Below are 72,089 nucleotides of genomic sequence, written 5' to 3'. Positions count from 1 at the left end.
GCATCAGGTGAGCATCCTGTTGAATTTGTATAATCCATACCAGGTCTTTCCCTGTAAAGAGAGTACTGTCACCTCCTCGAACTGGAACAGACTGCTGACGCTGCCCAGATCTGACTGATATTATTAATATATCTATATTATACTCAATTTCCTAGAGTAAAGAGAAGATGCACAAGCTGTACATAAATACTTTTTTTCCCATAAATATAACATTAAGCAGGGATCATCTGTAAAAGCATTTTAAATTACATACTGTAGCAGAACAAATCCACTAGTAATTTTCAAGGAAGTAAGCCTGTGCATTGAAACGTTCACAAAATCCCACTACCTTTGTTTTCAATCTCTGGTGTAGTAATATTTGCTACCAATGCAATAAAAGTCAATTGTTTTGCTACCAATGGAACAAAAGTTAATTTACACTATATTTTACTTAAATTATTTGTATGGTAAATGCATAAAGAGAAGCAACTGTTCTTTTTTCACAATATTTGATTACAAAACATTTTTATTTTGTTTTGTAGCATAACATAGTGTTCCACTAAAAGTGGATGCAATACTTCAAATGTAATGGAAATGAACATAGTGTTTATACCAATACAGCATTTCACTTTTTTAAATGAGTTGTGTTAAAAAACAGCAAAACAAGCTGCTCTGTTGTAAGGTGAATGCACTGTACGTGGACCTATATAAAGTGCATACTTTTAAGAAAAGAATGAAACTGTAAAGAATAATATACAGTTTGCTGAATGTGGCAAGTACTTTTTATTGCCTATATGGGAATGTTTGTCTCCTGTCATAATAAATTGGGTGGAGGGTGACACTGTGGCTATGGATCTGCGCCTGTGGCTGGAAGGTTGCCGGTTCAAATCCCATGGCCGGCAGAGAAATCGTACTCCGTTGGGCCCCTGAGAAAGGCCCTTAACCCCAACTGCTCCAGAGGCGCTGTACAATGGCTGACCCTGTGCTCTGACCCCAAGCTTCTCTTCATGTCTGTATGTCTGTGTCTCATGGAGAGCAAGCTGGGGTATGCGAAAAAGACTAATTCCTAATGCAAGAAATTGTATATGGTTTATAAAGTGATCTAATAACGTTATACATTACAGAAATTCTATTCTTTGTGTATTTTAGAATGTGTTTTTAACCAGGTGCTGCTGTTCATATTTTTTCATCAAAGCGGTCCTTTGGTACAGTACCTGTGACCTAGATTTTTATCTTTAACAATAAACGCATGTGGTGGTTATTTCTAAAAAGCATGTCTTTTTCCAACTTATCTTGCACACAAGTTACCTGTATACTCATTTTGTCTTTTAAAGAATGTAAAATATTTTTGTTAGGAGTGTCTCCTAGGAAAGCCTGATTGAAAGTATTTGTCTTTGTCTTGTTTAAAACTATTTTAAGAGTGCTTTCACAGTCTATGTTGTAAGTCTTCAGTAAGACTTGATTTAAGTGAACAAAAAATATTTAAAAATGGACAACATTTTCCTGCCTATATGAAGTACCATATTGCTCATACTGTGTAAAACTGGCCTGCAGCAGGATGAAAAAAAAACAAGCTATGCAAATGTGACATTGTGCATGTAAAGTACTTTTGTCTACACTTTTTTATAAGACTTCCTTAATTCTAGTGTATCCCACAGACGCTATTTTTTCCCTCCCTTAATCTGTTCTGCGTCCATCAGTTCAGTTTTATGAAGTTGTGCCCCATCTTGCAAAGAGCACTCCCAGTGTTGGTGAAGTTGTTCCATTTTCTGACATCATGGGATCGGTAATAGACATTTGTACAAATCTCCATGGTTGTCACTATATTACTGACAAAATCACAATTTGGGGTGTTGCTGTGCTTGCCTGCTCTGTGTCCCCCTGGTGTTCTGTCCTATGTCTCGATGTCTGCTCTGCTTATTTGAACACCAGCAGGATGGACTCTGTTTATTTAGAATAAATGTTTTTGAGTTGCAGCCAGTGGAAAGTCCATATCATGGCTGCTGGGATCAGACTGTGATGTCTGGGTCTGGGTTATGGGAGAGCATCCCGCGGACAAGCCCTATGATCAGATCTGTGATGAGATCATAACGGAGAGAGCTCGCCAGCAAGCACAGAAAGAAGGAGAGGAAATCAGGTACTGGAAAGTTTCTATAGTTTTGGTATTTTTAATAAGTTGTGTCCAAAATGGATTGTCATAAAACTACATAATACAGTCAAGATCAAACTACCAAGTTGACGCTATTATATATAACTAAATTACTATATTAAAAATATTCCTGAAAATTTTATATACATATAATATAACTTTTATTTAATTTGCAATGGCATAACAAAAAATATTGTTCCACATTACAATGTTGCTAAGAGCTAGCAATAAAAATTAAATTAATGCAATAATGTCTGCTACAATAACTCCCCAACAGAATATCTTGTCCAAATGACACAGTTCTGCTGAACTGCATGGTTCTATTTGCAAGCGTTATTTATGATTAAGTTAAACTGTTAATTTCTAAACTTTTGTGCATCCTAGAATGTTTTTGGACACTCACAACCTGTTAGAGGAGAACACAAGTTAGAGGTACATTTTTTTTAAAATCTAACCTACAACCAAAGTTGTAGATTAATATAACCTACAACCAAAGTATGACCTTCCACATATTATTACATAGCAGAAACACAATATGCCTGACTAAGATCAGAGGGTGTGTGTGAAGTATTTTTCCAGTTTGTTTCTTCAGGTAAACACAAGGAAAATCTTCCTGCTTTTGTAATATAACTTGTTTGTTAGCTCAACTACTGTTGTTCTGCTGCCTGGTTGCTAGCATGTTTTGCGGCATGGTATCCTAATCCACACCGCACTGTCCAGGATTTTAAAGCAATCACAAAGTAAACAATGAACAATGATATGTATTAAAAGGTTTCACAGTACAGTACTTCCTGTTTCAAGCAATATTAGAAAAGTGTTTAATGTTTAATGAAAAGATTAGAAAGCAGAACAGTGCCTTAAATAAATTAGTGTTCCCTCTTTTTGAATTGAGGATTTTGAATTTTCATTGCACTGCACTCTCTGCTAAATGTAAAACAGCTGATATATGCATTTTGATTTCGAAGTGATGTCTAGAGTGTAAGATAGACTGTTTCAAAATAGAGCTCCAGCATGCTGATTCTGATGTTTTTTCCAAAAATATTTTGGGGTAAGTTGTACAGTACATTTGAATGTGAATTCTGATTGAGCTCAGCAACCAGAATTTCTGGGAAAGGTACTGACTGAGCTAGGGTTGTACTAGATATCAGATTACATTAGTAGTGGAAAATAAAAAATCTGAGCAAATTTTTAGAATTTCCATGAGAATCATTTAAGCAACAAACAAAAAAACACACCTTTTTCTGTAATAGAATTTTAACTAATAATACGTTTTTTTTCCTTTTTTTTTGTTTGTAGCATTGCTTTTACCTAAAAATTAAAAACATGAAATATGGGACTTCAAAACATGTATCCCTCCAGTCTCTCATGTGAATACTATAAGTATGTATTTCACCTTTAAACCTGTGTTCCTATGATTGTCTTTCATTATGGACTTGAGTTATTTTGAGTATTGCTCTGAAGGACAAGAGGTGCCATGTTTTGGTTAGCATTTTCTGGACTCTCATTTTAGTTGTAACTTACCCAGGGAGTGCCTTTAATTCATATTTACTTTTCTAGTTTTCCAAGATCATGGTATCTCTTCCCTTGTAAGGACTTCGTAATGTAAAAAGAACAGTAAAATTAAGGCCACTTTACCACAGACTAAAAGCATGTAGCCCCATGAGCCATTGGAACAATTACTGCCACACAATTTTAGAGCACAGTCCCTTGCAGCAAATAAAAATTAATGATTTTTTTCTGTGTCCTAATGTTCAGAATGAATAATTATAAACTTTATTTTATATAGCGCATAGCGCTTGGGGGACAAACAGGAGACCACAATCAGACAGATGACGATTGCAAGATGGGGAGTTGGAAGATATTAAGACAAGTTCTGAAGTGCCCTGTCATTTACTGTCTAAAATATGAGCATGAAGATTTTGAATAAAGCAAAACCTGATAGGAAGCCAATGCAAGGATTCCAGGATAGGAGTAATATGAACACTTGCAGTAGACGTACTGAAGTTTGTTCTTTGTGGATTTAGATACCCCAGTGAGAAGGACAGTAATCAATTCTGGAAAAGAAAAATGTGTTGACCAGCTTTTCTGCTTCTGTCAGAGACAATATAGGATGTAGTCTGGCAATATTTCTGAGATGGTAGAATTATGTTTTTTGCACATTTTGCACAAGTGGGTCAAAGTCTAGCCTGGATAAAATATCACCCCTGAATTCTTCAATTTAGTTTGAAATTGAAGTACAGGGCCATCCACAGATAGGGTTGCTGCATTGGCTTTAGATAGATGATGGTAGGTGCCAGGAAGAATGATTTCAAGTCTTGTCACAGTTTAAATGATGGAATTTTTAGAAAAGGAAATTAGCACTTTTTGGATAAAAACAACTGAATTTGTATGTAGCACTGTAGCTTGATGTCTGTTTACTAGAATTTTCCTGGATACACATGGAGTATAATGACCTATATAAAATTAGCTTTTCAACACTTTAGGATCTTTTTTAAATTACATGTATGGATATGAAAACAGTTACACTACTGCACAGGATGGAATAATGGAATAAGCATGTGGCTATGTTTGATATGCCCAAAGATTAGCCTAATTTAAATGTTCCTTTATTCTTATCCTTTTTTGTGGAAAGTCACCCAAGTGTGCGACATTTGAATCATAACTAAGTTTGTTCCCTTTTACTGTTAATGTTGTGTAGAAATTACCATAACACAAAACACTAACCTTTCAAAGTTAAATATTTTAAGCTGACTCTGACTCACAGTTTGGCCAGGCAGGAAGCACTTTAAAGTACATAACCCTTTTTTATTTTTATATTTTAGAACCGTGTAATCTGAAAAGTGGAACACCCTCTCAGTGCTTTATTTAGTCCCGTGCAGTTAAGAAACATCTGATTTGTTCTGATGTAAACATGCATAAGGCAGATAACTGAAATTCTTATCCAAATCTCTTCACTTCCAGGGATCATAATCCATACCTCTGTTACGATTAGCTTTCAGCTGCTAAAAAGCAGCATTTAAATTACTTACATCCTTAATAAGTTTAAGCGACAAAACTACAAGAATTTCTTAGGGCTTAAAGGGCAGCAATTTATTATCTTCTGCACAGCTAGAGCGTGACCCATTAGAAATACCATGGATGACCAAAAACATTTAAACACAAGGGCCAGGATGAACTCCTGTCTTTACGGTGCGAGGTTCAGTGAAACAATTGATCACCGAAAACAAAAAAAACTTTGTTTCCTAGGAGCTAAAACGACGCTGACAGTGTTCTGTCCAAACTTAGTACAAACACTGCACAAGTGTTGTAGTTACCACCACCTCTCTAGTCTGCTCAACACACATTTCAGGACAAGGAGACCCTATTTAAATAAAAATCCAAAGTGAACATTCCCACATTCCATTGAATTAATTATTACACACTTTATAAAAAGTCATTTAAATGGCGGATATGGTGGCCCCTAGTGGCAGGCCCTTGTTCCCTTGTTTTAATACAACCTCATTCAGTTTTCTGGTTTTCGCTCTGTGGAAACTGAACAAAACGTTCAGTTTTTTTTTCTCTTTTGCGGGAAGCACTTTATACCTCTGTCATGCCTTGACGTCCCACTGTGAACTAGAGTGTGGTTCCTTTCTTTGTCTCCTAGAATGTGCGCATTTCTGGTCTCATCTGTTGGTTCTTTTTTCGGTACCATCACGTCTGTCTGGAAAGGGCCAAGAAGGAGGAGGAGCTGGTGAAAAGGTTCTCCAACACGTACCTGATGGACACGCAGATGGGCATCTTCGACGTGTGGAAGAAGGAAGCCGCAGAGAAAGAAGAGCAAGCAAGACGGGCAGCTGCTGAGGAGAAGAGGAGAGCCGAACAGGAGTTAAAGGTACCCGTTCAACCCTGGCTTCACACGGGGCCAGGGAGGGCCCTCAGAACCCACAGGCGCAGCGGTTACCGGGCCCGTTTCACAAAAGGGGCTACATCGACTTGGAAGAGTGAAAGCCAAAGACGAGGGCTGCAAAATGAACTGCCATATACTCACACCCACAAAAAAAGTCTGAAAGGTTGACATACATGTGGATTTCACATGGTGTAGATCTTAAATGCCTGCTAATGTTTGCAAATGATATGGAAAGATAGAAGCATGGAGGGGAAACTACATGCACAGAACATTTGCAAAAAAAAATCATATGAAGTAGCCCTATCCACTGATAAAAAGGTTTCATGACCTGAGATCCTTGCGGTAAGAGTGGTTAATATGAACATGGAGGTGCTCACGGCACAAAGCAAAAGGTTCTGTTACGAAAGAGTCAAGGAAGAAGGAAAGGGTGATATTATAGGTTGATATTCTTGTTACAAATGTTGCATGGCTTGACTTTGAGTTTTCAGCAAAACTTGTGAGATTTCTAAATATGAATCTGAGCTATTGTATCCTTAGTCCATCAATCCATTTTCTAATCACTTTACCCAATACAGGGTTATGTGGGAGCTGGAGTCTATCCAGGCAAGCAACTGGTGCAAGGCAGGATACACCCTGGATAGGTTGCCAGTCCATCACAGGGTACACACAGACATAGACCCACACTCACATCTGGGGCCAGTTTTACCAGAAGCCAATTAATCTATCAATATCTATTTGGACTATGGAAGGAAACCAGAGCACCCGGAGGAAACTCACATAAACCTGTGGAGAACATGCAAACTCCACACAGATAGCAACCTAAGTTCTGGAGATTAACCCAGGGCTCCAGTGCTAACCACTGTGCCACCTGTATTCTGTATTAATGATCATTTTTTGTAAGAAAATATGAATAAAGAGCCCCATCAAGATATTTGTTTTCGCTCCAAAATGCTTGTCATAAAATTGAAACAGAAGTCTTTTCTGTACAAATGTGCCTTTCTCAGTGTGTTTCTTCACATTTGAAAACGTTACTTATCAGCCCCCAGGAGCCTGCGGTGCCATGCAGCCTCGCCACAGCCTTTCCTTATTCCTTTCCAAGCCTTGCACAGCAGTGAAAGAAAATAAAGCAAAATAAATCTGGCAGTATAGATTCGGTTACAAATAACGAAGCTAACAGTAAATTCATCTCAGTGGGCAAAACGGTTTCCTGTGACAAATTGTTGCTTCATATTTTAATGCAAGTGAGGTCAAATTAAATGCTTAGGAGAAAAGACATGCTCTTAAGGTTAAACATTAATTTTAAAACTAAAATATACATGTATATTATGGTTGGGAATGTGTATAAAATTTATTATAACCAATAATTATATGACAATTGCAATATTACAGTATTTAATGCCTTTATCCATGGCAGCTTAAGTTGGAAATAATTTAGCTACCTTGAAAACATGTAGAATGCAAAATCAAAACAATTTGGATAGAGTGCTGGTTTGGTAGCTTAAAAACCTGTGTGTCAAAATCCTTGTGAATTTACTGGAAAGCATATTTAAAATTAAATGAAAAGGTCCTTCATTCTTGTATTCCTCTGTGAATATCCTGTTTTGATTCTTTGATTTTAAACGGGTTTGTACGAGGTGTCCTCATGACTTTGCTATCACTGCCCTCGCCAGCGGAGGGAGGCAGAGGAGCGTCGAAGAGCAGAGGAGGATCTGAGGCGTCTGGAGGAGGAGAGGACCCAGCAGATCTACATGGACCTGAAGGAGGTCCAGCAGTCGGTGCAGAAGCAGGACAGGGACGATCCCGAGTGGCAGGAGACATGTATGTATTCAACAGAGACAAAGCAATGAGCTGTTAATGCTGATCACGCAGGCGTAAAGACTTATATATACCATAAGACAATTATATACCATGATATATACAGTAGTATGAAAAAGTGTTTGCCCCCTTCCTGATTTCTTATTTTTTTGCATGTTTGTCACACTGAAATGTTTCAGATCATCAAACAAATTGAAATATTAGACAAAGGTGACACAAGTAAACACAAAATGCAGTTTTTAAATGAAGGTTTTTATTATTAAGGGAAACAAAATCCAAACCTACATGGTGAAACCTATGTGAAAAAGTGTTTGCCCCCCCTGTTAAAACATAAATCAGCTGTGGTTTATCACATCTTTGGAAAGCTGAGTATACACCACTGTATATATACTAACTTATACCTGTTGGTACTTTCTTTATTTTGAGAGTTTTGAAACATATAAATATAATATACATTTGAAAAATAGCTCATTCATATTACTATTTTCATGCAACAAGACTTGCCGCACTGGGGCCCTGGGTTCAGTTCTGGAAGTGGGGTGCTATCAGTGTGGATTTTGTATGTTCTCCCCGTGTTCACAGTGTTTTTCACTTGGAAGTCGGGTTTCCCACAGTCCCAACACTTGCTGGTAAGTTAATAGGCTTCTGGGAAAATTGGCCTTGGTATGAGTGTGCGTCTGCCCTGTGATGGACTGGCATCCTGTCCATGGTGTATTGAACAATGTGCCTGTTGCTTGCTGGGATAGGCTCTGGCTCCACCGCGAGCCTGAATTGGAAGAAGCAGTTAGAAGATGGATGAACGGATGTCTTGTTGGAATTCATCAAATGAAAGACTCTTTCCTTTGTATGACTGATCAGTACAGAAGTCCAAAGCCGCTGATGAGCGAAGGAGGTCTATAGCCAAGCAAGCCAGAGCCGACTACAAGAGGCTGTCTCTCAAGGCTGTGGAACGGGGCCGGGTCGCAGCCATGTCCAAAGCCTTTGCTGGTGAAGACCCAACATCAAAACCTTCTCCTCCCCCAAAACCCAAAGAAAGGAGCACGGCCACTAACAATAACGTGCTACACCGGTAAGATGACTAGTTGTATTTGAATATATAACAGACACGGTCTCAAGGGTCAGAGCTTGTTTCTGAGTTACCAGCCAAGCTCAAGGTTACCTGGACCTTGGGAGCATAAGGCATTATGTAGAAATACAGTGTCCATGAGACATAGTGGCATATGGCCCTTAAGGTATTTTTTATTGTTAAACTAAAATTAGAATAAAAAGAGACTTTACGTTTCGGCTGTGGAGCCTACTTCAGGTGTGACACCTGAAGAAGGCTCCACAGCCGAAACGTAAAGTCTCTTTTTATTTTCCTTTCAGCGTGGAATAAGCCTTAACCTGTTCCTTTGCAGCCTACGCACACAGATGCAGCTACCTACTTAAAATGAAAATAGTCAAGATTAATCAATTTGTTAATGAAATAAAAAGAAGAAGTAAGAAGTTTAAAAACGAAAGGAAACTAGACACTTCCAGCAGTCACCCAAGACGGGGATTATACCCATTGACTGGAACATAGATAATACAGTGCCAATCCATAAAGATTTTTCTGGATTCAACACTGCACCAAGTAGTTCTACACCAACAGGCCTTACGATAGTGTTATAGTTATGGAAAAGGAGGATTATGGAACTAGAGGATTGTCAATATGGTCGTGGGATCACAGGGGATAGTAAGAATGGTTTAGAAAATCTAGGTCTTTCTTAACAATAACCTACCACAAAGAACATGCAATATACTGTTTTTACATTTTCAGAATGCTTTTGGTAAATGTTATCTTGAAAGATGAATATTAAATACATATAATTTAAATTAAATATTATTACCCTGTCCCCAAATGTACAGGGAGGAATGTGATTGGACTGTTAAAATTGTAACTTGATGGTTTCTTGTTTGTTTCTTGGAGACAAGCTCACTTTTGTGACTTTAATATGCTATCTCTATAAAGTTCTTTAACCTAAAATGAATTAAGAAAGTAAATAATTTAGTATAATTGTGATTAGAACAAAACAAAAATGACTTGTCTTCAAAATAAAAAAAATAGTGATGACTTAAACTTAGTGTTTTTGTGTACAGAAATGACATATTATTAGACCATGTTTTTTTTTGTTAAATTCTCACCATGTTCATGTAGTTTGAAGTATTTTGAATTTATCTTAGTTTTGAGGTATGTTCAAATTTTCTGGCTCGACAATGGGGAATCTTTTGCTAAAAGAGTGAAGTATTCAGGCAGGAAAACTGCAAACTGGTGTTAGTTGTACACTATATTACAGTGGTCTTCCCTGTCCTCTAAGCGAGAGGCTCCCGGTTCTGGTCCTGGAGGCCCACACACCTGCGGAGGAGAGTAATCACCAAATTTAAGCCTTAATTGAACTAACGAGATGCTTGATTGGAATGTTTTTTCCTACTAAAAACTTTGGGATTTTGGGCAATATGTTAAAGGCAATATCCACCATTGTTTAGTCAAAACCCATCAGGCTAATCCTATTATTAATGGTTCAGCTGTGTACCTGAGAGCTCGGCTGGAATAAAAACTAGGGTCTCCAGGACTAGGATTGGGAGCTGCTACTCTAAGCAAACCCTTTGAAATTCAGGCTGTCTACAATCCCTGGGCAGGGAGGAAGCATAATGTCCAAGAAAACAAGGGGAGATGGTAAAGAGGAAGGAGTGAAACAAACACCCCAATTGATTGCAGGAGTAGTTTTAGAAATCCATTCTTTGGGATCCCAAGAATGGGTTTATCAGTTAACAAAAGGGAGTGAATTACTCATCTATGATGATGGGTGTGGTAAAGGGAAGTGAACTGGCCTTGCAGCTTCAGTTTTCTGTGCTGTAGTTTCCTGCCTGAATTATTGCTTTGCATGATTATCGACCTTGTCAGAACTGGTTAGATACAGCAAACATATCATTTCTTACCCTAAAATAAACCGGAGCAGCACCGAGATAAGACAGTGCCTCTCACAGGCTGAGCGCACTCCTTTTGCCCTGTTTGCTCCTGTCATTCCCTCAGTGAGCTCATCTGCAACTGGTTTAAATATTAGCCCGCTGAGTAGGTATCTTCCTGCGATTTTCAGGAAACTGGCTGTGAGAAGAACTCTGTCCACTTCCAATAAAGATGTCATCATCAAGTGGTTCAAGGAAGAGCAGATTCCTCTTCGAGCTGGCTATGACAAGGATCAGGACTGCATCGCACCTTGGTTCCATGGTATATAATAAACCTGTATCTATACACAGTCAGTTGAGAGCACATTCTTATACAGTGATGACCTGGAAAGTACCCATTTATACAGAAGAGCATTTTGTTGGAGTTTCCACTAAAGCACTGAGCTCTTGGTTTAATGTCCCAGAGGTGTGCACAGGGGACAGTGTGTTGCAGTTGTCCTCTAGAATGGACAGACGCATTACCAAACTAAACAGAAATTCATGATTTGTAATTTTTTAAAGAAACTATCCTGTTGAGTTTCATCTCAATGTACAATGTAATCTTTGGAATTAAGTTAAAAAAACAAGACAATTATTTGCCTCTCAGCAATTACTTTTAAAATCACTTTACTGCTGTTTATAGCAAAATTACCTAGTGAAATCATTTTCCACTATGTTAAATGCTTTTAAGAAATGTTTTTTTTAATCTTACTTATTCTTTTTTATGTAGTAGATTTCATTCTAAGTCAACTCAAAGCCTTTTACAAATCTAAAAACAGGCAAAACAATACACAATGAAAATTAAAGTAGAACTACATACACAAACATGAATACACTAAATATAATTTAATATTCAAAATGTAATATTTTTTAAATGTACAGTACATCAAATATGCCTACATCTTATACAGTGACATTAAGGTGACATAGTGTCTTATTTACCTGGGGGAAAGACCTGAATTTCTTGCTGCATCTAGTTGTGCAGTTAATTGTTTAGGTAATTCTGCTGGCTGGTGTGTAACTTATTTGAACTGGGTGGAAAATATTGTTGTATTGTGGTTTGTTATTAAAACATTTTTTAAATTATGATCTCATCGCAAAAATGCAGTATATCTGGATTTCAATTAATGCCCTAAACACCTCGGGCGGTTTAAAACTGCAGTCAAGACATCTTAAGATTAACTTATTTTCAAAACCAAGACACTTTGTTGAAATGGGAGCCCAGGTTATCAGAATTGGATCACTTTATTTGCCAAGTACTTGTACAAGGAATTTGATTTGCTGTCTTGGTGCAAAAACACAGAAACAATCAATAAAACAAACTTCACAAAAAGAACATGCACAGGTCCAAAGTTAAATACACACTACATGTTGTGTTTGTGTGTGAAAGGAAAGAGAAGGTGCTGGGAAACATTGAGATTTTTAGCTTATATTTTTCAGTGGACAGAGGAAAAGCAATCTCTGGTGCTCTTTATGATGCTTGATCATTTGCATCCCATTTAAGGGTGTTAGAGATGGTTATTCCCAGAATGTTGAAACACTCCACAATGTCATTTTCCAGGTAATGGGTTTTGGAGAGTTATTCTGAAAACTCCACTCTTTTGAGTCTGTTGACACACCATCCCAGCAGACATTCACTTCCCTTTTGTTCATGGTTTAGTCTTTAGTTTAAAGGTGTCACCGTTGGTATAAAGGGAGTCAAGTAATGAGGAGAGCACCAGTGTACCTCAAGGTTCACAGATGGGCAGTCTGATAAATAAGAGCCCATCTACACATTACCTTTTATTTGTGAAGGAGGTGATCCACTGGCAGGTAGGGAGGGAAACATTCAACAGTCAGGTGAGACCGTTTATTGTGGAGGAGTGCTGGGATGAGGGTGTTGAATGCAGAGCTCAGATCAATGAAAAGGAGTAGCATGTTCCTGAAGTTTCCAGATGTTGCAGGATAGTGGTAGCGAATATTAACAGCATCACGCATTGACTTAGTGGCTGTAGGCACATTGTGGGTCAAGATATGAAGCTAATTGTTTTGTGGTATTAGAGTATCAAGAGCTCAAAAGTTTTCATTATGGCAGATGTAAGTGAAACTGATCTGTAGTCATTAAAACAGGTTAATCTGTCCGTCTGAACTGCGATGATGGAGGATTTGAAGCAGGCAGGGACTCTGCACTGATCCAAGGACTAGTTAACTTGTCTAACAGTGGGGAGAGCCAAGCAGCACAGTGCTTTAAAGTGGATCAGCAGCGTTCCTACAGTTTTGGTTTCAAGGAGCTTAAGTTATTTCAAGTCTTCTACCTTATTAGTACCCATTAGTGATGGGAAAAGACAGGATGTGAACCTGCAATAAAACGTTTTACCTTCTGTCTGTTCTAGCACTAAAGGGAAACTTTTCATAGATGTACACCTTTACATATAAATGTTTTATATAAAAATGAAAGCTTAATTGTAGCTATATCAGGTAAAATGTATTGCAGAAAACTGCAACACTGGGCTTTTTGATTCAAAGCCTTGATTGCAGCAGTTAAACACTAACGAGACTGTCTTCCCTGAAGGAGTCATAACTCGACAGGGTGCAGAGGAGCTGCTGAGCACAGAGGGGCCTGGGCACTTTCTCATCAGGGTGAGCGAGAAGATCACGGGATATGTTCTCTCCTACCGCTGCCACGAAGGATACAAGCATTTCCTCATTGATGCCTCTGACAGTTCCTACAGCTTCCTGGGAGTGGACCAGTTAAAGCATGCATCCCTTGCTGAGCTTGTGGAGTACCACAAGGTAAATTCTATTAAGTGCACTTGATGTTCTTTCTTGTGTGTATGCTGTTAGCTTTATGAAGTTGAAGAATAGTCAATAGTCAGCCAGATACTCAAGAATTATTTGATACTGACATGTAGAGATTTGAGATATCAGGTGATATCACTGGGGTTTGTAATTCCCACATTACAGGAGCACTTAAGACTGAGTGCAGAATTCTTTAGGCTCAAAGACAGATGTGCACAAAAATGCACTTTAGTATCAGTATTTCATATGTATAACCAAGCCTCAATGTTGAATGGTGTAGTCAATTTTTTTCAAATTCCTTTTCTGAAACTGGGAATATGTTTGATCAGAGAAAATGTAGGTCTTTTTGTTTAAACTTTATCACGTATGAATCCTAGAAAAGGCAGTTCATGGCATGCTCATGTTGTGATTCCATCTTGCCACTAGGTGGAGCCCATCACTTTGTCAGGAGGAGAGCAGCTCCTGCAGCCAAGTGGCCAGAAGTGTGAAAATCCAGATTACTCTGAACTCTTCAGCTGAAGGGAGAGGAGGGGGAGGGAACTACAAAGATGCCTTAATTCACCAATGAAGTGCCTTTAATCATGAGGCATATGCAGAAAACGTTTTTAACATGCAAGTGTTGTTTTTGTGAGAGCTCTTGAATAAGGCCATCCTGTTGTATCAGCTACTAAGTCGTTAAATTCTTAACAGCAGTATGGTGCCAAATGTTTGCTCCTACCCTCTCAAAGGCATTAATATGTGATATTCTGGAAACAAATAGTGCATAGAGAGACTGGGAGTAGTATGCCATTTTTCTTTGCTTTTGTCTTCTCTTTTACACCTTTGCATCTCTTGAGTAGATCATTCTTTCTTTAACCTTAGAGACTGAGTAGCTTTCTTGATTGTTTCTTGTCTTTGGTTTGAAAATACTTTGCTGTAAGTATAGTTCTCCTGAAATGTAGCAAAGAAAAAGATGTTCACTCTCCCCTTTAGTTTACTTAAGTGATTCATTCCTTATTTTTATCTAAAAAAACTACTAACTAGTGACCACTTACTGCTTTACAAACAAGTAAGAACTAATTCCCCCCCCCAATAAAAGGCATTCTTTGTAGGCTCAATGTCCTACAATTCACATACTTTAGGGTGAGGATGAGCCAATTACAAACCTTATCATAACCTTAAGAGCTGTAAAGAGTTTGGAATAAAGAAGGGTAATTTCCCAACTCCAGTCCTGCAAGTTTTTACTCCCAACCATTTATTGGAACAAATATATCATAAAACCCACAGGAATTAAGACCTCTAGCACAGGTGTTGGGAGACCCTGGCCTGTGCTTGGCTGGAGTGAAAACTATAAAACAGGTGTGTTCCAGGACCACAATCTGTATAGTATATATCCCGGACTTCTGCTACCTTTAGGAATTTAGATCTTAATTTCATTGAAAAGGCTGTTGTGTTTCCATGCTCAATTTTAACAGGAAAGTACCCTATCCTGATTTTGTAGGTATAATATATATCATCCCTCAATATAAGGCTTCCCTAGTGAAAAGACACATTGGGTTAACCTTAAAATAAAAGATTCCTCATCAGAATTTGCAGTATATTTCAAAAGAAGAATATACTTCTATATTGAGGGATGCCAACATGCACTCACCGCCCAGTCCCTCACAACACCCTCTATAGTTTCAAGCCTTAGAAAAGTACTGCTATTGAATACAAAAGCAAGCAAGCACATATTTATTTGTGCTTACCCAATAAATAAAATGTCTCGCATCTCTGGGATAAAGGGGAAAAGAAAAATTGTACCTTTCTTGGTTTTTAATTCAGTTCAATTCAAAATACATTCTTCTTCCCCCGGTGGGGAATTTAAAAGTTTGAGGACTGAGGACGTTGCACAGAGCTGTATTTTTGGAGGATGTTTGATCTGTAAAAAGTTATACAATCCTTAGTCCTCTCAGACATACTGTGTGGAATAATGTCAAATACCAGTTTTAACTTGACTGAACCAAAACCAAACCAAAAAATAAGGAACAGCTTCAGAAATTTATACATGATAATGTTTTGCATTTTGGACTGAATGTAAGTCCTGCTGCACTACATACATGGAAAAGGGCCATTCTGAACAAAACAGTAAGAGTTCGATGTTCTGCAAAGACTTACTTAGCAGTAAGTAGCACACACAGCAGGGCTTCTTAAAGAACCCAGTGTAAAGATTTATGTGCTTTCAAGGATGTAAAGGTTAAAAAAAAAAGATGATGCCATTGAGCCCTGCTGGAAGCTAGACCAAGTATCTCTCCAAACCACTTCTTGAAAGAAGCCAAGGTATAGGCTTCCACTGCATGGCTAGACAGTCTGTTTTACTCACACAGCTCTTTTTTGTTTTCACTCTGGTTGGGCTCTTAGTTGCTTAATTCTACCTTAAATTGAAATAAGAATGCATTTGATGAGTTCTGAAAGCTTTTTCTCCATGGGCAAACCTAAAAATCTCAAGGCTGAGGTGAAAAGTCCAATTAGCAAATTATTAAACCTGGATACAATCAAATAATTAAATAAAAAACACTGGAGGCAAAGACCTGGATTGGGAATTCCTGGTTTACAGAGTAAAGCTAGTGTTATATCTAATGTGTTAATCATTAGGTATAAGGCAGTCATTTCAGTAACATTACTGCACTCATGTTTGTCAATATATAATTTGTACATAAATATTTAAATGTGTAATAAACAGAAGAACAGACTTGGCTTTATATTCTGAAGGAACTTTTATGACATCATACTGTTTCTCTCAAGAACTTTTACCATATTATTGGATCTTCAAATCATCAGAAAATCCAATATGCTACTGAAAAAAAAAGATTGATGTTGGATTAATTTTAAAACAGTTATGTACTCACCTGTATACATTTCTTGAACAGAGAAGTATTTTAATAAAATGTCACTTTTGACTTGTAAAATCAACCTGACTGAATACAGTAGGTACAGTAAAAAAGCATCTGATACAGCAATAGATGTTTAAGTTTATAAAGCCCCTTAATTGCACCTGTTAACAATAGTTGTTCCAATTAAACTTGAAAACTTGAAACTTGAATTTAAAACTATAGTTCAGGGAATATTATCCTCTTACACATAGAAATAAGAACAGAGCTTGTATTTCAAGTATTTGTATTTGTTTACTTCTACTTGTTGCTGCACAATGTGTACGACAGACCACATTAAAAACCCAATTTATACTTACGAGCTAAACTTTAAAAAAATACATACACCTTTTAAAGTAAAATGCCAGATATCATTTTAATTTAAATCTAACAAATTACTACCAGGAATACATTTGTTAGATTAGGTTTAGAACAATCTACAAAATATGAAATTATGAATTTCTGGATTAGTTTCATTGCTTTTTAGAGAACTGTTAAAATGAACATAAAAACAGGTCATTCTTAATTTCAATTTTCAAAATAATAAATATTAAAAATTGCAGGAACATTTACAAAGCACAACATGTTTTCTTTATGATTAAAGAAACTTCATAAATGGAAAAATACAAATGTATTAAGTGTAGTAACACTAGAATCCTTTTAGGCTTCAGACCATAATTAAAATATCCCTTTGTCAATCGGAATTGTTAAATTAAGGTGCATTTTTGCAATTAATGTGTTGTAACTGAACAAGACAAGCCTATACTTAAACATCCCTACAACCGTATAGTGTTAACGTGTGAATTGTACCATTCCTAAGTCTCTGGACCTAAAAGTCACAGCTAAAAAACAAAACGCACACCCTTTTATTAGCTTATTTAGCATCTCCCCCTCAAAACTAATGGACTTGGGATTCTGAAGTGTTGACATCAGGACACCACAGTCACTTTAATCTATACAATTATATCAGTTTGGAATCGTCAGCTGTCCTCTTGAAGAACAGTAAGACCTGCAGCTTCACTCACACTGCACTGAGGTAGTTAATGTGAAAGTGAAAGGCTACTGTAAAATCCTAAATAATACACAGACTCCTAGTTCCTCTTGTTGGGAGACATTACACTTCAAAGAGACCTACTGCTCAGGCACTCTGGCCCAGCATTCATAGCCAACATATACCAGACGCGTGTGTCTGTGCGTGTGTCTGTCAGCAGTCGCAAGAATGGAGTTTAAGGAAGGTAAGATACATGTGAGTCGGCAGACATAGGAGTCACTGATGATCAATGGTTTGATTGCTGTACATGTATCTATCTCCAAACCAGGTAGATATGGTTTTCAGTTATGAACACTTTTTTGACCAATCAGTTTTATATGAGCCCTAAAAATGGCGGATGCAGCTCTGTTCTACAACTGCAACATGTTGGTTATCCACATAAGAGATTTAACAATGGAATGAAATGTTTTCTCTACATGTAAGTTTTGTGGCATAATTAAAGCCATGTGTTGCATGCTCGGTGTGTGTACACACAAAAGACAGGTCCTGCTTTAAGAAGCATGTTCATGTGGGAATTGAGTGGGATAAGAGTTCAGTGTTTCAAGCAGGACGGACATAAAAAAACTGAAGAGAAGCTGAAAATGAGCTTCATGTTTCAGTGTTGGCAATTCCTGTAACTATGCCCTTCGAGGCAAACTCAGACTTAACTTTGAAAGAGGTGTTAATAACAATGAGCTCAGACCGGTGAGCAGTGCGTGCAGGGAGCAGGGACATGTGCTGCAAAATCTTATCTCTATGTGTACTAGGGATGGAAAAGGTTGAGTGTGCTGTAGGACAGATGATCCATTGTGAATCATCGTTTTTCATTAATATGCCTTAATTAAGTGGTTTTGAAACATCGGAATGAGTGGAAATTACTGCAAATTAACACTGGAGACATTTAAAGGCTTTACAGTATGTGCCGGCATATATAAATATATAAACATACACACATTCTAACATACAAACTACATATTCTGTACATATAATGTATTCAAAAGATGATTTAGGTTAACAAAGCTTCACAATGTCCTACAGGGTGCGATTCTGCCAACAGGTCAGGCCCCGGGTTGTGTCACTGTCTGGGGTCTGTGGTGGTGCAGTTTACATCAAGAACTGTGCGACCAGGTTAGCGATGCCCAGCAGGATGAGCAGACTGTGGAAGACAGCTGAGGGCCAGCGTAGCTTTCCACTGCGGTGCAGGGAAATCATGTGGATGACCGAGGGGAATACGAACACATAGGCCAGGCCACATGTTGCTCCAGAGTATCTTGAATAAACAAATGAACCAATGAAGACAAAACCGATTCAGAAAGAGATTTAAAACACGAGACGAATGCAACTTTTAGCAGCCTTAATCAGTTTAACTAAAGCAGAGGTTTCAAACTTAGTTCTTGTAAGGCCTAGCGCCTTTTGATTATTGTTCCAATCTGAGTAGTCAATAAAACATTTAACCATTTCTTTTAATGCTGGAGGTATTTTGCAATCAATTACTCAAACTTTTCACTGAATTAAAAGGTACGTTTGCTTATAAAATACCACAAAGCAAGCGTAGAACCATTACAATCCTGCAGTTTAATAAAGAGACCAAATCTGTAACTGAGATCTCAAGTGGAACAAGACAAAGATGACACTAGGCACCCCAGGAACTGAGCCAGTCTGAAATGGGGAGTTGAGCCTGGCACCTATAATCTAAAGTCTAGTTTGGAGTATCGACTTATCTTCTCAGTGCCAATCAAATTAAGCATTCATAGGCTTTGATGTATGAGCAAGAAGACAAAGCATTTTTTAACATAAAGAAGGTTGTAATAAAGAAAAGGCGCAATGGCCTAAATTGTATGTAATCTGTGACAAAAGTTGGGTGTTTCAAACTAGTAATATACTTAAGTCTCAATGTTGTATAAATAAGAAAGTCTATCATGGCTCACTATAACGTATATTGTAGTGTTTTTATTCCAAGCACTGTTTTTGATGCTCAATCTGTAACACCACCTCACTAGGGAAAATGATCTCTTACCTGATGATGGAGCCAATGTTGGGATAAAACTTTGCCATAAGAACTCCTGCTGCCACAATCATTACATTCAGAGCAAACACATGAAAGAAACTGGGGGAAAAAACAAATGCATTATTAATAAATAAAAAGACAGATGAAGATTAATCTTCAGAGCACTGTTGATAACATACTTAATATATTGCCATATGTTTACCAATCCTATATTAAATGTGCCACTTTCCTGCTATTAGGAATTACTATTATACTATTATGACAATTTAAAAAAACCTGATCCATCTCAGAAGAATGACAAGGCATGATGTGGTTAAATAATTCAGAATAATCTGTTTTACAATAAAACACCGATTTCATTGTTGGCTACCTGAGCAAATGTTTATGCCCAGATGACCGTGGTTAACTGTAGTTTGCTGACAAATCTACCTTGGGTAGTTCTTGCCAAAGATCTGTCCCATCATCTGCACCCTGACGAGGTAGCCGAGCAGTGGGTACACCGTGGTCATCTGGAACAGCAGGAAGGCCCGTGCGACGAAGACCATAATGTCACTGCTGGGGAAGTTGTCCAGAAAATTCTAAACACAAAGAGGAACAGGAAGGTTTTTTTTTTCTGCAGCATTTGATGGAAAATGTAGACATAAGCCAAGCAACAACCTTCTTTGAAAGTGTCCACTTAAAAATATTCCAAGGAATGTACCTGTTGGAATGGCTGTTACTGTTTTCAGGAGTAAATATCTTACTTGTAGCCACATGTACAAAACTGTCAAAAAAACATGCACTCTGCAGTGCTGGAGAGGTCCTTACCGGCTCGATGCACTCTTTAGACAGTGGAGGGGAGGGAAAGGACGCAAAGATCAGAATTCCCACATACAGGTAGGTCAGTCCAACCAAGACGTAAGCAATCGACAAATCCCTAACCTAAAAAGAACGTAAAGATTAATCTATTATTCTTTATCCATCCATTTCCTGATCACTTTATTCAATACAGGGTCGCAGGAGAGCTGGAGTCTATCCCGGCAAGAAACAGACGCAAGTCGGGTAGAACCCAGACAGGACACCAGTCCATCCCAACACACGCGCGCACACGCACGCACGCACACGCACACGCACACGCACACGCACACGCACACGCACACGCACACGCACACGCACACGCACACGGGTACATTTTTGCAGAAGACAACCTACCATTAGGTAGGAAACCAGAGCACCTGGAGGACATCCACACAGGTAACACCCCAGGTCCAGAACTGAACTCATGACCCCAGTGCTGTGAGGCAGCAATGTATGCCTGTGTGTAACATAGCTCCATAATAAAAGCGCCTCTAAAACCCAACTCTAGCCCAGTGGTGCTCTGGTAATGGTGTGCAATTACATTGCGGTTCCTGGGCACATCTAGCTAGCAACACGACCACAGTTATACTAGAGACACCTAGGCTATAGGGCAGTTTAATCTCAGAGTGACTGTCTTTTCTGGCTGAGCTACTCTGGAAACCCTGTTTTTTAATGATATTATTTCAGAAGTGTAGTCCAACTTTATCGTCTGCAATTTAATGCGGATGGCGACACTGAAGCCTCCACCACAGACTGTGGTTATTACAGTACATACATTGTTTTCCTGGTTCTTGTTGTTCCTCAGGAGTGTTATCACACAGTTGTGAATGAAGAATGCAAGTGTAAGGACTCCTGTCAGCTGTGGGAACAGCAGCCTGAACTCTGTACATACATGAAGAAAAGGAAATCTGTTAAATTAATATCTGAAAAATCTTGTATCAATGAAACAAATCATTTTGTATATAAATGAATATTTGGAACCTGAACAAACTTGATCAAGATCAAACTGCCTGAAGAGGTATCTTAAATCAATTAATACTTTCACATAATCCTTCTGATAGATCCTTCACTATATAATTTAATGTACTATAAGATCATTGCATGATTTTTACATTGTGATAATTTTTAAACATGGTAATAGATTACATTTTTTTAATTCATTGCTTGTCTTGGTAGAGACCAAAATCAAAGTACACATTTGTTAGAATACTACATTGGCCAAGAAGTGCAAATAGGGTGCACACCATAGAATGATGAGGAGTGATTCTGTAGTATAGCTTGAGGTAGTGGAGCCACAAGAAGGTGACCTGAAGAGGGCTCCACAGCCGAAATTGTGCATTTCGTTTCTTCTCTTTTCAGCATGGAATAAACCTTTTCTTCCTTTGCAGCCTATGCATGCTATGCTACCTACTTGAACTAGTCCGAGAATGGCTGTCATGATTTTAGCGATCTATGAAGTTCAAGGTCCACCTTACTACAAGATACTACACGACTTCACTTAAACCACAATAAACATTCATTTAGACTGCATGTGCTGCGTGATATCAGCTGAAGTCTTCAGTAAATTAGGAGAGGAGGAGTCTCTTTTACACTGAGAAATTGGACAGCATCTTTGAAGCCTGTAATGACTACAGATAAGGTGAAGGAGAGAACCATGATTAGTTAAAATTACATAACGTGTTTAGTAAACTGTCCGTAAGCTACCTTGCTGAGTAGTTTTAATTTCCAATCAGAATCATTCTGTTCATGAGAAAAACTATTTCCATACTGAGCTATTTTTAGCCCTAGCTATGAAAGAACTGAATGCTGTTTTTCATTCCAACTGGTGGAATAAAATGAATCATAGGTGCCTGTAATTGATCGGCTTGCTTGTTTAAAGTTTTTCTGCACTTAGTCCTTAATTTAAAAATTACACAAGTATATTATTTGCAACAACTTCCGCACACATAGCTTGTAGTCTCTCATCAGGTTGCTTATTAATAATTTGTGTCATTATTTCACTTAAAAGCTCTTGATAGGGATGTTTGTTATGGCAAGACACAGATGGGAATGCCAGTGAATCCCACAATGTTTTCTTTCTGCTTAGGTCCAAGTAGTTACATTTTAGCTAACTCGAAGTAGTTCAAAAACTCGGGACCTGGCACAGAGTTGATACCAATTATAAACCATATACCATTTTTAAGAATGGAAAGAAAATTTAAAAACACACCTAAAATAATAAAAAAAACTATTAAATTTGCCCAAAATTAAGAAACTAGTTAGAACAAAAAAACAGACATTCCTCTCCCAGGCTAGGGTAGATAACCACAACTGTAAGATCATAAGACTTATTTGCAGTGTAATTTCTTTAAAATAAGAGATGACAGGCAAAAGTATGTCATACCATGTTAGACTTAAACTTAAAAGAGTCTTCTCCTATTAACACAAACCAGAGACACAAATTATAAGACAAGGTCTGCCACTGGCTTGTGATCTACATCTGGTCTTTTTCTTGCCTTAAATTAAATGAAATAAATTAATTAAAACAGATAAAATAAACAATCTGCTGCATCTGGCACACAGACCTGTGATGACTCAGACCTGTGAAGCTCCAAGTGAAACCCCAGGCAAGAAATTGAAGAAATGAAAGGCTGTGCATGACTTGCAAAACATTTTAACTGACTGTGGATAGCTGGGAGTTCCCAAAAGTGTTCACTGTGAGTCAACTCAGAATGCTGACAAATATCCCACACCTGGTACAAAGAACTGTGTTGAGTCAGACCAGTGGAACTCCAGGTGAAATCCCAGGTGTGCTGCTTTCAGGGTTACCAGAATGATCAAGTAGATCACTGATATCGTCCCTGTACAAAAGAGAAAGGCAATGAAATAAGTTCTAAAGAGAAATAACATTTGAGATGCCACTGATTCAATTTTCTAAATTTTATTGCAGATGTAATACCAACATGATCATATTTTAAATCAAAACAGCCTACATTAATAGTACATAAAAAGGAAAAACAGAGAAGGCTTTTATGTTTAACATCCCAGTTTTAAAAGCAGCTTATTAAGAGGCATTTTCATTCTGAGCTAGTAATCTTCCACCTACACTCACAGGGGGGAATACATGAGAAGTCTCTCCGCATTGACATGCTTAGGCAATTTGCATGTTGTATTAAATTAACATATTTCCCAATCTACTGCTATACTGATACATTTGGTTTTGGCATGTTTGAAAAGTGTCAGCACTGCTCTTTTGAAAGAGACAAGCATCGTCTTTGGGCTTTTCACCACATTAACACCACAGGCTTTTACTGTCTTCCCAGGCTGTCCCACAGCTTGCATTGTGCCTTAATGTACCTCCTTATGCTTATTCACACAAAGTTTCACTATACTTTACCACTCATCACTGTGCGTTTACCACAGTACGACATAGTAAACTTCTAGAAGGCCTTTATTTAAATAAAATTAGATATACTGCTTAGTATCTTCCAAAGACATTTTTTGGCAAAGCTTTCATGTTTTAATTAATTTATCAGCTATATTAGCAGATTTAAAATTATACATTTTTGAGCACTGTCTTCTATTCTGGATGTTATTAGATAATGTCTGAAAAATGAACAGACGTGCATTTTAGGCATTCCTGAAACATCTCCTGCAACACGAGATAGACCATGTTCCCAATGCAGTGCTCAAGTCCAATCAGTCTTACAGGAAATGGTAGTTTTCTGAGCTTCAATTAACCCTCCAAGTACAGTAGAAATTGTCACTGCAGCAACGGCCTCAAACAGTTAGCTTACCAAGAAAGGTAAATCTTGCGAAGAAAGATGCCGATTTGAAGTTTAACAAGGGCAAGAGGAGAAAGATTAAGTAAAAGGGTACAGTGTTCGTTTTATTCCACCACTTGTCAAATAGCACTGTAACCGTGCTGTTGTCATTCGAAAAAAACGCGTCACCGCTGCAATTTGCATGGTGCTCTGCATCACGGTATGGGCAAATCACTGGAAAACAAATTACAGAAACATGAACCGCATGGAAAACAAGCAGGACAGTTCAAAACACTCATTGTCAATTATTTGTAATGTTTGAAGATGAAAAAGTTAGACTTGTACCGCAGTACAAAAGTTCCAAATAAGTGAGCTCATTTTTAAATGTTTTAAAGAACCAATTCAGCAGGCAAATCTACTAGAATGTAGTATAGAGAAGCTCACCTCTCTCAGTTCCATTTGTTTCAAACTCAGAATCAGCCACACTGACATTATGGGCATAATCTAGAAACAGAAAGAATTTCCTTTTATATTAAATGCTAAAGCACAACAAGCAAACATTGGCGGTATTCACTGAAAATTCTCAAAAATTACAATGCCTAAAACAAAGCATTTCTCAAACACAATATGTATTACACAGTGCCCTTCGAAACGTCTGTCACCACAGCAAATAATTAATGTTACGTATTACAAAAGAGATGGATGGAATAGACACAGAAACATCCTATAGCCACTGCTGATCTTGAACTGGGCCAGCAGGGAGGGTTTTGGCATTAAGGTGAAGATCTCACTGTATTAGCCAGTCCTATGGTAGGTATACTGTGACAAAGGGACGTAATTTCTTACTCGATCATTCTAGTACTCCCATGACCATTGAACAGATTACAATATAGTAATAAAGAAATATAGTAATGAGAATACTTACTGAAAATAAACCTTCCTGTATTGTACATGAAGTTGGACATGAGGACCCAGTAAACCACCATGGCTCCAATCAGAGAAACCATGGAGAAAACTAGGCTAGACCACCGGCCAAATGAACCAAAATAATATTTGCAAACATCAGGAAATTCCCAGTCTGAGGTATCTATGAAAGCTGAAAGAAAAACAGGCACAGAACAGTAGTTACTGTACATCATCAGTGCATCATCAGGAGTTATACAAAACAGTGAAGCTTTAAATGAAGGAAACTCATTTTACTGAAAAGGGTATTTAAGGGTATCACTATTCCACAGTGGTTAGCATTGCTGCCTCACAGTGCTGGGGTCCTGGGTTCAATGCTGGAACTGGGGTGCTATCTGTGTGGAGTTTGTATGTTCTCCCTGTGTTAGCATGGGTTTCCTCCAGGTACTCAAGTTTTCTCCCATAGTCCAAAGATATATTAGTAGGTGCATTGGCTTCTGGAAAAACTATCCCTGTTGTGCGTGTGCCCCTGTGTCTGTGTGTGCCCTGTGATGGGGTGGCTTCCCATTCAGGGTGGGCCCTGCCTTGAGACTCTTGCTTGCCAGGATAGGCTCCGGATGGATGGACTATTCCATTATATACATCTGGTAACAGTAAAAGGAAAGTGCCTAATCTTTTAAGTTTAGATTAAATTCAAAATTAAAAATGTACTGCTTAAAATAATGGATGGATGGAATATTGTTTTAGTTTAGTTTCATTAAAAGAGATACAATACCTCCTGCTCACATTACAAAACTGGCCTCTAGCGATAACCTTTCAAGTTTCTGGGTTCACAACTAAAGGTCTATCTCTCTTGACAGCAACTACTCTGACCACGTCTGGATGATCCAGATAATATCATCCATCAGAACAAAATGTAATAATGTATGGTAATAATATAATATGGTAAAAATATAACAACTGTCCAGCAGATTAGTTCTACTAACTGACCAACAAACTACAGCAATCATTTTACTACTTGACCCCATAACTTGTAGTGACAGTAGATTTGCTTCTACCACAACTTTTTTTTTTTAAATGTACAATGTCCTGACAAACAGATTCTGGCTATAATTCAGAGATGACAGAATGAACATTCTATATTTTCTCCCTTACTTATTTTGAACAGTATGTTTCAAAATTTAGGTTTTTAGATTTAAAAAAAGATTCTTACATATTGATGTTCGGGATTTTAACACTCTGTAACAGCAGTAAAGTGTCAGCATGCCCATTGAAATAATTAAAAGAATGCCAAGTGTGAATCCAGCCTGAAATGAAAAAAATAACCGTTGACAGAAGTAACACACACATTGTAACAAAGTTTTTAAAGTAGGATACAAAGTATGGCACAGACTCACCTGCTTTAATCCCCATGGTATACTCAGAATAGATGTCCCCATCATTGTATTCCAAATAGCAAAACTACAAGTGGGGAAACAATTGTAAACAATGTAATGAACTACTATGCAGGATGAATCAATAGGAACTGAAACAAAAGTGCATTAGAAGTACAGAGTTTTAAAAAATTTGAGTGATGCACATTTTTAAAAACATTGTGTACAAGCTTTTACACATCAGTGTTAGGGATATGACTTGTGAGTTTCTACCACATGGGTTCCTACCATGACACCTGTAAGCAAACAGCATATGCATTGCAAAATGCATAGTTCGGGCTTTTGGTATGGGAGATTTGGTAATTATACCAGAAGACAGGACTCAATACCAAAACCCTGAGGTGCAATTATAAGGCAATGATACAATTTGCTTCCCAGCATCAGCCATAGTTTTGATTGAGATGCAAACGAACACACTCTGCTATCCCAAATTAGCCATCTCTTATCCAACAACAAACAAATTGTTCAGCTAAATGTATCAGTGTTAAGTGTTGTAAGAAACCATGATAAATTATGGATTAATACTTCAAATTACTGATTATCCAGTTATAACAACATTTCATGTCTATTACTGAAATTTTCATGCCCAATTAGTCTCAATGTGATTGTCACTGTTTACTGTTACAGGTAGTAACTATAATAAAAGGGTTTCTGAGTGATATCGAAAACCTCCAATGTATAATTGTGGCTGCATTTCTTTATTATGCTGCAAGCTACAACAATATTTTAAATTGACCATGACACTGACCAACAAAAAGCGAAGAGAATAAACTACCTGACAAAAGGTAGTTCTTCAGGTATACTAATAACTTTTTAGTAGTGTATTTTTATTTAATATTTTTTACTATTAAAAAAGTCTGTTTCCTATACTATTTTGTAGGGATGAGCCATAAAGAAATAATCTTTCTTGTTTCCAAAGCTTAGTTGCCTTTTGGAAAATTTGATTTAAGAAAACTTAAGACCTAAGTTAATATACAGCCACTCAACCACACTGCGCTATGTTTGTTCCATGAAACTGTAACTTATCCATTATATCGTCTGTTTTTAACTGGGACTGCATGATTTGAACTTGTTTTTACCATAAAATCCTATCCATAAATCTTTAAAAAATGTATTACCTATTTGTACATCGCTTTCGTTAATAAATTCTCTTATCTGATCCATATGTTTCATGTCTTTAAAACAATTACTAGAAAACATGCCTTTTCTACAGTTTATTTAACACATGGCAAGCATTAGACTTCTTCTGTAAAGCAAAGTGTTTTTTCTGTTCTTAATAATTCCTAGGCTTTCATAGAGAAGCATATGATACGTACATGGTGACAATACTGGGGTTTGTCCCAGACCCGTCGACATTCCCCTGCACTTTAAAGGCAGTGCCTAAAGGGCTGTAAACATAGATCTCCTCTGGTGCAGGGATCACGTGATCTGGAGGAACCTACCATGAAAGAAAAAAACTCAGAATGACCAACCAACATCTCTAAGTAGAAACAGAACACAAGCAGTACATTAAACATCTTTTGAGCCCACTCAAAAGTTATACATGACATTTAGAGTATGGGATGTATATTACAGATGGTGGCCAAGCCCTCTATTTTGGGGGCATGACAAAGTCCATGAGGTTTTCCCACCCCACAAACAGGGACTATGAATTCAATTTGTTTGCCTTTTAAACCAGTATTTGCAATAGCTCTGTGATAAGCTAGTATCCTCCTTCAACATACGTTTAATTCAGGATTACTTCTTGAATCACTGAGTTTCATTTTAGGATTCAGTGATTTACGAACACCAAGAGGGTAGGAGCTTAACAGCTCTGACATTTCTGTTATGGAGCGAGACACATTCCTTGATGCAAAGACTGCTTGACTGTCAAGATAAAAACACACATAAAAGGTACACAGAGATACAGTTTATATTATATTGCAATGTTCTTTTTATGCAAATTGCTGTCCTGTCCAAGGTACACCCTGCCCTGTGCCCGTTGCTAGGACAAATATTAACAATAACAAAAAAAGGATATCCATCCATCCTTTCTCTAACCTCTTCTTCCAACTAAGACTCCCCACCACCCTTAAGTGGAAGAAGAGATTAAAGAAAGGATGGATGGATGTCCTTTTTTGTTATTGTTAATAAATGTTTGTCCTAGTTTCTCTTTGATTATTACTAATAATCTGGACGAATGTGGTTGCATGACATCAGTAAGAAGCCCTTTCCCGTTTGTGCCGATTCCATTCTGCACTAGAAGGGAACTCCAACATACATTGTAATCTCCGAATGGTTTACAGTTTTAACAGCAAAATGAGAATCTTTATTGGATTTGAGTAGCATAAGGAATAACGACGCAATATCCCAACAAGTTGCAGAAATGCAAAAAATAAAATGCAGCTTAGCATATGTTAACATTTTATTGATATGTAACCTCAGTATTATTCAGGATCAAAGCAAAACTAAATTAATAACTAAATATTTAAATGTGTAATTATACCTATTTTTAAAATTAAATTAATACGTAAATCAAAGGCTTTTACTCAAAACTCCCAAATATTATTTATAAAAAGAGACAGGTGTACACTCAAATGCCCAAGCAATTGTATTCATTCCAGTCTGGAAAATGAATTCCAGGTGTCGCAAGTACAATCATTTGGAGACGGAGCAAGTGGTGTGAACAACATCGCACTTCCAGCTGACAGATCTGTCCTACCAGCAGCCTGTCGGAAGAGCCTGTGAGCCGGCTGTAGTAGTGCAATCGGCTGTTCATCACGGAGGCCTCTGCTGACACTCTCTCCTGCGCATCTTCCTCCACAATATTACGGTGCTCCACATGGAAAGGCCTGCAGAAAAACAGGATGATCTTAACAAGTCCCATATGAGATACATCTTTAATTAGTCTTTTAATACAATTTTGAACACCTGAAACCTCTGGCTATTTTATTTTAGAAGCCAAACAATTTTATCAGAACAAGATAGTGTTTTCTTGAATTTTAACCAAAGGGGGTTCCTTTGCTTAATATAAATGTTTCATAACAGATTTAAAAAAAAATCCTATACAGTCCTCAAAACAAACTTTTTGGGCAATCCTGACAAAAGAATTCTCATCTTGACAGCAAACCCATTTCTGTGCTTTGAGATTTTAAAGGATGCCATTTTGAATTCCTAAGAGCAGCCATTTGCTCTACACTACAGAAAATAAGCAATAAACATAATAGTAATCACATCACTTAAGCAACTTTTTCCTGAAAAAAAAAAAAACATCTACAATGAAAATGAGAAGGTAAAAAAGAGTGGTAACAAACTGCAAGAAATTAAGAGTGTTTCATCAATAAGCAGCTCATGACTTTGTCATGCGTCACATGCATCATTTAAGCAAATAGCTTCCATAAACCTTATCTAGAAAGACACTCTCGTAATGCAATGCACTTTTTAAAACTGTGCTTTCATCATGCAAAGTTGTGGGACTATGAAGCCTTTAAAGCTAAGCTCCAGCTGCTCCCTTGCTCTTCTTGGAGCTGGTCCGCGAAGTGCAGATCAGAGCGCTCTTCCAAGCCTGTCACTTCGGCCATTAGTGCTACTGCTTTTCATTTCTGAGCACAGGCATGCCATGCTGCTGTTAATGACGCATTGGAAGGGAATGTGCTGCAAGTGCATTTTTCTGCCTAAGAGGGTACACAGATTGCAGCAAGCAGTCTCCTCCTGCAGCTGGCTGGAAGTCTCTGCCATTATCAAACCTTGCTCACATCTTCAGGGGGGTCTTGCCTGTTGCTCTGCCCCCTCCCTAAAGCTGAGTGTGCTTTATTCTATCATGCAGTGCAGAATGGCTTCCAAGTCTGTGTGTATCTTGGCTGCAAACACCACTGCCCCTAACCTGATCCCACTCGGAGCTCCTCTGGTCGCTGCTGCACAGACTCTTACAGAACGTGTGTGCAATGTGTGTATATACAGCCCCCTTAGGGGGTATGGATTGGAAAACGCATCTTGTACAAAAATTCTAAAAATGTTATACTGTAATTGCAAGTCACGTTTGTTATAATTAATATTGCATTATAACTTGCACCAATTATACATGAGGGTCTGATTTATTTTCACCTTTAAGTATTCTTTTAAGCAAAACCCACTAAAAATAATACCATTCTTCTTTTTGGAAGAGCAATCGGAAGACTTGGGAGCAATTATCAAAGCCTCATAAGGATTCCTGTTTTGCTCTGGCATGGGTCTCCAGCCCCAGTCCAACAGGTCAGCATACAATCACCAGATTTTACAAATCTGGAACGACTACATTATCATGATCAATTAAACAGGTGATTTCTTAAATTCATTCAGAGATCATTAGGGCTAGAATCTAAGTATGCTTCATCCCTCAAGGATCATAGTTCTCCGATTTAACAAATTACTTGTTTAAAACAGGTGACCTATAAGACTAACTGGATTGGGGCTCTCCAGGACCAGGACTGCAGCTCCCTGCCCTTCAGTATAAAAGAATGGAACTCCCATAGGTATTCAGCATTAGTAGCAGAAAACTAAAGCGTTACATTTATTCAAACCCCTTAGTATTTCTAAAATTCAATAAAAGCATGTATTCAATAATATTCAACCTAGTCTGGCTCTTTCATTTATGAACTGTGCTCTCACTAGAAATACCCGTGCTTGATAGCATTGTCTCCCTATATAAAGTAAGCATAATTCGTTAATGGTAAACGTTTTGTAAGGTTTTACACAACAATGTTTTTTCTTATATATTTCCTAATGCATTCATACACTACACAATAACTTCACTTCAACACTAGACATTACAAAATAAACTCTTGCATTATAATATTCCTCACTATATATGTGGCTTTGAGACAGAGTGGAATACTCTTCTTTTTCAGATAGTTAACTATAACCACACACTGCAAGTTACAACATAGTGGGGCTTAGAAGTCTCTTATTATTATATAGAAACTCTGCAATCTTCCTAAGGCAGAAGATATGTCAACCAGTGTTTCTGAGAAGGTCAAAGTTGGAGGTTGTTTGCAGGAACAGTGTATACCACACACAGCTAAAAATACTTCTGCTATTTCAGATTATAAGAATAAACAAGGTGTGAGGTAACTGTTTTGGGAAAGAATCTGAAAATCTGTCTGAATAGACAACTACTAATTTTCACTGCTGTTTGGCGATTGTGAAATACCTCCAGGATTAATTCATGACCTGTTGGTGAGCAATGCTGGGGGAGAACTGCTTAGGTTTTCACAGACTGTGACCCTCTGCACCATTTGATAATTACGTTTCTTCAGAAGCACAACAGTTGTGTTATCAGCTGAGAGTATGTAGCAGTCAGTAAACAGCTCTATAGCAGAAGGGGGTGACCTGTAAATCCAACCACTCTGCCTTCGTAAACAATTATTATTCTTGTTTCTACTATGTAACTTTAAGAATTAACTATCACTCAGTTCCTATAGTGAACAAAAAGACAAACGTGTGTGTTTTCTGAAACCCCATCATCAAGGGAGAGAGCACTTATATGTATTTTTTGTGATTTCAGTGACTGAAAACTTATAGGACCATGTACAGCTACAGGGGAATGAGATAAGCAAAGAAACTATCACTTCATCAAGCTTGAATCAGCCAGCTGCACACCAGCCATTTCTCCCACATTTGGCTGATGGCATCAACAGCATCTGAAGAAGCTATAGCTCACATCCTGGGATCCTCAGAGAGACAGTTTACAGGACGCCCTAACACAGAAGAGCGTAGTGACTATTAACATTTGCAGAGATTCTTTTTCATAAACCCTGAGGCATAATTCGGTGATTCTAAGTCCACAATCTTTATCTCATGCAGATACAGCTCAGGAAGGCAGTGGAAAAAGAGGTGCACAAAGGGAGATCAATAAACCTAATGATCAGTGCAGGGCAAAAAAAAAGTATATCATGGCTATGAGCAATTAATCAAAATCCACAACACTTCAGTTAACTGTGGTCATTTCTCAGTAAGCATTTATCAATATTAACACTGTTGGGTGTGCAGGCAGTTCAGAAGAATTAAGTGCAGTTCCAGCTAACACGTGTGGCAAAGTTCCTCAATCTAGTCATTAAGCTGACCTGCACAGTTTTAGTCTGCTTTTCTAGATGTCCTTAATTTTACAAATCATCCAGACTGAGTCACAGTTTCCATCACAAAAAATGCCGGGCCACAGCGTTTAATGGCTACAGATGCTCTCACATCCCCCCCAGTTAAAAGTCTGGAGAGAATAGAGAAGCAACACATTACAACAAGCATACAACACCTTACTGACCCCCTGCAGTTTACAGAGAATTGAGGGCAGTAAATGACATAATACTCATTGTTAAACATGGCCATCGGGCATCTTGACCAAGCAAAGACATTTTAAAAAATCTTATTTGTTGATTGGTCCTCTGCTTTGAACACAATACAACCACTGCTGCCGGCGCAGAAACTCTCAAAGCAATTCAAAATTCAAATTAAACAGTAATTTGATTAGATGGGTTCCAGACTTCCTAACCAGGTTTCACCAGGTCATAGTGGAGAAAGAATCGTTGCATAACCACACGCTACACTTTAACTGGATCCCACCCGCCCTCCCCCAACCTTAATGAAAACTTGCACAAACATGCATACAGATTACATTACGTTTGCTTCTAACAGACCACAGGGTGGGCTTTAATAAGCTGACCAGGTCTGTGTGGATCCTAATATCCCAGTACAGAGATGGGGACACTAGAGTGTAAAACGTCACGTAAGACGTAAAACCAAGTTCCCGATTATCCGTGGTCATTAGAAATCAAGACAAGACCTAAAACCAAGTTCCTGATTCTCTGTGGTCATTAAAAATGCCAGGATGTTTCTCAAAAAGAGTAGGAGTATTACCCAGGTGTCCTGGAAAAATCTCCCCCTGGCCTTTACCAATCATGGCCTGCTTAAATTTATTCTATGATCTGGTTTCATTTCTCTGTTCTCCTCCACACTGATAGCCGGTGTGTGCTGAGCGTACTGGTGCACTATAGCTGCCTGCTCATCATCCAGGCAGGTGCTACACACTGGTGGTGGTGAAGGGGAGTCCCCATTACCTGTAAAGTTCTTATAGTGCAGTGTCCAGAAAAGCACTACACAAGTACAAGGATTATTTGTAATACACCTCCAGCCCACTACTAATTAATGGTACAGACTGCTGAGGTTTTCCATGAAACAAGCAATTGGGACTAGTCATAGACAAAGATGGGACAAATGTTTTATACAAATAGGACAACAGAACTGAGGAAAGCTCTAAGCTTCATCAAAGACACCACACACCCCAGCTACAGACCTTATGATCTGCTACCATCTGGAAAACGGCACCGGAGCATTCGGGCCCGGACTACCAGACTCAGAGACAGTTTTTACCCCCGCACTATCAAACTATTAAACTCCCAGCCTCTCTCACTCTCACCTATGATCTGAACCTCACAGTGCCTTCTTTCTTTCTAACCAAAAACCCAAACACACATTGAAAATCTACCTCTACCATACATGTCAAAAGCTCACTCCCTATAATTTCTATCCCTTTATTTCATTCTGTTGATGCATATTTTTGCACATAACCTGTTGCCTTTTTGCTGTTTTGCACATTGCCTGTTATTTTTATTACACATTGCCTGTTGTCTCTGTCTTTCTTTTGTTATACAATTGTACAATTGTATTGTACTATAAATTGTAATAGGTTGGGAAAATTCATGAAGACAAGCAACAAAATGATTGGGGGTAAACCAGATCAGCATAAATGTCCTCTACAAACAGAGAAAGGTAAAATAGGCTAAAAACACTAAGGAGTCTTAGGTTTATCTCCCCCATTGTGAATTTACTTTACTCCTTCTGGGAGACAACTCTGTGTCACTAAGTGACATAGTAACTGACTGAGGAAGTCTTTCATCTTCAATGCAATCAGACTCTCAAACAAAATGAAATAACTTATCTCCTGAAGCACAGGTGTGCTAGATCCTTTTGTCGGTGATGTTTGTGTTTTTTTGCTGCACTGTTGTGTCAGACCTTGCTATTTAGGCACAGGGGATAATAAAGCTTGAAATAAAAAAGTCCTTAAGATGCATTTGTTTATATTCAGCAACAAGAATTATCCATGATAAGACAATTTTAATAATATTACTTTAAAAATGTTTGCCAGGATAGGCTCTGGCTCTCCCACAACCCTCTATTGGATTAAGTGGTTAAAAAAATGGATGGATTCATAAATCAACACCTCTGCACAGCTCTGCCTAGCAATGTAAAACTTTAGGCATTTAACAAATATTATCATCACATTCATTTTAAGTGTCTACATATCAGCACAAAATGCCAAATCCAGGTTGTTAAAAAAAAGAAAACTTCAAATATAAACTATTTAACTATAAACGTTGTAATAAACATGCATTCAGCTATGAAGACATGGTGCATACTGCATATCATAGAAACTTGTATTAAAAAAAAACTGACAATCCATTCTTCCTCACAAATTCTATACTGAACATTTCACATTTAATCACAGCCACCACATATACTGAACATTAAACAATTTATGAAACTATGTTTTTTTAAAAATAAAGCACATGGATTTTGGCATCATTGATGATTAGCCCTAAATCTAAACTAAACCTCATTAGAGACAGTGTTGATTGGTCAGGGGTGATAAAGTGATTTAACATGTTGAAAGTCAAACAACATGCTGTAAATTGAGAAAGAAACACAGAAAATAATCTACCCTGCCCTGCTTATCAAGAGAACAATGTCTTTGTGCTATCAATATGCTGGAGGCTAAACTAAATTAGCATATTGTCACTTGCCATCAGGGATGGTTACTGCCAGAAATTACAACTAAACAGTCAATGGTAGGACTGGGAGACCATGTCCTGGCACCTCACCAATTGCACAGCATGACAGAAGGATGTGGTGTGAACAACATCTCAGGTGATCTCAACTGCAGTGGTGTTAAGTCCTCTTGCTGATGAATCAGTGTTTTGTCTAGACCACCGTGAAGGACATCAGTGATGACAGCACAGATTTGCAGAATTATACACTAATTGTTCAGTACGACAAACCATCCCTTGGCTAATTGATTATACCAGCTCGGGGTTGCAGGGGAGCTGGACCCTATCCTAGCATGCAACAGGCACAAGACAGGGCACACAGAGACGCATGCTTTGGGCCAGTTTTCCCAGAAGCCAGTTAAAATACAAGCGAATTAACTACAGTCATGTGTTTGGACTGTAGGAGGAAACTAATGCAAACACAGGAAGATGATACAAACTCCACACAGACAGCACCCCAGGTCCAGAATTGAACCACCCAGGACCCCAGCAGTGCGAGACAGCAATGCTAACCACTGTGCCACCGTGCTGCCCTAATTCCCTTAATTGACAGGGAAGTCCATTAATGCTGATCTAGGCAGGTGCTTGGAGTTACTGTGGAGCTCCGTCAGTATCTATTGCTGACATCCTGACTGCAAGGCACTGCATTGATCAAAGTCCTGGGACTTCACTGGCCATCCTTCCTGCAGACTCACATAGACTTCCCACTCTAGCAGAACACATTTCCTCAAGGTGCTTGTATAACAATGGCTTTCTTGTGAAATGAGAATGTGACAGTTATGCCAGGAATGGCCAACATGCCAGATTTGAGCCCCACCAACTAGGTGTGGAATGAGTCAGGAGGACGTGGCATCTAGGGCTCAGAGACCAGTTAACATATGCTTGTTCGAACCGTACTAGAAGGGATAGAAACACACAAGAGGGGACATGGATCCTGGTGCAAAACATGTGGTAAGGTTTGTATTGCTTCCACACAGGCTACTAACCTGTGGCTTGCCTTAAAAATCCCGCATTGATACACTGCGTTATTAATTAAATATTACGGATTTGTGGCATGTCTGCTCAAGAAAATGTCAATGAATCTGCTTCAAATAAAGGATTTTCCTAATGACAACTTTGTGAATTTATTTAAGACATTGGTTTCTTTTGATGGTCATTATAGAGCTAACAGATTTCCAGTTTACCAAAGCTAGGAGGGGAAAAGATTTTTTTTCCCTTCAATACCAAAGATAAACGGTAACAATTATTTACGTAAAACAATCAGGATCTTTTGGTTTTCAGAACTTCATGAATCAAAAAGGAAATGTGGAAACAATATCTGTAATTAGTTTTGTCTGCGGCTTTCTACCACAGAATAACATGTAGAACACAAGGTAAAAGCACTTGACCCAAGCATAGGTTGAACTGACACCAACGTCACAGGTCTGAACCTTGGAAAAGCCAGCTGTCACCTAGATTTCCCTAATGAAAATGGTAAGATTAGTCAGACAGGAATTTCTAGGTTTCCATCAAACAAGTGACCCCTACAACTTCCTATGAGCCTGCAGGGTTATAAAAACAATATGGTTATAATTATTCATCTATAATATTATTTATTATTCCTTACACTTTATAGTGCTTTTCTGGATACTCCACTCAAAGCGCTTTACAGGTAATGGGGACTCCCCTCCACCATCAATGTGCAGCCCCACCTGGATGATGCAATGGCAGCGATAGTACGCCAGAAAGCTTACCACACAGCAGCTATCAGTGGGAGGAGAATAGAGTGATGAAGCCAGTCATCATGAGGATTATATGTATGAGGATTATTAATAGGCCATGATTGGTAAAGGCTAATGGGAAATTTGGCCAGGATGCCAGGGTAACACTCCTACACTTTTTGAGAAATGACCTGGGATTTTTTAATGACCACAGAGAGTCAGGACCTCGGTTTTATGTCAACCGAAGGACTGCAGCTTTTTACAGTATAGTGCCCCCATCACTATACTGGGGCATTAGGACCCACACAGACCACAGGGTGAGCACCCCCTGTTGGCCCTGCCAACACCTCTTCCAGCAGCAACCTTAGTTTTTCCCAGGACGTCTCTCATCCAGGTACTGACCAAGCTCACACTCAATTGAAACCCTGGCATTATGGTGCCAGGAGAACAACCTCTCTCTGAACATCAGTAAGACTAAGGAGATGATTGTGGACTACAAGAAACATCAGGGTGGAGACCACACACCTATTCACATCAATGGGACTGCAGTGGAGAGGGTCAGCAGCTTTAAGTTCCTGGGAGTTAACATCTCAGAGGATTTAACCTGGACCCACCACACCAACATCGTGGTCAAGACAGCACGGCAGCGCCTGTTCTTTCTCCGCAGGCTAAAGAAGTTCGGCATGCCATCACATACCCAGGCCAACTTCTACAGGTGCACTATTGAGAGCATCCTGACTGGTTGCATCACTGCACGGTATGGGAGCTGCTCTGCACGGGATCGCAAAGTATTACGGAGGGTGGTGAAGTCAGCGCAGCTTATCACCAGCTGTGAGCTACCAAGCATCCAGGATATCTACTCAGCTAGATGTCTGAAGAAGACCAGGTCCATTCTCAAGGACCCCAGTCATCCGTCACAAACTGTTTTCCCTCCTACAGTCTGGTACAAAAGCATTCGGTCCAAGTTCAACAGACTACGGAACAGCTTCTACCTCCAGGCAATAAGACTGCTAAATGGCCAACCTGTAGCTCCTTAGCAAGTCACCTGTAATGGCTACATGGACACACAATTCTCACTATATTCAGCATAACTGCACTACATGTATATATTGCATACACCATGGACACATAACAGCTCTACACACATTGAGTTTTATTCAATTTCAAAAATGTAACCTCAATTTTGTGATTTTTGTGAATCTTTGTGATTCTTGTAATTTTTGTGAGCTCGCAGAAAAAGACATTTCATTGACAGCAACTACTGCTGCACGCCGTATTGTTGTGCATTTGATAAATAAACTTTGATTTGATTTGCTTAGCTTCAGTCGCCAGTTGTGAGTTGCAGAGTGATATGGCTGCCGGCGATAAATGATAATGATGTAAGTCAGGGAATCTCCTTTCCTCCAAAGTGGCGATTCTAATCTGTATGGGTAAGCAGCTAAAAAGTATCCGGCAATTATATATATATATTCGGTATATCTTCATATTCCACATTTACAGTACCTTTTAGACCTTGTGTCATGTGCATCCAAGTTGTTGTGATCTGCCTCCACGTGGTTCTCTCCAGCCCTCTCTGGGGCAAGCAGTGGCTTCACATCATCTTCCATTACTGTCGACGCTTAAAGAGCAGCACTGTTGCTACGCGTCATTACCTAGACAAAACAAAACTACAAAGAGTCACACTGTTGATCAGACCATAATCAACAGATGAACAGGAAAAGGCTACCATATACAGCTATATAGGAGCAATAAGAGTCTTTGCACTTAGTTGAGTACTTTGCATATTAACTCAAGGTTTTGACTCCAGACTTGATAAATATTATCTGTAAGTGTCAATCAAATATTATCTATACATTTTGTTTAATTCGTAATCCAAGCATCTATGATAACATATGAAATGAAGATTAAGGGGAGACTTGGTATTCCCATCATACAAACTTCCTACAGTAACAGTTTATGGAGAGAAGGAATTAGTAAGCCATTTACAAGAACAATCCAGGAATCTTTGACTCAGATCTCATAAAACACAATTTAAACAAGTCAGCTGAAATAAACTATTATTGGCACCATTCACTAGCTAGCAAAACTAAAAGGTCAACTAATTTTTTTAGTAACCAAGACATTCAAAAGCTGCTTATAGAAATGAATACAGAAACTGTTAAGTGCAAAAAAAACATTAAAAACAGAGAATTAAAAATAGTGGCAACTGTAATTGTAAGAGCTCAGAATGCAATGTCGTACACATTTAACAGAGCATTGAATGAATTAAAAGCCTGGTTTTCAGGCATCCAAAACTAGGAAAATAATATTTTGTGTAAGTTCGTGCAATAGGGTGCAAAATTGATTATATACATACCAGAAAGGTTCCGTACTTGAATTTGTCTGCTGGACAAGAAGGTACCACCGACCTCTCCTTTGGGGACGGAGAGGATAAAATTAACTCCATAAAGTGTTGCATTAGAAACTGCATAAGTAGATTAAAATGCTTGAAACCAGAAAAGGCTGGTCTTTCCACGAAAACTTGCAAATTAAATTTCTCGCAAAGATCTCCATAACTCTGAAATTACACACCCTTACAAAGGGTATATTTATTTAGCCTAATATATTTTTCTTATATGTCGACTTTCATTGCACCTCAGGATCAGAGCATAACCTTAGACTTTCAAGACCAGCAAAATCGAAGAATGAGATCAGGTGGGTCTTACGATATGGTCTAATTTGCAATGTTTAGAGACACAAACCAGCAGCACATTTCCTGTGTAATCTAAAATGTGCAGTATGATGCCCACAAAAGGAGAAGTAGAAATGATGTAGACAATGACAGGACTGAAAGAACACAGGCTACAAAAAATAAGCTGATCGTGCATTATCTTCAGTCTCACAACAGCTGAATCTTACATTTGAGGAAGCCAAGCCCCAAATAAGATTGTAGAGCAGAGGTCAGCAGTCTCGGTCCTGGAGATCCCCAGTCTAGACTTTACAAATCATGAACACCTGTAAGTTATTGATCAGGGCCAGCTCTTATATATAGTTGAACTAGATGGTCACCTACACCCCCATGTTAAATGGTGCGCCCCATTTGAGGAGACAATTAATTAAAAAAAAATCTATTTAAAAATGTCAAAAATTGCAAACAATATGCACTGCTACCCATGTTGTTGCAAAAGAGTAGGGACATTGTCTTTCAGGTTTCTAAATGTGAGTATGTTTAAGCATTAAACCTTAGCTACATTAGGGTGTATAATAAACTTTTCTACTTGTCCTACATGTAAGAAATAAGGGGCAAAATATGCTTGTGTCATTTAACTGTCAGTACATATTTGTTAATATTGTTATGGCTTAAGAGGTTGTAAAATTAAAAAACAATAGGAAGAAACGGAGTTGTTTACCTAGCTGTGGGTGGGCTGTAAAAGACAGAGGATCAAAATAAATCTACTCTGGTTAATTAAAATTGAAGAATACACATTTAACACACAGACAGACATCATAAGAAGGCAGGAAAGAAAGGTCAGGGAACAGTGATGAAGAGAGAGACAGGGAATTAACAGAAGGAAACAGAAGCACTAGGTGAGTGGAATTTGGTCTTGGGTCTTGTGAAGGGTTTTTAGAACAGGTAGATTGAGTCTCTTTGACTTTTGGACTTCCAGGATTATAGGAAAAACTGAGTTGAACTGAGTTGGTTTCTGTGAATATAGAACACCAGGCCTGATTTTTGGCCTGATTGGGCATTATACACTGTCTGATTTCAGGTTACAGGGATTCTGGGTTTCTGGGTCTGTAGAGCTTATGCTTGTTTTGGAAACTTTTATATTGGATGTAAGGCAATTTGTTGTTTAGCTATTGTTATAATAAATAACTTCAACTGAAGCCTGTCCGCTATGAACTAGAAAACTTGTCCGATGCCCTAATTGAAATTTCTGATGATACCATCTGTACTTGAACTATGCGGCAACATTGCCCGTTCAAATGCAAAAGTTCTTGTAATGGCCTTCCGATTTGTTTTTTACGACTAATTTTCATGGGTCTATACATTATTTTAAAACTAACCGGTTTAAGTAACTAGAAGGGAGTCTCTCACTGGAAAATGGAAGTTTGCAAAACCTATGGTTAAAACAAAATATTTTATTTTGTAAATACACACTTTTCATATTTAGATTTGGTGATAATAGCCATTAAAGCGCACAGATGATTTTAGATTGGTAAATAAAAAACTCTTTATTCGAATTAGGACTAAAACATGATCCACCTGTTGTGTACAAATCTCCTGCAAACAGCAGGTCTTCAGGGAGGTTTCAATCAGTGTGTTTGTACATGAACAAGCCAAGAAATACAGGAAGCGGCATAATGGGAAGGTGAATTAGATGCCTCTGCTCCAAGTTCAATTTTCAAAAATGAGGAACTCAGCATCTCTTCATTGAAATAAGGCAGGATTTTACATGATTATCTCTTCTAAAATATCATTACATAAAAATGATATTTAAAAATAAAAATTCTGAAATATCATTACATGTCACCAATGGCCACTTATAGTATTCAGTATTGACTCAGCTGTTTTAGTTATTCATTAAATATTTATAAATGAATCCACTACTACAAACCTTCTGTAGAACAACCTAGCTTATTAGAAAGGAGATTCCATTTCTTCCTAAGAAAAGTGATTAAATGTATGCAACTTCTGTACCACAAGGCACAGATAAGCATTTCAAATTCTCATTTTTGGTGTTGACCTGTTTTTTCACATAACAGATGTCATGATACATACATATATTTACACATTTAAATCCAAAGAGACCAGGGTAATTTTAAAAGTCGCATATTAGAATATATTTAACCCTAAGAGAACAGGTTGTGTTTGACATGCCAATGTACCCAAATCGAAATCCCTAGTGCTGATACAACAAATCCTATTCTATTTGAAATTCTATTCTAGTATGAAATAAATTCTCTTCAGCCTATGAGAGGCATTTTTTTCATTTTCTCTGTAGGATGTTTTTTTTGTGGGAGCTGACATGCCTTACATAACTGCGGGTTTTACTGCTATTTTTAATCCATTCAATTTGACAAGTATGCAGATATTTTCATTTTCTGTTACACAGGGAACTGTGGAAAGTCAACAATTGATAAAGGAAGCTACAAGGCAGCTTTCAGTCTTTCAGTAGTTAAAACGCCAACTAGCTGTAATCAATACATATAGCACAGGGTTCTAGAGAGGGATCACAGGGCCATGGTTAGGAGTTACACAGAACACAAACAACTAGAGAATTATACGTACTGGCTAAGTATACCGTCGTGATAATAACTGTAACGGAGGCACCTCTTCATAAAACCTCGAAATAAATATCTGTGCACTTTCCTGCAATAGAATAGACTGTAAGGAATTACGGCAGCTCTCATCGTTGACTATTCACACTACCCTGATGTGGAATAATTGATGGGGAAAAAAACAAGTAATTCCCGTCTGAGCTGCCGGATTTGTTTTGACCGCAACCTTGATAAAAACATTAATATCGTGTAGTTAAAACAATTTGTTCAGTTTGTAAGGGCAGCAACAGCTGCTCGTCCTTTCCAAGAAACGACAAGGGTGCCAGAATTCACAGGGGCTTTTTAAAAATTCCAGAACGGGAGAGATGTTCAGAGTCTTATTCTTGGCTTTGCTTTGCAATTGCTCTGCTTCGAAAATTACGTATAAATATCCATTTCAGAATGCCGCGTATCCTAAGTTATCATATACCGAGCCACAAATACAAGAATACTACCTAATACAAGAGTAAAAAGAAGCATAACCCCTCACATTTCAACGTTTGATGCTTTCTATACAGAGCGATATATATATATATCGGGATTACAAATCGGACATCCTTAAATTGAACTGTATGCAGCACATAAAATGAAATTCATGGAATACACATTTCACAATATAGGTAAACCACATCCATTTCACACATTTTATCTGAAAACGTTAGCTTTAACTAGCTCGTACGTTTATCGAGGTGCTATAAAGTAAAATACGTCTACACCTTTTCCTAAATTGTACTCAACTGACTCGTTTTAAAAACAATATAACTATTATGACCAGTACCGTAAAGTTAACCGAGAAATCAATTACTGGGTGAACAACTAATTTAAACTGTTAATACCAATATAATCCTTATGATTGCAAACTAGAAACCATAAAACAGCCCTGCTCTTTTATAAGAGCTATTAATCAACTTTAAAAAACCCGTTTAAACTTACATTAAAAACCAAAGACACCAGACACCAAACACCAACCCCCGGACCTCACGGTTCGAGCAGCGTTTTAAAAACAGGAAACAATGCGAACGTGCATTGCACATGCTTAGCTGTCGCAATGCCTTATAGGGTCTGTAGTGTTTTAGAAGGGACAGGTATTGGGCATACTCTCAACTCAACTACACTACCCAGAATGCCTACAGTTCAGTCAGCTGAGTTTGATACCTGGCTGTGTAGACAGTCCAAGAGATGAGAAAGAATTCGTGAGTCTCACCTGACTGAAGAGAAATGTGATTATTTCGTGCACAATAATGTATTCACATCTATGTTTAATTCAGAATATAAATGATTTAGTTTTTACTGTTTTTAAATGAAGAGGGGTATTGTCATTGTCATGTTTGTCATTGTTCGTTTTTATGTTTATATATGTCCTATGTATGTTTGGGACCTGAAAAAGGCAAAACGCTGTCTCTTTTTCTTTTCATTTCAGCATGGAATAAACCTTTACCTGTTCCTATGTTTGTCATGATTCTTAGGCCATAAAGCTTTCCTAAAAGAACACGACCAAATAACAAGAACATATCCTAAACAGGGCACAGCTTGCACTACCCAAACAATACAGAACCTAATAAGAAAATAATTCAAACGGTATAGTATAAAGACAAACATGTACAACATCTGAATGCTTAATAAAAGCAAAATGTACATGAATATTGAAGCTGCCTTGGGCTCATAAGATGGTCGACATGATAGGATCTTATGTAAATGATAACAAGGCAATTGTTGTTTGAGACATTTGCAAGAAGCATTGAGCGCTCAGTAGCACACATAATACACAACAGAATTAAAAGCAAAGTGAAATAAACAAGTAAAAAGGTCAGATTTAGCAGGTAAAGTATAAAGTTATGTGCTAGACTATATTCAAGCAGAAAGTGCTTTAAATAATCAAGAGCTAAAGCACTTAATGCCTTATACGTGAGCAGAAGAAATTTAGGGTACAGTTTAAAATGTACAATGCACTGATAAGCTCTCGTAGAATAGTGTGAGCTGAGAGCTTTGGATCATACTGAATTGTTTATCAATAATAATAATTGCTTACGCTTATATAGCACTTTTTTGGACACTCCACTCAAAAGCACTTTACAGGTTATGGGGACTCCCCGTCACCACCAATGTGCAGCCCCACCAGGATGATACAACAGCAGCCATAGTGCACCAGTACACTCACCACACATCAGCTATCATTAAGGAGGAGATCAGAGTGATGAACCCAATTCATAGACAGGGATTAATAGGAGGCCATGAATGGCAATATGGCTGCACAGACAGTTCACTGATATTGTTGAAGCTGATATATTGACTCCTTTTAGGAAAGAGCTGGCTGAGAGCTTTGGATCAATTAACTACTGAAAGAAAAAGAGCTAGAGGAGTTGGGCATAACAGCCTTATGTTCTAATACAAAGAAGGACAAACATGAAGCCCGTGTGTATGCAGATCTTAACAGAGCACCAGAACATCCAGAACTAGAACCAGTTATTAAACCTTTCCCAATAAGCCAGAAATGAGTTTTCCCTTTTTCTTGCCAATGTGTAGGTCTCTGGAGGATACTCCAAATCATGTTTTCCAAATTCTGGTCTTGGATGCCCACGTACCTGTGAGATTGTGACCTATTATTGACCTAATAGTGAGATTCTATTTAAAAGTGAAAAATCTTAAATTAGTTATGAAACACAAGTTAAAAGGTAACCTCCAAAATGCTTGCTTAGCTTCACAAGTCTTGGTTTCTAAAATACCCTTAATTTCATGTGTCAACTTTTACATGATTACCTTTAAGCAGCGTCTCCCCAACTTGTTTTCAGAGTTTGCTTCTTAACCGCTCTTAATAGGTGTAATAGGTGAACAGACACAGGTGGGACTGACAAAGTATCACACATTCCCACCCTGAATGCTTTTTGAACCTCACGAACCTCCGGAGATTCCAGTTGATTACGTTTCAGTTAACACGACGGAATCAGTGCGGTTCTGAGCCTCAGTAAGTGGTATACGGTTGTAACCCATTTCGTACCTCAGTTAACCTTTAAGGGCCTCTTAGCATAAAAATGTATCAAAACGCCCATCAGCTGTAAAAAGGAACAAAGAACCGATGAAGAATCGGGAGCAAGGTGCAGATAGACGCGCTGACTTCAAGAAATTGACTCGTGTGTCGTGACGTCACGGTGCCGAGCGGGGAGAAGGACGCGCGCGATCCTGCCCACGTGTTTCGTTCCAGCTGATAACCGGGCTCGGAGCTGAAACGCGGCTTCTTTCGAGACCGAGTGGAAGCGGGACTGGGGGACATTGGCGCGGAGCTATTTGCTTTGAAGTCAATCTCTTTCGTTAAAATAACGACGTAAATAAAATCAGTAATCCGTAAGTAATGTGCAACCGAGTATGTAGTTCCGTTTTCTTTAAATCGTACCTTTCCGCATGGTGAATGTTTTAGTGTAGTTGTATGTCTTTGTACTTTTTCCGTTTCCCTTCTATGTTGGCGTCAGGTGTAATTCTTGTCATTTTAAAATATTGAATTGCCCTTTCGTCTTTATTACAAGCACTTTGAGGCCGATATATATATATATACGCGCTATGCAAAATGGTGAATGGGTTTTATTTGCAAATGATTAACTGTTCCAACGCTTTGTCGTTTTTTCTTAAATACACAACTTAAATGGTGATTTTAGTATTGCAGTTGAGTTTGCTCGCAAGTCGGGCCTGCTCAGCCTTGGCTTTTTTGGCGCCTCGTTTGGGAGGAAACGTTTTCCCGGGAGTTTCTACGACACCCTTAGGTTAGATGTTATTTGGTGTGTGAAGTATTTTGCGAAGCGATTTCAGACTAATTCTGAATTAAAGGAGCTATAGTTAAATTGTGTAGTTAGGCTTGATGTATTAGATTTGGTTTTCCCCGCCTTTCTAAGGGTTTTGCTGATTGGAAGCAGGTGTGTGTTCTCGTATAACGAGAATATTTGAAGCGACTTAAAAAAAAAACCGACCAACGTATCCCAGTAAGAAGAGATGCACTGAGATGTTGAATGATAATTTAATTTGCCCCAAGCGAGCAGCGGAAAGGAAAATCATCCCGCCTTCCCTCCAATTGATCGAAAGCCTGCTGTACGTTCGCACCTTCGGTGATGGCCATGCTTGTGTTAATTGCTCGTTAAGTAAATTAAAACGATAGAAGACAAAAGGCGCCGCGTCTGGAGCTTAATTTTGACTCGGTGCGAAGACACTTTTGCAGTACTTACTCCTCAAGTAGTAGCCCAGATACAATCAGGAGAGGGTGCTGAGAGAATTGCAGGTGAACAGATGCACCATGAGCACTGTTTCCCGTTGGACTGAGGATGAAACTTTTGAGGATCCCTGATTCAAAACCAATTTCCTGAACTCCTCTGTTTCACCTCGACTCTGCACCGTGATGGCCGTCTTCGTTCCTTTTGCGTTCTTATTTTATCCGTAAAAATAAACGATCTTATATGGCGCCTTTAAAAGTAGCTTCTCGAAACAACGAGAGGGGATATGAATCTGATGTTTTGCTTTGGCAGAGCTGTGTGAGCCGGTTCTCTTGCAATCTTCCAAAAACATGTAATGCGCGATTGTCCTCATTCTCGGCAGTCGGTTTCATTCCTGTCTTTCAATCGGGGCGATCTCGAGGCTCTTTGCATGCATTGTACACAACAAAAATGTGTAGAAGTCGGAAAAAGAAATTCCAAAAAGTGCATCAATTATGAAAGTAAAAGAATTGTTAGGTGTCGAAGGCCATCGAGAGCAAGTCAGCCTTCAGGCGAGATTTAAAAATATCAGTGTGAGGGTGTGTTTTTGATCTGGTCGGGAATTGTGCCCCAAAGATGGGGAGGGGGTGGGTGGGCTACTGCTGAAAAGGTTCAGTCCCCCCTAACGAATGATGTGAAGGTCTAATAATACTAGTATTTATGGATTTTATTTATTTGGTTTATGAAGCACCTTTCCAAAACTCAAGGTTGCTGTACATGGTGATAGAACGAAGAGGAGGAGCTTAAAAGCCAGCCAAAGAGCTCGTACATGTGTAATACACGAGTGTTTGATTTTCCTGAATGTGAATGATTGCTTTAAGTGGATGTTATCTATTGCAATGTAAAGGTGTTTTGATTTCTTTTCTAGCACTTACCCTGAGAAAACATGGAAGACTGGGAGGACAACGTGGTAAGTGATCTTAATGACAGAATCAGAATCGTATGTTGCATAGACAAGAAATTCAGATCTGGTGACTTGGTGCGAAAACATAAAATAAAAACAATATACGCAGAGGTCCACAGGTGTGTGTGTGTATATATATATAAGGTGGGTAGCTGCGTCAGCATGCGTAGGCTGCAAAGGAACAAGTAATAGGTTTATTCCATGCTGAAAAAAAGAAGAAAGAGAACACAACGTTTCGGCCGTGGAGCCTTCTTCAGGTGTGTAGGGCTTCACACCTGAAGAAGGCTCCACGGCCGAAACGTTGTGTTCTCTTTCTTCTTTTTTTCAGCATGGAATAAACCTATTACTTGTTCCTATATATATATATAATATGTGCACAGGTAGTGTCTGCCTGAGGTACGTTTTTTTAAACGGATGGTGTCCTGGATGAGAGGAGTCAAACTCCACTCTTTTGAGTCTGTTGACCTGGAGGTTGTTGACACAGACATTCACTTCCCTTTTGTTCACGTTTTAGTCTCCTTTACTGATAAGAGCCACCGGGGAGTGTCACCTGCAGACTTGAGTCTGATGGAGGTACAGTCGTTGGTATACAGGGAGTCAAGTAATGAGGAGAGCAGCAGTGCACCTCAAGGCTCACAGATGAGCAGTCTGATAAATAAGAGCCTATCCACACATTACCTTTTTATTTGTGAAGGAGGTGATCCACTGGCAGGTGGGGAGGGAAACATTCAACATTCAGGTGGGACAGTTTATTGTGGAGGAGTGCTGGGATGAGGGTGTTGAATGCACAGCTCAGATCAACAAAAAGGAGTAGCGTACTCCTGAAGTTTCCAGATGTTGCAGGATATAGTGGAAGCGAATATTAACAGCATCACGCACTGACTTAGTGTCTCTGTAGACAAGTTGTGGGTCAAGATATGAAGCTGGTTGTTTTGATTGTATCGGAGTATCAAGAGCTCAAAAGGTTTTCATTATGACCGATGGAAGTGAAACTGATCTGTAGTCATTAAAACAGGTTATTCTGTCCTTCTTCTGAACTGCGGTGATGATAGAGGATTTGAAGCAGGCAGGGAACCTGCACTGGTCCGAGGACACACAGCAGGAAAAGCCGAGCAGCACAGTGCTTCAAAGTAGCTGAGAAACCAAATCGGCACCAGCAGTTCCTGCATTTACGTGTGCAAGGAGCTTAAGGCTTCATGTTCTTCAAAAATCAGGGGAAAGACATAAATTGAAGATAGTTCCTGGATGTTTCGGGGAGAGGGATTAGGAGAGTGAAGGAGTCGGGTGTTAGAGATTAAAGGAGATAACTGGTTGCATGACCCATTGTTGGAAAGTTTTACTTATCAAATCTGCTGTAAAATGTGGTTCAGATTGTAAGGTAGAGACTACATTGTATATTGATTTACATGTAGTTAAAATTTTAAATGCTTTCAAGAGTGCAAAAACATACTTTTTCTCTTTTAAACAGTTTTCTAGTACCATTGTGCTTTAAACTAATATTTTTGCTGCAGTTTTGGGTTTTGAGTATGAACCTTCAAATGCCGTTCTTTCATAACTTTAACCTTTCAGGTGGAAATCTTGGAATAATTAAGGCAAACCCCATGTATAATCTAGGCTGAGGATCAGCCTTGGTTTTTTGGAATTTATTTTGGGGTGCACAATACATTGGGGTGTATAATAAGTTTTCCATTTTCAAAACTTTAACTTGGCTTCGGCAGAAGACCCATTAGATATAAAGGCCTCCTTATATCAAGGGCTAAAAAAGATTCAATCACTGAAATTAAATTGAGTGATTTGAAGCAGCTTTAGGTTTGATTTAAAAATTTAATTTGACAGTTGTCATTTAAATGCAAGAACTTTCCATCTTAAAAACCAGGGACAGCTACCTAAAGGTATCAGAAAGTTGACTTAATTCAATTTAAGGTGTTAAGTGTTTTGTCCAGCTGTAAACTGTAATAAATAATAGTAATGAATAGTATGAAAGGTTGCTTATGATCTGCTGTCTCTTTGCAGGACCCCATGCCCCAGAGTGCTTACAATGCATTGACAAATGGTAGGTAACTGCAGACAATCAATGAAGGAAATTGTACAGGAAAGTGACTGGTGTTCCTGCTGTTAAACAACTACCAAAAAGTATAAATTAGTAACTTGGGAGATTTGCAGCAATAAAAGCCTGAAATTCACAACCCACTGAAGCTCAGCAGGTGTGAGCCTGGTCAATACCTGGATGGGAAACCTCCTGGGAAAACTAAGGTTACTGCTAGAAGAGGTGTTAGTGGGGCCAGTAGGGGGCACTCACCCTGCTTGTGTGGGTCCTAATGCCCCAGTATAGTGATGGGGCATTAGGCACTATACTGTGAAAAGGCGCTGGATGAGATGTAAAACTGAGGTCCTGACTCTCTGTGGTCATTAAAAATCCCGGGGAGTAGGGGTGTAACCCTGGCATCCTGGCCAAGTTTCCCTCTGGCCTTGACCAGTCATGGTCTCCTAATAATAATTCCTGTCTCTGAATTGGTTTAGTCACCCTGTTCGTCTCCACACTAATAGCTGATGTGTGGTGACCGTTCTGGTGCATTATGGCTGCCATCGCATCATCCAGGTGGATTACCCGTAAAGCGCTTTGAGTGGAGTGTCCAGAAAAGAGCGTATATACGTGTAAGGAATGATTTAGACTAATTTGAGTTTGAGATCGTGAATGGATTTCACTGAAGTGGAAAACAAAGTACATGTGAGACGTTCAAAATTTGTCCCTTTGCAGGTTTGACGTCTGCATCTTTAGAACCCCTTAACTCAGTTTTGTACAGCCTACGTTGCTTGCTAACTTTCATTCTGTGATCAATGTACATGGGCCATGTCCCTTTCCCAAAGAATGGATTTTACATTGGGAGTTGAAAAGTAGTTTTTAAGCAGAATTTCTAATAGGACATGTTTGTCAATATCCCCCATTGTCTTTCAGCTATGTCCAAACCTCCTTAAGGTTTAACAGTTTGCTTGCTGTGAAATATTCAAATACCAAATAAATGCTGTTGTCTTGAGCAGTTGTATACATTTTTCTTAAAACTATTTAGATTTAATTTTTAGTTAAACTTTTTATTGCAGTCCTTGTTATTTACAATTAATTCTCTTTTGATAGTGGCAGAACACTACCCCCTAGTGTCCTTTTTCCCATACCACAAGTTAATTGCTGAACTATCTGAAGTGTAAATGTTAAGTCGTTATATTCATAAGGTGATTTCACAATCGCTAAATACAGTGGGAAAGTTTCTGGTTACATTTTCTGTACTCTAGAGATTTTTGTTAAGTAGTGATTTCTGTTTCTGTGGGAAACGTAATCCAAATTGGAAGTCCTGTTCAGACATCAAGAAAATTACTGTTACCAAGTCCTGTATCCTCTAGTATTTGTAGAGCCCCACTTGTGCCTTTATTTAAGCTTAGTTTTCCATACTTTTTAGTGTTTTTCAAAAAGCCTTCCAAGGGGTTTTCATGAGTTTCAGTTTTAGAATGGTTTAAACATTGACTGGACACATACCTTATTAAAAAAAATGTATGAAGATCCGTTATCAAAGGCTTGTGTTCTGTACAAGAATGAAGAACTTTCCTCAAGTGTCAAAGTAGAGCTTTATGCCGAGTTGTTTTCTGTTACTGTGTTTGGTCTTTTTCCCTTTTTTGGGGGGGGGTGGAATCCCAGATTCGGTTAGTAAAAAGTGGGCAAAACAGCCTGTTTTTATTGTGGAGTTGTCTCATGTTGACAGTTTTTGTTTTCTATTTTGCAGGTAATGAAACAAAGACCTGGAATAGCCTCTATTCAGATAGGCCTTCTTACAGTCAAAATGGTAAGTTTTTTAAAAGAAACTATTCACTCTAGAGACCTGCCCACAGAAGAACAAGCAGGCCATTTTTTTCCTCCTGGTTTGTGTTATGGAAGCATGTTTTGATCCAAGAACAGATGCTGTGCCAGTTGCTGTTCTAAAATTTCAGAAGTGCAATAAAAGGGCAAATTAATTTTCATGAATTTGAGTGTTTGACCTCGAGCCTGTGTGCAGCTTTAAACTGTCTGTGTGGGGGGTGATGTAAGAGTGGATGCCTTCGTAGAAAAGGAAATCACTTTGTGTCAATTGTTTAGTATTAATAGGTAATTAAACCCTTAATATGTAGTTCTGTCAACAACTGCAGCATAGGAGAAAACACCTATTAAGTTGTCTTTTCTTATCATTTGGTTGATTTACTTACATCCAGCTCCTGAATCTTTAATCTTTATTTACAAACGTTCATAGCTTGCCACAGTCCTCTTAAAGCAACACTTCCCCCGATTGTTTGATACCATCAGGTCAAAGCTACCTTCATAGCCACATTTGAAATTTCCAAAGCCCGAAGATGACCAGAATACTTAAAATACAGTTTGGGGTTAGGGCTCTAAATTAAAAAAAAAAAAATCAGGTGTTTTTCAGGACATAAATTTAATTAAACAGTTCTTTCCCCGGCTTCTGCCTTTGGGAAGATTTGTTTTTTTTTAAGTAACTGTTGTGTTGCGTACTAGAAATTAATGTTTTTCTGGTTTTGTGTTTAGGTGCAAATTAACTACAGAAATGTGTCAGTGCTATGGTAACTTAGCAGCACAATCCTACCTTTTTGTTTTTCTTTGTTTACCAGAACAAAATATTTTTTAAATTCTTTTCTCTTCATATGGATTTAATGCTTTACATTATTGCTGTTGGGGTAGACTTGTGGTTTAGCTGAAAATTTATTCCACCTATAAAACTGTATTCTGCCTTAACCTTTTATTTCTGACAAACATGTTTAACAACGCTGTTGGCTAAACAGTACTACATTAAGACATGTACATGGATTTATCATCTTTACCCCTTCTTTCATAAGGAAGAATATTTTTTCTTGTGGTGAATGTAATTTGCATATCGGATACCAGTGTGACCTCTAAACGAAACATGCCTTTACTTGACGTATCCACACCTGGTTTTGGTGTTTTTCCCTAGTAAACGGATGTTATTTTTCCCCGTGAATCTGCTTGACTTGTTTTAATTGGCATCTTGACTGCTGTAGTTTTGGTACTGACAAAATATTTCAGATTTTTGCATTAGCTTGAATTGACTATGTGGAGTTGGTTGCATGAGACTGCTGTGTTTCAGTAAGTCAGGGTTCCCATGGTGAGGAAAAATTTGGAATCTATAAGTTTTGGCAAAGTCATAGAATTTTTAATTGACCCCAAATTATCATAGCTCTAACATGTAATTTTGTTTGAGGCTGCGGCCTTGTCATCGCTACCATTATAGTGACCCGTAAGCTAGCCTAGTGCCCATGTAAAAATTATAATAATTGCTCACACTTATATAGTGTTTTTCTGGACACTCCACTCAAAGCGCTTTACAGGTAGTGGGGACTCCCCTCCATCACCACTAATGTGCAGCATCCACCTGGATGATGTGACGGCAGCCATAATGCACCAGAACGCTCACCACGCATCAGCTATCAGTGGGGAGGAGAGCAGAGTAATGAAGCCAATTCATAGAGGGGGATTATTAGGACGCATGATTGGTAAGGGCCAATGGGAAATTTGGCCAGGATGCCGGGGTTACACCCCTACTCTTTTCGAGAAACGCCCTGGGTTTTTTAATGACCACAGAGAGTCAGGACCTCGGTTTTACGTCTCATCCAAGGGACAGCGTCTGTTTACAGTACAGTGTCCCCGTCAGTATACTGGGGCATTAGGACCCACATGGACCGCAGGGTGAGCGCCCCCTGCTGGCCCCACTAACACCTCTTCCAGCAACAACCTTAGTTTTTCCCAGGAGGTCTCCCATCCAGGTACTGACCAGACTCACATGCTAAGCTTCAGTGGGCTACCAGTTGTGAGTTGCAGAGTTATATGGCTGCTGAATGCTGGGTAAATGTGTTTTCAGTGACCTCTGGTAAACAGATGAAAAATTCAAGCTATAGCTCCAAAAAGTTGAAGACCCAGGATGTGCAGGATGTAAATTATGTGGGGAAAATTTTGACGTGAAGAACGTGCGTGAAGCTGCACTAGCAAGTCGCGTGAAGGGTAAAAAAACACGTCGACAATGAGAAGGCTAGAAGAGAAACAAGTGGAATCGGCACCTTTTTCAACTCCTCTGCAGCTAGTGCAGCGAAGGTGTGCGCGATCGCCTCACGCAGGGAGACAGCCAAGCAAACAGACGTCTAACGATTCACTTCCTGCTGAAGTGTTGTGGGCACTGAAAGTCATTGATTGACATAATTCGTGCAAATCGTGCGCCAGCGTTGGGCAGCTGTTTAAAACAATGTTCTGTGACAGTGGAATCGCAGCTCAATTTTCTTGTGAAACAAAATCCACACCTGAAGGCTCAAACTGAACACTAATGGGTGAAAGTTTGTCTGCATAAACTTAACATTAAAGCAATCAATATTTTATCAGTTTTTGCTAACTTGAGTTAGTCCTTGATGTATGCACATTTAGCAGTAACTATAGCTGCAAGACGTTCTTTAGGAATGTTAACCAGCTTTGCACACCAGGACAGGACAATTTTCTTTCATTCTTTGCAGGGAGGCTTAGGTTCTGCCAAGTTGATTGGGGATTGCTGACAGCAATTTTCAGGTCTTGACGTGTATCTTTTGTTGGATTAATGTCTGAATTGTGACTGCACCACTCAAGGACATTCTTGTTTTTTTTAGTTTGTGTTATTCTCCTGCAGAAAGATGGATTTTTGTCCCTCTTTTCAGTCTTTGACAGACTGAAGCTTCTCCTATCTCTTACTCTTCCTCTTTCACCTCAGTTGTGACTGTGCACCCTAGTCCCTACTGGTGAATTTATGGAAATAGGTGTTTATTCAGAAATTGTGAGCTACTGCAGATCAAGTCCAACGTATTGTGTTCTAAGTATTAAAATTTATATTGTATGGATGTATACTTTCTAATGCCACAAAATGCAATGTTAGTGGAAGGGGGTGAGTATTTTGAAAAAGTACAAGTTCTGTTCTGGCACTTCTATTAGTTATTCAGTATTGCATGAAAAAGGCCAATAAGGGTGTATTTCATTCAAATTTGCTATTTTCTTTTATTGCGTTAGATAATGAGAGCTCCTGGAGCAGTAATGTAAGAGGTGGCTCTTCCAATCAGAGAGGTAAGTAATGCTGCCCTTTTCAAAATGAGCTACTTGCATTGAGTTGCTATTGTAAGAATCTTATTTTGAAGGCAGTTTGGCTTTTGTGCAAGACCATTGTTCTTGTTGGGAATTTGAAGGTTTGGGGCTTCAGTTTAAAACTTTTTTTGTAACTTTGACTCAACAGGTGGCAGAGGATCCCAGAGAGGAGGAGGGGGGGGAGGATTTAGGAACTTTAACTCTGCAGGTATGTTTGTCCTCAATCAGAAAACATGTCAGGTGGTCATCTTCATCTTAAAGTGGTGTAATCTAAATTTTTGTAGAGCAGAATTAAGTGAGTTTTATATGTAATGCAGACAGAATGTTTAATTGGGGTAGGCAAGATTTGTTTTCATGCTCAATTTGATTTCATTTTGCAGGGTACAGAGGTAGCTCTTCCTTTGACTCCTGCGGTGAGCAAGAAAGAGGTTTTCGCAGGGTGGAGAGTGGAGGCAGAGGAGCATTCAGAGAGGGTAAGGTAGTATATAAGAGTTTCACAGCTATCGTTTTCGTTTGAACTTTGCAAGTGACTGTTTCATTTTTTTTCCAACTCTCGCCTAGACAACAGTGGTCGTTCCAGCTTCTCCGATGAATTTGGTGGAAGAAGTGGAGGATTTGGAGGATTTCTGTGTGGGTTGGCTTTTGATTTTGTCCTTTGCAGTGAGCATTCAAATGGTTTCCACTTTTCTTTATGAATTTGAAAATGTAGCAATGGCTTGTGATGTTGATTTCCATTAATGGCTCAAAGCCTTTTGTAGAGAGAGCGGTTTTTCTTTCATGCTAATGAAGCTTCAGTGCAGCCTCTGAGTGGCTGTGGGCTTTCAGCTGTGCATAGGAAATGAGTTCCTTAATTTTGGAGGTGGGTTGTCGTGTTTTTCTGTTGGCTGTCTGTAACAGTATCACTTTGTAGTACTGTTAGTGTTCAGGAGTAATGGGTGTTGTCATTATGAAAAGATCCAATGCTGGACCTAACTGTTTGTTTCCCATCACAGGTGCGGAGGAAGACAGAGGAGGTGTGCGGTTCGGACGTGGACGATCCCGAGGTGAGAAATTTAATCTGGGATGCTGGATCTCGGTCTGTAAGCCCTGTTCTTGGAATAGAGGAATTAATCTTAAATTAAGTTTTAAAATGGTGGCATTTTGAAGGATAGAAAATCTTTTTTAAATCTGTTTTTTGAATAGATTTTTATATTGTCTGCTGTGTCCTAGTTGAAAGTATTACCAGTGTAAATGACCCCTGACCAAGCTACTGAGTCTTCACCCTTTTTTTTTTCTTAGGTGGTTATAGAGGAAGGGATGAAGAAGTTTGTGCTGAAAAAGGTATAAACACTTCAACATGCATGTGAATTAAACCCATTCAAGCTAAACAGAAGCATGACCTTCAAAGACATTTTTACATGTTTAGTGCATTAGCTTTGGCAAGGTGTGCTGCTTTTTCTTCCAAGCAGGAAAGGAAACCAAGATATGAGTCATGGTTAGTGACTGTATACAGTGTGAGTAATGAGTAGATCTTTGAGTTGTAAGGTTAATTACTAAGCCCTTCAAAAAAACGAATTTACAAATTTTGGTTCTCCAATCCTGATGCTGGACAGTCTCAGTCCAGATATTACCCTTAATTGCCAGGTCTTTAAAGAGAACACTGAGCAATTGATCAGTTAAATGTGCCATGTTTCAGTGAAAGGAACTTGAGTCTTTTAAGCACCAAAAAATATTCTGATTTTTGTGCCAAATCTTGAAGTTACTTAATTATACGCCACTCGATTCATTGATCTCAATTAAATTCTAATTTTTAGATCTAGACTATATGAAGGCTTCCTATAAAACCTGCTATGTTGAGAGCCCCTAGTTTAACTCATTTCTCGGTCGATTGATCTAGGGATAGATCCAGGTGTATCTTGAAATAAGCCAGAATACTGGTTTTAACAGTCACTGGAGAGTCTGGATAAAATTGGTGATTAAGTTGTACACGGTTTTTATTGATCACCTTTTTAGTAGTGGAGCTGTATAGTGAGTCGTTATTTTTTTTCCCCATTTACATAGTTTTACATTACATGGTTTGAAATGCATTTATGATGTGGTGTGTGCAACTTATGTGAATACCCATGTAGGACCTGAATTCATCCTTCAGGCTTCTGCATAACAAATCTTAGTTTTCAAAGTAGCTTGTCAGTTGTCAGAACTACTGAAACAGTTCCATTTCAGTTTGCGTTTAAGTACATATTTTATCTGTACATATGTAAACAGAAGCCTGAAAAAGTGGTGATGAGATGTATACACAGGATGATAACTTAGGCAAGCCCTACTCCCTACTTGGATAATGATAGATATCAATAGATAAGCAGAACACCTTAAAGCTGTTCAGTCTAATAGATGTTATGGTCATTTAAAAAAAAACAGGACTTAAAACAAGAACGCTTCAAAAGTATATCTTGCTTGGTTTATTGTGGGCAAAGAGTAAATGCTCATTAGTTTCAGTTTAGGAAGTATCTGCTTTTTAAGCTATTAGAAACAAAAGGCTTTGCCTTTAATGCAGAAGGGTTTTTGGAGCCGTATGAGCAGCAGTTGCTGGGGTGTGTGACCTTAGGTGTCGACAAGTCTGGGTTCCGCAGGCGGTGGCTTGAAGTCAGCCGAGAGTAGCTCGGGTTAAATGGTCTTGAATTCAATGAGGTGCTGATTTTTATGTAGCAGTGACTGCTTGGCTTACTCAGCCCCTTTTTCATTGTGACTTGAAAATAAATCTCTTGACCACTGACTACGAAATGTGTGATGTTTCGTAGCAAAGATTTTAACCCCCCCAATTATTTCCTGTAGCTTTCATGTCCAAAATTGTTCCATGTCTCGCAATGTTATGCAGTACATATTTAAAATGTTGTGCCACTTTGATCTTTAATGAAAACATGGTTATGCCAACAGGCACATGCTGTTTTAGTTGACAAGACTGTCTTCATGTTAAAACCCGTCTTTGTTTCTTTTAAGCTTCTTTTAGGTCTGAGAAGGGTTTAGAAGATGCAGAGAAAGCAGGTTGGTTTATTTTGTTTTCAGTTTACAATTTTAGTATTGTAACTAGTTTGGTCAGCAAAAACAATTTAGTTTTGGTATAGAAATTCAAATAACTTTTTTTGTCTAACATTAATGTTAACGGTAAATTGGCACACTGGTTTCTCTTTCCTGTGGTAAAAAAAATTGTGAATTGTTAATGAAGTCTTATAAAGGCAAAAGTGAATTTTCTTGGTATAAGCTGTGCTTACTCATAAGTTGATTTACTAATTATAAGTCTGGACACCAAGGTGTAAGGAAAAAGTTTGTATTGACTGTACTAACCTGGCATTGGTACAGACTAGTTTCTTTCACAAGTTGCATATCACATGATCATCATTTAAATTCTGTGCACGTAATTTAGCTGTGTGGGTTTTTAACTTTACCTTTTTTCCCACTTTGGATTTTTTCCTCCTTTGTATTTTTTTCCTCATCTTCTAAGCACCCAAAGTGAATTATGTCCCCCCCCCACCTCCTGAAGATGAGGATTCCATTTTTTCTCATTATGAAACTGGGATCAACTTTGCTAAATATGATGAAATCCTAGTGGAAGTGTCAGGTGCTAATCCTCCAACAGCTGTTCTTGTAAGTATTTTTTTCTCCAGCAACAAGTGCCAGTAAACTGGTCTTCCACTCAGTGTTCCAGTGCCAATATTTCCAGCTAGTTTTTCAGTGATTCAGTGCTAATTAGGTGCTTGTGACCATGTACAGGAATGGAAGTGATAGGAAATGATATATGAGTAATTTTTATATCAGTTAGTTCTGCCCCCAAATTTCTGGTGTGAAGTCTTCTCCAGTGCGTTTTTCAATCTGAACTACGACATCCCCTGCCTGCTGATGTTTTGATGGTTAGAATTTTCATTTTCTGAAGTCCTTTCTATGTGTCTTCTGTGTTCTTGTGAAACCTTAGCATCCCAGAAATGTGTATGTTGACTGTTTATCTAAAAAAAACTTTGTAATGAAAAAGGAATATATAAATGGCCTATTGCATCTATATTAATAATATATATAAAATACAATTTCACAAAAACTATGTTCAGCAATCAAGGGAGCTTTAAGCAGCATTATCAAAGCTTCTTTTGAAAGATATATTTTTATGTAGGGATGTCATCTAAGTAGCTGATCATTTAGGAAAATTGGATGATTGCAAAGCAAAGGGAGTCTGGGGACAAGAGTTTGAGTAGTTTGAACTTTAACTGTAGGATTTAGCCTAGATTCAGGTTTACCTAAAGCTGTTGCCCAGATGTGTACAACCTTTATCCGTGTTGAAACGGATTACTAGGATTTCAGTCTGTATGCAACAAGTGTATTTTCAGTCACGTGTCAACATAGAAGCTTGAAATAGGTCATGTTAATTTACCCTTCTTTTCCACTACATTAACAAGTAGATTAATTTATTGTAGGGAGAAAGTCAACAAAGCCCTAGTTTTGTTTTTTGAAGACTGGTCTTTCAAAATTGTGTATCAGAAGAAGGGAGCAGCTGTCCCTCTTGCACAAATGGAAAAGGTTTAGCAAACATTTTATTGATAATTCATTGAGAGCCAGTCCTGTAATTGGTTTAATTAGCTTTTTTTTTTGTTCTGCTTTGGTCTTTGACAAATCAGTCTCCATCCACCTAAACTGCATAGCTCTCCCAGTGAATGTTGACTTTATCAACAAAGGAAAACTGTTGGTTTAAATGATGAATGTTTAATTTTCATCATCACCAGCATCGTTTTCATCACTTGTCTAAATGAACATTCTATGACCTGTGCCATAGTTTGCAATATCTCCATTGCTTCTATGAAGCTACACAAATAAGCACAAAAAAGGACTTAGAACTTGATCTGAGATACAGAAGAAGGGAGAAATAAGGCTAGATATTGAGATAATTGCAGTTATGGGATACATCTGGTTACTAGAAACATCAGCATGCTGATTGTTCTTAGTTCCGAGTTAAATACTTGGCTATATTAAAAACAGTTTTTGAAGTCTGCTGTCATGGTGCTGTAGAAACATCTAAAATAGAGACATTATGAAATGTAGCAGCATTCTAAATGGGTTTTGTAATTCTTAGGTGAAGCATTTAATTTAGTGATTAAACTGGCCTTGGAATGTGAACCTTTATGGTTGTAATGCTTCCTTGGAGGATATGCCACGTTCTTTAGATAATATTTGATTCTCATGTGACCGATTTTACAAGCATCATAAAACAACTTTTCTACCTGGGACACAAAATGTCCATATTGCATGAATTTAATCAAAACATAGGTTTGGTGTGACATTCATGCTATTCCATCTTGAACTGCTTTTGCTTTTGCTTTTCCCCTTTTCAAAGACATTTGACGAGGCTGGTCTGTGTGACACGTTAAGCAGGAATGTCAGTAGGTCGGGCTATGTGAAGCCTACTCCAGTTCAGAAGTATGGCATTCCCATCATTATGTCAGGACGGGACTTGATGGCATGTGCACAGACAGGATCTGGAAAAACGGTGAGCGTGGCTAATGCAGTGTAGCAAATAAGAAGGCCTATGTTTTTCATTTGGAGATATCTGATATTATATCCATACATAATATCTCCCCACCAGCCTAAAATGTAAGAAGGGTTGCAAAGGAGAAAGTTGTGGAATCAAAAGAGCATAGATGGATTAGCTGTAGATGAATTATGATGTACAGTCAGAAACATTTGCATCCAAAACGGTCTATCCAAAGTGCTGTAACAACATTGGGGAGTTTAGGGCACAGATTTAAGCTGGGCAGATTTCACCTCGGGCAATGCTGTGGTGCACTTGGCTATTCTTGAAGGATCGATGATGAAGACAGGTTGTCCTTTTGAGTTCATTTGACTATTATAATAATGATGTCCAAAAGATGAAATTAGTGTCAGCTTTGTGCAGGAGCAAAGAGGCATAACTTTTGAAATTTGGGATTCCTGATCTGCTCAGGGGGTCATACAGAGCCGATGAAAATTGTTCATCGAGAGAGATTAGAAGGATATGCTTTTGTCTGGCTTTTGAGTGATTCGTAGGGTTAGAATTATAAATGACATTCTGCACAGAAATCGGTCAAAATAAACCATCTGTTTTCATTGCAGGCTGCTTTCCTTTTGCCAATATTGCAAAAGATGATGGCTGATGGTGTTGCTGCCAGCAGGTTTAGTGAGGTTCAGGAGCCTGAAGCCATAATTGTTGCGCCAACAAGAGAGCTTATCAACCAGATTTATTTGGAAGCTAGGAAGTTTGCTTATGGGTAAGTAAACAACTGGGCTTCATAATGCAGATTTAATCAATGCAGGATGTTTTTCTAGGGAAAAACCTGCAACCATTGAAACTCCTAACAATTAAAAGTAAATAAACAGTTACACTTGGGAAGAGGTTTTTCACATTTTGAATTCTTAAGTCTAGGTAGAGAATGGTGATATGAATGAGCACTCATTTGGGGGAGTTAATTTGATCACTGTGTACATATAATAAGGTGCCATTGTCTATAAGATTCTTGGATCTCATATAGCATGGCTGAAGTGTTCAGCAATGGGTATCCAGTCATCAGCCATCTAAAAAGGTTGGGGAAATCAGGAATTTAAAGTTTGTCACGGTAATAACAGGTGAATTGGATATATGAGAAAACGGGTTAATATGACAAGCGTATCCTGGTAACCCTTTGAAAAGAAAAGACCACTTGCTTTTTTTCCTCTGTATTCATAACACAGGAGAGAGGTGAAATCCCTTACTGCTCCCCAAGCAAGATCGAAAGCTTAATGTTGGGGGGAAGAACACTTGCTCTTCCTTTCTTGTTTCTATCAAAATAAATTGCACCTTCACTTACCTGGTTCCTTGTGGATTACAAATGTGCCATATAGCTTAATTACAGGTTTTGCTATTAGAAAGATTGTCTGTTGACTTAGACATGTAGTTAATGGTGGCTTACTTGCCACTTTCCTTTTATAATGTCCTGTTATTTTGATGTATACTTTTCATTTAAATGTTACTATGAACACGTTTCTCTTTGGAACCATTCATACTTGTTAATTGTCAGGTTTTTGGTTTGGTTAGATCTGATGTTCAGAGAAGAAACTGTATTACAGACCACGATTTTCTCAGCCAATAATGGTGGGTTAGATGGACCCCAGGATCAAGGGTTCGAGCCTGGATTGTGCCTCTAGCGGATAAACCTGCGGTCCCCAAGTGGCAGATCACAATTGGATGAGCTCTGCCAGGTGGCGCTCAGTGACATGGCTCCTGCATCTTGCTGTCCTGTTGGTGAGGGGTGCGTCCCTCCTTCAGTCAGTGCTGTAACTGCTGTGCAGGATCAAGATGTGAAAAACATCCAGATGCAATTGTACAGCATGTTGGCATAGTGTTTGGCATTGTTGCCTCGCAGCACTGGCATCCTGGGGTCAGTTCTGGACCTGGGGAGCTAATTGATGTCTGTTGAAACTGGCCCAGGTGTGTGTTCTGTGATGGGCTGTCTCTCTCCTTGAGGCTGTTGCTTGCCGAGCTAGGCTCCGGCTCCCCCACAACCCTGATTGGATGAAGCTGTTAAAAATAGATGGACTAGGTTGCATCTTTGGTTACTAAGTATGCTTTTGTGCACAGTGCCTAATAACATGATGGTCAAACTCTGTGCTGGCTGTAATAATTAGGGGGATGTAAATAGAATTAAGATGACAATTAAGCTTTAAGTCCTGAGACCAGGTAATCTAACGTGCACAAGTTGAATAGCCAAACCCCTTCTAATTAGGGCTAAACTTTCTCTTATTTATTGTTGATCTGTTAGACTGGCTATTTGACGTTCTGCTATATTAAGGATTCTGCCCATTTTTATCTCCCACTCAAAAATGGTACAGTTGGACATGAAACCCATCACTTCTAGTTTGCATTTGTCTAAGCCTTGTTAAAATTACGTTGACTTGGATAGTGATCAGATTGATCTCCTACTGTATTCTCCATGTACAGTGCCTAAACACCCTTTCCAAAGAAATACATTTTTTACACATGAATGAAAAACAATTTCAAGTATTCTGAAAAGTAATTACATATGAGAAGCTGGAAAAATGGGTTGGATAAGTGTACTATAGGGAATGTTCCTGTGCCACATGATTTTGTGTAAGTCTACACAAGGATTTCAGTGCAACAATGGATAAATACAAAAATGAGATTCTTTTGTGTTCATTTTATAAGTGTGGAATTTCAGGCTCACCTCCCTTTTAGACCAGCTTTAATCACATTTTATCTTATGGCCATCAAAAACTTGTGTGCAGAAGTGTAGGCATCCAGTGAATCTAAATGAACAGAAAGCAACCTGTACATGGTACAAAATTAAACCAAACATCATACCAACCATTTTAAAGCACCATTAGTATTTACAGATTTGTAGATTTTCAAGTTAAAACCGTTAATATAGCTTGTGCAAAAGTTTGGGCAGTGGTTAGCTCTTGGTAAGTGGTAATGTGTCCACTGGCAGAAATTACAGCTTCCAAAATGTTGCTTATAGGAAACAAATCTATTCTTGCTTTTGGAATTTTTCTCACTCTTTTAGCTCAGAAATATTCTTGAGTCTTTTTGCATGCTTTGCACTTTTGCAATCTCCTCACAGATTGTCAAGAATATTCGGGTCTCGGGCCTGTAAAGCCTTAACTTCTGCACCACTGTGACCAAAATAAAAGTAGATTCAGATAAGTACTTGAACCCCTTATGAGATCCTCAAAAAATACTTCAGCATAAGAAGTTCAAACTAGATGTCACAAGTGGAAACTACCATAGGTTTTACAAGTAAAACAAGAGCAGGAGGCGCATTTTTCCTCAGGGTTGTGGGAACAAGTTACCAAGCCAAGTTTTTGAAGCAGTTGCATTGGTTGCTTTAAAAAAAATGGCAGGATGAGATTGTCGAATTGATTCACTACTATCGGATGGTGTAGATAAGTTGCAAGTAAACAAGCTATTCAGCCTATGCTTCCTTGTGATTACTGTTAGTGTCAAACATTGCAATTCAACGTTTAGAGAACTTTTAAAAGGGGTGAAAGGTACTGTTATTTGCTAGATTTGTTTTGTCTATCAAAATTCCTTAGCTCTGCTGCTGTTTCTGTTGTAAAATCGGTTCCCTCCACTGCTGCGTGGGTTTTTTCACTTCATAACATTAATGCATCTCTTCATATGTAAATGGCCTAACGTTTTATTCATAGCCTATAAAATAAAAATGAATGTTTTAACACATTTTGTCTACAGACATCCCTGTGGTTTTAAGAACTTTGGAATTTGGGTTCACTGACTGCTCAGCAGGAGGTGAATGAATTTTAGGTTTTCAGTGTTTTATTTACCTTTTGGATACTGGGGTATATAACTTTTGATTAACCCGTACACTTAAAATTTGATTTTTGAAACTTAAAACCACTTCCTTTTATTTTATTTTTTCCTGGTACATGTTAGGACATGTGTGAGACCTGTTGTTGTTTATGGAGGAATAAGCACAGGTTACTCAATCCGTGAGGTGCTGAAGGGATGCAATGTTCTATGTGGGACTCCTGGGAGACTTTTGGATATCATTGGACGAGGAAAGGTAACACTTCAGATTCTTTAGGGTGTTTGTTGAATGCTGTCTTAATCTGCATCTGCCAACTACTAAGTCCTAGATCACAGGGCCTCGAGCAAGTTAATGGCAAGTGCTCAACCTGAAATCATCTCGGAACACCTGAGGTGAAGATGCTGTTGGAGAGTAAGAAATCCTTGTGTCCTTGTTGGATACAAACTGGACTGCAACTTTTATTCAGCTCCGTTCCCAATATTTGACTGTTGGGTAGACTCCTGGCACTTTTTCTTTTGGCCTCAGGCAGCACATCCGCGATGAAAGATTTCACTATCAACAGTATCAACATGCAAAATATTGTAAGGAACATTGGTAAAAGGTTTTACTTTGTTCCTTATTACGCTTGTAAAAGGACTGTTACAGGTAATATATTTTGTTGTATTTTTTTCGTTTTTATTATCCAACTAGGGGTTGTCCTGTCATACAGTGTAGCACTATCAATATCGCTATCTAGGCACCGTCAGGCAGATCAGTAAGTACTCCCCTATACATGATTGAGTGTTTACTGCCCTCTCAGCTGCTCTAAATTTTACGTAATATTTTATGTTACTGTGTTTACCGACTAGCTAATATTGCTAGAAATGTCTGTTCTTGGGACATCCAAGCACAAACAAAACCCAAGTAAGTTTAATGTTGGTCTAATGCATTAGTTTAAGTCCTTGCCACTCAATCAGCCCCAAAATAGTGTACTTCCAGCACGCCTCAACATATTGGTGCTTCATTGATGTATGCAAGCTTGTAGTACGTGGGGGATAAATACTGCAGTGAACTTTTATTTCCTGGCTTGTCCCACAATACCATTCAATATGAAATATTCAATACTTGAAATTATATTTGCTTTAACAAGCACAGAAAATGGTGACTGTGCCTTCTTTGTTTTGGATTCTATCTTGCGAATGATGGCTTTCATACACTGTACTGTCCTTGTTAATATCATGTCCGTATCCTGTAGATTTATAAAATGTTTTAAAAGCCTTTTGTTTTTACTGAGAATTTTTTTCCCTAGGTTGGCCTAAGCAAAGTCCGGTACTTGGTCCTAGATGAGGCAGATCGTATGTTGGATATGGGGTTTGAACCAGCAATGAGAAGATTGGTTGCGTCACCTGGTATGCCTCCAAAAGAAGATCGTCAGACTCTTATGTTCAGTGCTACTTACCCAGATGAAATTCAGAGGTAACCTTCCTAAATAATAACTTTACTAATACAAATAATGTAAATGATCTTAAAGTAAAATGAGTCTTGACCATTTAAACAACGTTCTTTGGTGTTTGTGCAGCAAATAGCACTTGTCTTCTGTTTGTGTATAAATAGAAAAGGAGGCTAGAAGTTTAGAAATTTGTGTTGAGATAGCACTCTGACAAAAGCATTTATGTTAAGTCACAGAACGTAAATGCTTGTAGAATTGTCAAAAGATCTGTAACTTTGTTAATCTGTAAATGTTTCTTTACTGAATGCACTTGAAGGCCTTTTTTGTGAGTTTGCTGGGTTATCTGCTGATTGAATAATCAATCAATTTAAATCAGTTGTTTAAAAGGGACATTTTATACATTCTCATGTGCTTCGATAGTTCAATATTCACAACTTCACTACTTTTAATAACTTCATTTTATTGCCAGGTACAACTTGTGTGAACTCTTCTTCCTAGTGCATAGCCACCAAAAACTAGGTCTAAATATATACATATTAGTTCTGAATCTTGTGCCTTTGCCAAAGAAAGTATGCGTAAAACCCAAGGGGGTTTACTTTATCAGGGGGTTGTTTATAAAGAATCTTAAGTTCAACATTGATTACTCTCATGAACATGTCTGGTATTTTAAATAACTTCATCTTTTTTCTAATTGTTGCACAGAACTATTTTTGCTGATGTATTTTTTTTGGGTTAAGCAAATATTAAAGTGATTTGTGTTGATTTCCTTGTTTAATACTGCTGGACAATTAATCAAGAGCATTGCCTTTCACTATAATGTAATTTTCTCTACTGCGTGGTCACTTTGTCAGTATTGTATAAAAATTGTGTATTAAAGTAGATTTTCTCAGACCTGTTACTAAATGTTGGTAACAAAGTAAGTTAATTGTTACAGAAATGTTTAATTTTGAAGTAAGGGCAAAATTAGTTTTATACAGCGACTAGTGAGCAGGAAGGTCCACATCACATTTCAGTGAATTGTTTCCTGTGGCGAGACTACTGGTTTGCGACAAAATGGATAACATACAGTACTTCTCACAGTGAGATTCAAGATTCAAGTAATTTTGACTTTGTAGAAATTAGCAATATTATCAATTTATTTTGTTATGGAGATTTAATAACCCGTCTGAGAAATTGGGATTGCAGTTCCCCTTTATTTTTGGGGGTATGACTTCTTAAAAGGTCTCTGCCTTTTCTTGGAACAGTTTGAAGATGTTATTGTTGGAGAAAAAATAGCAGTATTCCCGGGACTTCACTCAATTTCTGAAGAGTTTTGCTTCTGTAGGTAGGGTTTGCTGTGAGGCTGGTGATTTCAGGGCCTGACAATCGTTTTTCCTCTAATGGTTACAGGTTGGCTGCAGAGTTTCTGAAGACAGATTACCTGTTCCTTGTGGTTGGCCAAGTAGGAGGTGCATGTACTGATGTGGAACAATATGTAGAGCAGGTCACCCAGTTTGAAAAGCGAGAGAAGCTTGTTGAAATACTGCAAACTACAGGTAATCTCCATTATCAATACTTAAATGTCCTAGCTGTATTGCAAAACTGAAACAGATGTAGTTAACTGGGGAAACTGTACATTTTTAGTTAAAATAATATTGAAACCAAACTTTTAAGCTGCTTAATATATTTCTGATTCTTGATTTATGCTCATTTTTCTTTTTAAATATTTGTTCGAGTTCCAAAGAGCAATGGAATAATAGTACTCTCCTTAAGATTCCCCCCCCCCCCCCCCCCCCCCAAAAAAAAACAGTGGCATGTTGGGATTTTGAGGTGTTACACGTTGCCAAGGCTCAAGTGAGGTTTTGTGAAAGATGTATATGGTGTCTGATTTACTTCTGGCTGCAGTGAATTTAACTAACTCGGTAAACGCCATTCCCAGACAAATTTCCAGAATGAAATTGAGATCCGTTTATTATATTAGGCCTTTTTTATGTATTGAACATGGTACATTGATGGGCACAGAAAAATGGGACCTTAAATTTTAAATCTGGAATAAACCTGTTCATTTGCAACTTCTTGTGACTGACCTGTTTTTTAAATTTCCTTTTGTTGCATTGGCGTCATGTGTACATATGTTGAAACCAAGCAATTTGATACTTAACATACTCAAAACTGGCAAGACCATGGCAGTCAATAAACGTGAAATTTTCTTAACTACTTGGGTTTGACCATAGATGCTAAAACAGTTCATTTGAATGATAATTGTAGTCGGAAAAGTCCACCAGGTTTTTCCTAGTGAACGATTCATAAGTGATTGGAACAAATAACTACAATGCATTTATACATTTTCTTAGATTTTTTTTTAGTGTATGGTAATTTGTGAAAAGTGCTGTCCATTATGAAATATAGCTTTGAATATGATGTACCAAAGCAGATTTGTTTTATGACCTTATTCTTCTTGATGACAAATATTGTTCAGTGTAGGGTTGAATTTTTTTAAATGTATGTGCTTGTGATCTGCAAACTGACATTTTCTGGATTTCTTTATGAGCAACCCTTTTGGGTAAAGTAAATGCACTCCACTATAAGCACTTTACAGGTAATGGGAACTCCCCTCCAACACCACCAATGTGCAGCATCCGCCTGGATGATGCAACGGCAGCCATAGTGCACCAGAACGCTCACCACACATCAGCTATTAGTGGGGAGGAGAGCAGAGTAATGAAGCCAGTTTATAGATGGGGATTATTAGGAGGCCATGATTGGTAAAGGCCAATGGGAATTTTCAATTCAGAGCCCTCAGATTAACACCCAAAATGCTAGCAATGTGGAACTGGTTAGTTTGGTTGCACGTAGCAAATTTAAATGCACAATTAACATGTAGGTCTGTAAACAACTAGCCCCCTAAAAGGATCTTAATCCTGTAAAATTGTTGTACAGTGTCTCCTTTTCATAAATGTATTTAAAATGTAGGTTTGCATTTATCTGTTGAAATCAAAACACAATGAAGTTTCTAGATGTTTTAATACACTAATGGGTGTTGGAGTAACCCTGCAAAAGGGTAACAACTTTGTACTGTGAGTGTACAGTTAAAAATATTTTAGCTACTGTTCTGGAATGCTGGTTATTTTTGTTTAACTCTCCCAAATCGTGATGTTGATATTGTATTTTGCTTATTTTAAATTCTCAAATTGTTTAATGTTGTATGTATTGGTTTTTTACATAATTTATTGTAGGTAACGAGCGTACAATGGTCTTTGTTGACACTAAAAGAAAAGCAGATTTCATTGCTACATTTCTCTGCCAAGAAAAAATACCCACCACAAGTATTCATGGGTAGGTATTCCTTTTCATTTTGGGAGGGGTGTGAAGGGTAGAAATACACAATGTTTCCAGGATGGAGATTTTAACACGTGTGTGTGTGTGTGCTACAGGTTTCTTGAATGTGTTTTAAGCTTTTTTTTTTGTTAGGGGTATGTTAGCAGTTTAACTTGTACAAATTCAAGCATGCCTACGATTGTTTTTTTTGTCCATTTTAATTGTTCATTTCTGGTAAAACTGCAAATGAGAATGCCTCTACCATTGTAGAAGACTTTATGGCATTAATTTTTTTTTTTTAGTGATCGAGAGCAGAGAGAAAGAGAGCAAGCTCTTGGAGATTTCCGTACTGGAAAATGTCCCGTTTTGGTTGCAACTTCAGTGGCAGCCAGAGGACTGGATATTGAGCACGTACAGCATGTTGTGAACTTTGACCTCCCGTCTTCCATTGACGAGTATGTGCATCGCATTGGCCGGACAGGACGTTGTGGAAATACCGGGAAAGCCGTCTCTTTCTTCGACCCCAATTACGATACTCCTTTAGCGCGTTCCCTTGTGAAGGTTCTCTCAGATGTAAGTTTTTTTTTTTCCCATCTGCTATCCAAAATATTGATGTTCCTCAAAAATATCTGTTGCTGAATTTGATTTTAATTTCAGGCACAACAAGAAGTACCGTCTTGGCTGGAGGAAATCGCATTCAGTGCATGTGGTACTTATGGGTATAATCCACGTGGGAATGTGTTTGCTTCAGTAGACACTCGAAAAGTATGTGGTTTTTAAATTGCATGCATATCCTGCTTATCGTTATCCCTTATTTCATAAAATAGGCAAAGAGTCAAAATTGCTGTTTGTAGCTGTAGTAGTTTGTGGTGACTGACAGAATAATTGTCCACAGGCCTCTTTTGCTAAAGAAGTCGCCAGACCGACCACAATCAATGAACCAAACGTGGAAGAAGATTGGGAGTGAGAGCAAGACAGCCGTGTGATCTCCAGCTCAGAGGCAGGAGTCGACTGAAAGCGAGGCTGATGATAACTATGGTAGTGTTTCTAAACGCAGATCTAGAAATGGATAAATCCAGTCTTGTGTTACAGTGTCAGTTTTAGTGTTTGTTTATTTTTTATTTGAGCTTTTTTTTTTTATTAACCAGCACATGCTGCCAAATGTCTTAATTTAGTCTGGAGTTTTGTCAGTGCGAAGTCTTTGGTCACAGGTACGTAAAATCTGTGGGTATAATCTGATTCAGATTTGTAAATCTAAAATTACACATTTCCAGACTAAATGGACATTTAAAAAAAATTGGTTTCCGCTATGCTGCTTGATATTTGTTGTTTTTTGTAAAGTAGAATGTTGGTTTATAGAAATAAGTTGCATTCAGATGTTTACATACTGTACTTCAGTTTTGCTAAATTAACCATGTCACCGATTTATTAAGTAACTTATGGTTACCTTTTCGTTACTTCATATTGCAAAACAGTTTTACTATACATTGAAATGGTAAAGTGAATCTGTTTTTGAAAGTTATTTTTTAAACTGAAGCTTTACAACTCATACTTTGTTCATTCTCTAAATTTCAGACTTGTAATTTGTTTTAAGGTTCTTCCTAAATTGTTTTAGATGTATGGTCTGAACTATAAGGATATTTAAGTGTAGTATCCAACAATGACGAATCTATTGAACTGAAAAATCTAATTCCACATTAAAGTGATTATTCTCTGTTCAGTGTCACTTATTTATTCTACAAATGTTTGGAACTTTGTACAGGATTTTTTTCCCCTCTAACACCATTGGAAGTGGATGTTAACTTTGGGTGGAAAATGCTGATCTAGCCCGTTTAAAAAAATGAGCCTGGGGTTACAGAAAACTGTACAACTGAACAGACCTAACACTGGCCAATGCTCAGTCTTATAGCTGCTTTTGAGGCAATTTAGAAAAAATGAGACATGACCAGCTTGATTTACACCAAAAGAAGGCCCCCCTTTGCCAACTTTTTTCTGAAAAAAGAATGTGGGAAATAAAACCATGGCTTTTAAACAAAATGTTCATTATATCTTGGTTTGCTCAAGTATCCAGATAAGCATATTGTATTTGACTGTTGTAGTGATTTTCATACCTTTGAAAATCACTACAACAGTCATACCTGTTGTAGTGATTTTCATACCTGTAGCTAAGAAAGGGGGGGACCTCATTTCACACTCAGATGACATGTACAGCAACATTTGCAAAAAGTACAAATGGTATATACTCTCAAGGAAATGCACTTAAACTCAGAACATGTGGTCTATCCACCCTGCAGTTATAAGTAGGAAAGTCCACTGAAATTCTTAGCCCTGTTAAACAATTTGTCACTTGATACTGATAAATGGTTTGAGTGCACCACTTGTGGAGTGAGGGGGAATTGAGGCTCCCAGCCTCTGAGGAAATGAGCCAATATTTGTTGCACAGCTGAAATGTAGACCCAGTAATTTAAAAGATGCTAGATTTTAGGACCTAAAACATTAAAGTCACTTAATAGGATACTGAGGCATCACCTGTGTCCGGCGTGAGAGAGTCGGCTGGTGCCTGGATGCCGAAGGTAGAAAATGACTCAAACCCTACACCATGAAGGAACCACAAGAACCTTTCGTTTTTGGAACCAAGCTGTCAGGGCTACAGAGGTCTTTGGGTTGGCATCGCATGACCACGCACTTTTATTTTGAGATGTGCATTAGTTTGTGCAACCTGTGTAACCTGCCTATGCTACCAGTCAATTGATCTGCAGGCTTCTGGCTTGCTTTGCTTGCACTTCAAATAGTATAGACATCTCGATCCTACCCTCCGCTATTTTGCTGTTGTCTTACCACCATTGGAGTTTCTTGCCATCACCTTAAACCCTAAAGCTCAAGAAGCATTAGCAAATAAAGCTGTGTTTGTCACTGAAGTTCTTTGACAGGTGCCCCAGCAATCATCTTGCAGGAGTCCCTTAGGTCTCCTTAGAGCTGGGAGTATAGGCATTCAGAACTGTCCATGCTGTGATATTTAACGTATAAGCCATTGTGTTGAAGTCCTTGATTTCAATCTACTTTTTCTGTTTATTTTTTTACATACCTTTTCACTTGTTTGTTCGCTATGGGTTGTGTTCCACTCTTGAAAAATTGTGCTGGATCTAACCTGTAAAGCTTTCATGAATGAACGCTTTGTAAACTTTCCACACAATTGGGGATTAAAGCGGTGGTGGTTTATTTTGTTTTTGGAGATTAGGTTCCTGCAGATCTAGTTTGTAATTTTAAGTAGGTGGCTATATCTAGTTAATTGGTTTGAGGACAAGATGAGAATAACAGGAAATCTGATCTTGAGTGTCTGGCTATAGCTTATTTTGAGTGTTTTGAGAGCCTACATTATGGACAACTTTAATCTCACTGACCTGTTCTGAGGAGGACTCAGTGGGAAAGAAAATTATAAATGTTTTATGAACTTGAAGTGAGGCTCCTGGCTGATTGACTTTGTTTTGAAGGTATTGTTTTCCTTTCAAACCTTT

At 38.3% G+C, this 72,089-nt stretch overlaps 3 protein-coding genes across 8 annotated transcripts in view; 2 read left to right on the top strand and 1 right to left on the bottom strand.

The window, feature by feature from the left end:
• sh2d4a (SH2 domain containing 4A) overlaps positions 1-14,355 on the top strand; it is a 19,403-nt gene extending 5,048 nt beyond the window's left edge. For 3 of the 4 annotated variants that reach the window (XM_015338164.2, XM_015338174.2, XM_015338180.2), the window contains 7 exons: positions 1,957-2,116; positions 5,837-5,999; positions 7,685-7,832; positions 8,688-8,898; positions 10,946-11,076; positions 13,345-13,565; positions 13,998-14,355. In XM_015338164.2, the coding sequence (XP_015193650.1) occupies positions 1,957-2,116; positions 5,837-5,999; positions 7,685-7,832; positions 8,688-8,898; positions 10,946-11,076; positions 13,345-13,565; positions 13,998-14,090 (1,127 nt within the window). In that variant the 3' untranslated portion in view covers positions 14,091-14,355. The remainder of the gene's footprint in view (positions 1-1,956; positions 2,117-5,836; positions 6,000-7,684; positions 7,833-8,687; positions 8,899-10,945; positions 11,077-13,344; positions 13,566-13,997) is intronic. The other variant, XM_069187067.1, reaches the window with a different exon arrangement.
• A 2,088-nt stretch (positions 14,356-16,443) lies between these two features.
• slc38a9 (solute carrier family 38 member 9) lies at positions 16,444-43,268 on the bottom strand. 2 transcript variants are annotated; one of them, XM_069187066.1, is made up of 16 exons: positions 43,182-43,268; positions 39,304-39,360; positions 38,451-38,614; positions 29,115-29,244; positions 27,730-27,851; positions 26,378-26,441; positions 26,194-26,287; positions 25,003-25,173; positions 24,522-24,581; positions 24,111-24,311; positions 23,067-23,174; positions 21,110-21,216; positions 20,305-20,418; positions 19,927-20,075; positions 19,507-19,596; positions 16,444-18,759 (listed from the first exon to the last, which is right to left on the bottom strand). In XM_069187066.1, exons 3-16 carry the CDS (start codon positions 38,552-38,554, stop codon positions 18,594-18,596), a joined length of 1,680 nt encoding a protein of 559 aa, XP_069043167.1. In that variant the 5' UTR covers positions 38,555-38,614; positions 39,304-39,360; positions 43,182-43,268; the 3' UTR covers positions 16,444-18,593. The 2 variants fall into 2 exon arrangements, with proteins under 2 accessions (XP_069043167.1, XP_069043166.1); XM_069187065.1 differs by having other exon boundaries at positions 38,451-38,599.
• Positions 43,269-45,190: 1,922 nt separating this feature from the next.
• On the top strand, positions 45,191-70,288 carry ddx4 (DEAD (Asp-Glu-Ala-Asp) box polypeptide 4). 2 transcript variants are annotated; one of them, XM_069187064.1, is made up of 21 exons: positions 45,191-45,210; positions 47,349-47,390; positions 49,398-49,437; positions 51,158-51,217; positions 54,463-54,516; positions 54,683-54,742; positions 54,915-55,007; positions 55,096-55,164; positions 55,527-55,577; positions 55,813-55,854; positions 57,511-57,555; positions 58,013-58,155; positions 59,888-60,040; positions 60,643-60,797; positions 63,974-64,103; positions 65,137-65,303; positions 66,667-66,812; positions 68,493-68,592; positions 68,877-69,147; positions 69,232-69,339; positions 69,470-70,288. In XM_069187064.1, exons 2-21 carry the CDS (start codon positions 47,367-47,369, stop codon positions 69,539-69,541), a joined length of 1,983 nt encoding a protein of 660 aa, XP_069043165.1. In that variant the 5' UTR covers positions 45,191-45,210; positions 47,349-47,366; the 3' UTR covers positions 69,542-70,288. The 2 variants fall into 2 exon arrangements, with proteins under 2 accessions (XP_069043165.1, XP_069043164.1); XM_069187063.1 differs by lacking the exon at positions 45,191-45,210 and adding an exon at positions 45,406-45,587.
• The last annotated feature ends 1,801 nt before the right edge of the window (positions 70,289-72,089 follow it).

This window comes from Lepisosteus oculatus, chromosome 3 (assembly GCF_040954835.1).
Source record: "Lepisosteus oculatus isolate fLepOcu1 chromosome 3, fLepOcu1.hap2, whole genome shotgun sequence".
Lineage (NCBI taxonomy): Eukaryota > Metazoa > Chordata > Actinopteri > Semionotiformes > Lepisosteidae > Lepisosteus > Lepisosteus oculatus.
The sequence above is the reverse complement of the archived record's forward strand: the minus strand, read 5'-3'. Positions and strand labels throughout refer to the sequence as shown.

Coding starts and splice junctions, on each gene's coding strand:
- ddx4 (XM_069187064.1), top strand. CDS start 47,367: ATGGAAGACTGGGAGGACAACGTG. Junction 64,104..65,136: donor ATATCATTGGACGAGGAAAG/GTAACACTTCAG, acceptor TTTTTTCCCTAG/GTTGGCCTAAGCAAAGTCCG. Junction 69,148..69,231: donor TTGTGAAGGTTCTCTCAGAT/GTAAGTTTTTTT, acceptor TTTTAATTTCAG/GCACAACAAGAAGTACCGTC.
- slc38a9 (XM_069187066.1), bottom strand. CDS start 38,554: ATGGAAGATGATGTGAAGCCACTGCTTGCCCCAGAGAGGGCTGGAGAG. Junction 26,442..27,729: donor AACCCCAGTATTGTCACCAT/GTACGTATCATA, acceptor CCCCACTTGTAG/TTTTGCTATTTGGAATACAA. Junction 24,312..24,521: donor AACAAATGGAACTGAGAGAG/GTGAGCTTCTCT, acceptor TTTGTTTTCCAG/TGATTTGCCCATACCGTGAT.